General features: G+C 38.6%; 5 protein-coding genes across 10 annotated transcripts; all 5 read right to left on the bottom strand.

Moving 5' to 3' along the window:
• Positions 1-6,984: 6,984 nt before the first annotated feature.
• Positions 6,985-11,956, bottom strand: LOC117453625 (uncharacterized). The gene is made up of 4 exons (XM_034092512.2): positions 11,765-11,956; positions 11,247-11,597; positions 9,984-10,123; positions 6,985-8,120 (listed from the first exon to the last, which is right to left on the bottom strand). Exons 1-4 carry the CDS (start codon positions 11,814-11,816, stop codon positions 7,974-7,976), a joined length of 690 nt encoding a protein of 229 aa, XP_033948403.1. The 5' UTR covers positions 11,817-11,956; the 3' UTR covers positions 6,985-7,973.
• Positions 11,957-16,396: 4,440 nt separating this feature from the next.
• On the bottom strand, positions 16,397-26,458 carry LOC117446662 (endothelial cell-selective adhesion molecule). 2 transcript variants are annotated; one of them, XM_034082986.2, is made up of 9 exons: positions 26,349-26,458; positions 21,747-21,817; positions 21,313-21,651; positions 20,585-20,878; positions 19,497-19,619; positions 17,691-17,726; positions 16,973-17,017; positions 16,816-16,851; positions 16,397-16,709 (listed from the first exon to the last, which is right to left on the bottom strand). In XM_034082986.2, exons 2-8 carry the CDS (start codon positions 21,805-21,807, stop codon positions 16,817-16,819), a joined length of 933 nt encoding a protein of 310 aa, XP_033938877.1. In that variant the 5' UTR covers positions 21,808-21,817; positions 26,349-26,458; the 3' UTR covers positions 16,397-16,709; position 16,816. The 2 variants fall into 2 exon arrangements, with proteins under 2 accessions (XP_033938877.1, XP_033938882.1); XM_034082991.2 differs by lacking the exon at positions 17,691-17,726.
• A 322-nt stretch (positions 26,459-26,780) lies between these two features.
• On the bottom strand, positions 26,781-34,885 carry jpt1a (Jupiter microtubule associated homolog 1a). The gene is made up of 5 exons (XM_034083004.2): positions 34,679-34,885; positions 32,932-33,074; positions 28,847-28,938; positions 28,644-28,671; positions 26,781-28,299 (listed from the first exon to the last, which is right to left on the bottom strand). The coding sequence occupies exons 1-5, from the start codon at positions 34,732-34,734 to the stop codon at positions 28,166-28,168; spliced, it is 453 nt and encodes a 150-aa protein (XP_033938895.1). The 5' UTR covers positions 34,735-34,885; the 3' UTR covers positions 26,781-28,165.
• An 886-nt stretch (positions 34,886-35,771) lies between these two features.
• On the bottom strand, positions 35,772-38,549 carry sumo2a (small ubiquitin like modifier 2a). The gene is made up of 4 exons (XM_034092522.2): positions 38,447-38,549; positions 37,416-37,547; positions 36,834-36,905; positions 35,772-36,258 (listed from the first exon to the last, which is right to left on the bottom strand). Exons 1-4 carry the CDS (start codon positions 38,465-38,467, stop codon positions 36,193-36,195), a joined length of 291 nt encoding a protein of 96 aa, XP_033948413.1. The 5' UTR covers positions 38,468-38,549; the 3' UTR covers positions 35,772-36,192.
• A 1,239-nt stretch (positions 38,550-39,788) lies between these two features.
• Positions 39,789-51,844, bottom strand: gga3a (golgi associated, gamma adaptin ear containing, ARF binding protein 3a). Of its 5 annotated transcripts, none has more exons than XM_034083053.1 (18): positions 51,777-51,844; positions 51,139-51,223; positions 50,927-51,002; positions 50,738-50,836; positions 50,523-50,646; positions 50,262-50,365; positions 49,502-49,582; positions 49,218-49,355; positions 48,496-48,577; positions 47,076-47,201; positions 45,681-45,887; positions 45,517-45,590; positions 44,755-45,167; positions 43,229-43,476; positions 42,170-42,339; positions 41,872-41,982; positions 41,438-41,506; positions 39,789-40,989 (listed from the first exon to the last, which is right to left on the bottom strand). In XM_034083053.1, the coding sequence occupies exons 1-18, from the start codon at positions 51,811-51,813 to the stop codon at positions 40,984-40,986; spliced, it is 2,250 nt and encodes a 749-aa protein (XP_033938944.1). In that variant the 5' UTR covers positions 51,814-51,844; the 3' UTR covers positions 39,789-40,983. The 5 variants fall into 5 exon arrangements, with proteins under 5 accessions (XP_033938944.1, XP_033938935.1, XP_033938927.1 ...); XM_034083044.1 differs by having other exon boundaries at positions 39,789-40,993; XM_034083036.1 differs by having other exon boundaries at positions 41,375-41,506.
• Positions 51,845-71,763: the final 19,919 nt, after the last annotated feature.

Below are 71,763 nucleotides of genomic sequence, written 5' to 3' on the forward strand. Positions count from 1 at the left end.
ATAAAGACTCTGTTTAGATATATGACATACTAAAAAAACTAAAGAGATAAGGCACGATAATGCTCTCACGTTTGACATACAGCCGATTACCAATCACATTGCAACAACGGAGTTAATCAAAGCTAACCCCAACACTGGTGCTCATTGAATACAAGCACTTCTGTGTTTTGTCATCAGACATAGAAGCACGTGTTTGTGTGTTGCTGTAAAATATGTCCAATACTGCTCTCTTCTGGTTCAAAGTGAGACTGGCAATACCTAAATGATGATTCCAAAGCAATACAAAATAAAAACATGGAAGTTTTAGTACATGAATAAGTTAATATTCAAACCAATTCACATGTTAAACAGCAAACCACATGTGGTACATGATGGTTACATTTAAGTGCCCAGTCAGGCCTTGTTATGGTGCATTTCCACTACAGCGAGGAGCGCGGTTAAGCGTGCCGTGCCGGGCCCGGCCCGTTTTTGGTTGTGTTTCCACTAGGCACCGGCTAGCGGGTAGTATTTCAGAGTTTTTCTGGCCCAATAAATCGAGGTTCTTAGCGGGCCAACAACCAGGCTGAGTCGGGCTGAGTATGCTAAACTAGAGAGAGAATCGCTGGCCAGGGGGCTACAACTACAACAAAATGAACATATTTGACCGTGATTTAATTGTAATACACGTTTCAAAATGATGCCGAAGTAACAACATACTGATACCGGTTACTAAAAACTATAAATTAATGCTTTGACAAGTCTGCAGACAAGACGGCAGGCGAAAGACCTTTTAAAATGTGTGTTTTCTAAATGGAGCTTGGCTAAGCTAACGCAGTATATGCTCCGACCGTCCACACTCACAACAACGGCCTATACAGACATAAATATACCAGCGACTGTATTCGCCATGACACAGACAGTCTGTGGTTTGTACTTATTTAACTTTTGTCTAGTTTCTGAACAGATGAACTGTGAGCTCTGAGGGCTAAGAGCTAACGGCTGATGTTGGTTTTCTGTGGTTCGCATTGAAGATGACGTCACGGCTCCGCCTACACTGCGTTACTATAATTACTGCCCCAGTTACTAAACTATAACATATCCGTATTTATTTCTCCAAGTTATGTTTTTGTGTGCACTGAGGAGTCTCAAACAGGCATTTGTTTAATCATTTTAAGATTGGCTTTAATCAATGTTTGAAAATGAATTCTTCATATATGATAAATGAGACGTAACGTATTATTTCCACATATTTCTCTCCATTCTTCCTTCTGCCAACGGTGTCGCAGTTTCTCGTATCTCCCGTTTTTGTGCTTAGTGTGTACGCATGGCTTAGAGTTTGCGTGGAGGACCGCATGTTTTCCCGTCAAGTTAGCATTTTATAAATCGCAAACATTGCGTAGAAACTGGCGTACGCCATTTTTTGAGCGTATATCACTTTATAAATGAGGCCCCAGGCCAGAAGCTGTTATCCACTGCTGTAAACACCATGTCAAACCTCAACAAACACCTGCAAATAACACATGCTAAGGTGAAGCTACCGCACACGTTATTTGTTGTTTTTTTATATCACGTAGTCTGTTCTTCTTCTCTGTCTTCCGGTTGTTGCCTGTTTTGAATGACAAATACACACTACCGCCGCCTGCTGGTAAGGAAAGTTATTGCCACGCACAGTTCGTACGTGCTCGGCGAGTAAAGTAACGAGTAAAGTAACGAGTTACTTTATGTAGATAGTAACGAAGTAGTATTACTTTTTTTTTTTTTTAAAGTAATATGTAATATATTACATTTTTTTAGTAACGACCCCATCTCTGGAGTTGGCGTTCTCTACTCTGATTTACATGAAGAACAACAGGAGGTCACGGCTCTCTGTTGAACAGGACTTGCGAGTGGCCCTCTCCTCAGTGCCACCAAGGATTAAAAAATTCTGTGCGCACCGACAGGCACATGTATCTCACTCATTTGTAAGTTGGCAAAAATATTTACAATAGCACATGTTTCAATGCTAATTGCTGAAATGTTACATTTATAATTTGTAGTTCAGGACCATGGACAATGCAGCTTCCTTGCATTGACAGTTCTCTGTGCTGAATTTCTGCTGAGTTTCCTTTGCCTAATTTTTAATGTTGTGAAGTGTCTGGTTTAAATGAGTGTGTTGCTGCTTTGATGAAGCCTAATTTGATAAAGTTTCAAAATAATTTCTGAAATATTTCGTTAATAAATATTTCATGAGTAATATAGTTGTCTTTGTCACATTTTATTTGGCATTAGTAAATAATTATGCACATTTACAGATATTTTACATGATATGAGTGATAACACGTGTTATAAGGGCTATTTTGCACAATAGGTGTGCCTTGAGATTTTTACTTGTCCTTTGGTGTGCCTTGGGCACAAAAAGTTTGGGAACCACTGAGATAGAGCACACTATTGAGATGTAAAATCTTCCTGTTTTACACACTTTGACCAACAGGGGGGTTTGTGTTCAACTGAAGCCCATGATGAACCCTTTTGCGAACCAATTGGCTGGAAAGCTTCATAAGGCTTCGGCTGCAGTCGGATAGTTTAAAAATCAGCTCCTAAATTCTAACCCTATCGTCTATTCCTTGACCTCTGAGTGAAACGTCACGGGGTTAAGGGATAGTGGATAGGAGAATTTAAAAGGATTTAGGAGAAGAGACTGCGGTACTTTAGAGAATCCGAATGCACTTTCACTATCCGACGTCTTTATGATGCGCCAGCGGACGTCATTGTGTGCGTCTGCTGCTGTGGGGAAACTATGGAAACCACAATTTTCTATACAGCGGACGACAACATGGATGTTTAATAAGAACGAGGGACTACTGTAAACTCATCTAGAGACTCTGCACCGTGCTCTGATGCTGCTGCTTTGCTTTATGAACGTGGACAACAGAGAAACATATTCTTCAGGACCAAAGTTGGAATTGAAATAAAAAAGGAAAGTGAAACTGCTCGTCACCCTCTCCCTCCGGTCCACATTAATACAAATGATCCCAATACGTATGATTGTATGAACTAAAGATCTTAAAATCAATACAGATGTATTTATTATAAACGTTAGTCCTTAACATCTATCACTGTGTATATCACCATTCAAACATCTTTTAAAAGTTGAACAAACCCCACACAGCTCAGTGAAGACTGAAATGTTGACTTTATTTGATCATTTCAGTAAAAACTAAGGTTCATATTTCTCTCTTTGATTATAATACTGATGAACGTTCAAAACAAAGCACTTTGGCAACTTACCACCTATGTTTTAAAAAGCTTAATAAGCACCGTAACTTTCATGATATAATTTCTCCGTCATAATCGTTTTTTTCCGTGAACGGCCGACTGTTGAGTGACGGCAAATGCTGCGGCTGCAAGGCATTGTGGGGCAGCATTTTCGCTTCTCCTGCCGGTTAGGGAAGTCCAGTGGTTCCTAAGCTAAAGGAGGTTATACAGGAAGTTTGAAACCTCCTTTCCTATCATTCTCATCATTCTAGAGTATTCGAACGGCACTTATCATGGCTGCCACTGAGGGACTTCCGGGTCATTTCACTCCTTTAGGAAGGTTCCTAAGCTAAATGGACTATTCGACTTCAGCCTTCATCTCGCCATCATGTGATTAGGCCCCAATGCAAACAATTGAAGGCAGCAGCATGGATTTACTAGTTGATGGTAAATAGCTTACAGGCAGAGAGTCCAAATAACAGTAGGTCTTGCAGGCAGGTAACAGGTAGTCCGAAAACAGTAGAGCAGCTATGCTGCCAAACAGAGGCGCTCAGGATGTGAGCGGGTACGTTTTGGAGCTGGCGCTAAGTGGAGTCAGGTGATTAGGGAAGGAGGGAAGGCAGACATAGGCCATCTAGTGGACGGATGGAAACTGGCCACAGAAGGGGCCGTGGTCATTTTTTGAATGTAGTAAGAATGTGGCTGAAGAGTGGAACAGAGAGCAGAATACATTTCGTTTTTTAAGAATGTCTCGTCTGGTGGAAAGACTTTAAAAAAGTGTTTGGAACAGTAAATCCAGAAGGGGGCAGTAATGATATACGTTTATTGATATGTTTATATGATTATATGCAAACCTTCCAGTGTAGACTGATTAATGTATAACCTTGTTATTGTTTAAGGTGAAATGGCTCAAAGGCACACTCAGTAAAGGATTTGGATAAAACAATCTGTACTTGATCAAACAAGTCGTGATAAAAGAGCATTTACCTCAATCACACAGCATCAATAAACTGAGTACATATTTTTAAAAGTTATTTCTAAGACAACCAAATAATAACCTTTTTAGCAATGAATTATAGATAATTAAACTCTTTATATCCCTGCACAACCTTTGCACAAATATAAAAAGTTGGCCACTCTGATTGACTATTGCTGCCATGTAATAAGGACTCTGTCAGCTATTCAAGTTACAAAAGGCAAAACATATCTATCTGTGTTTACATGTTGCACATGACCATTTCAGGACGGTTTGCTTTTTGGACAAAAGATCAGTGATATTAAGATGGCTTACATATAAAGCTATTTTGAACAAAAGATCAGTGATATTATTCATTTCATTTCAAACCTTTATTTATCCAGATTGGTCCCATTGAGATCATAGATCTCTTTTTCAAGGGAGACCTGCAGCATATAGGTTCCACATGAAACATAAAACAATAAAGGACATTATACATTATATTTACAGGATACATAGTTATAGACATTTACAAGTGCCCATTGTATCAGCAAGCATTTCATTTAGCCTAGCTTTAAAAACATGCAAAGGAATGAGATTGCTCAGTTTCAATTCTTGCTGAAGATTGTTCCAAGCAATTGGAGCTGCGCACATAAAAGCTGTCTTACCGAAGACAGTCCTTGCTCTTGGCACATCTAACAAGACTACATCCTGTGATCTCAGACAATAGCTGCTTGCAACTCTCTGTGTGATCAGAGAGCAGATATAATACGGGAGTTTACCCAACAAAGCTTTATAAATAAACGTGTACCAATGACTGAGCCTCCGTACAGAGAGTGATGGTAAACCTGCCTTGGTATACAGTGTACAGTGATGTGTAAGCGCTTTACAATTTGTGACAAATCTCAGAGCACTGTGATACGCAGCATCCAATTTGCTCAGGTAATTGGCAGGTGCATTCATATAGACCAGATCACCATAGTCCAGCACAGGTAAAAAGGTCACAGTGACTAGCCTTTTCCTGGCCTCAAGCGAGAAGCAGGACTTGTTTCTGAAAAAGAAACCTAGCCTAACCCTCAGTTTTTTAAGCAGGTTATTGACATGAAGTTTAAAAGAGAGACAATCATCAAGCCAGATACCAAGGTATTTGTAACAGGCAACAACTTCAAGTTTTGTTCCTTGTGTAGTTACAATATCTAAAACAGGCTCTGGTGTCTTTTTAGCTTTTGAAAAGAGCATTACCTTGGTTTTATCCACATTTAAAAGAAGCTTTAATTCAGAGAGCTGAGTCTGAATAGTGTTAAAAACAGAGTTTTTAACACTATTCAAAGCTTGCCAGTGTATACAAGTATTTTCACACATTTTTAGCAAACCGTGTGTTATGTACAGTATTATCTATAAGAAAACAACAGTGTCCATAAAAAGATGTAGCCTGTTTTTTATTATTAAAAGGGCTTGTCAGTTTTAGTTCATCTGGTGTTAATGTGGTGTGGGTGTTAGCCTCAATGCAAATACTGGGAGTCATTTTGTTTGTGTTTGTTGTTATTCTACAGTGCTAACAAATCATATTTTAATCATGATGTGAAATAAAATGGTGAAAAAGCAAAGGTCGGCTGGCAGTGATAGAAACAAAAAAACATTCCAAAAAACAGGTAGTGGTGTGCAAAACAAGCACAAGGCTAAACAATAAGGGCAACTCAAGTCAACTGGTTTTGTACTGGCGTAAACAAAATACAGAAAGTTGTATTCATCTGTGTCCATCTTTAACTAGTATTCAGAATCAGAACCTGAATTCCTTTATTCGTCCCCAAAAGAGGACATTTAAGTTGTTACAGCATAGTATAGCTAGATACGAAGAAAATAGAACACTTTTAAATAGCATGCACATTTGATTTATTCCTCTAAACACTCACACCTCCCATTCTTGTTAGGGGAAGTGGTTAAATGTGTGAATACCACAGGATAGGTCTAACGTTCACGTGAACTCAGTGGCGTGACTATCGACGGTGCAGCCGGTCTGGGTGCCAACGCCCAGAGCCAGCCAGGGGCTCATGCTCTTTCATTTTTTTGTTGGGCCCTAATGGCATTTATTGGTTCACGCAGTCTTCAAAGTAACCAAGCAACCTAAATTAATTTGTCTGTCCAATGACCTTGCTCCCTTTCATGTCATGTGAACCGTGTAATCAACCTGTACTTTACTGTAGCTAGCAGCAGCAAGTTCGGTAGCATTATAAAAAAAGTAATAGCTTGCATCATTGCCATGTAGCTCCACAAGTGAAGCTGTATCCGTGGCTGTGCAACCTTCTTCTCCAGCCAGCCAGGAGGAGAGGCTGGTCCAACAGTTCCCCCAAGGGTCCCAACCAATAGGGGACTCTATGGCGCTATTGAGACCCCCAACGCCAAGATCAAAAGCTATATTATAGCAACCGGTCTATGTATGCCTACCGGCCCATTCCCCAGAGACAAACATCAAGGAAACAGGTTTAATCCTCTTCTTAGTTCGCTGTGCCGTTGTCAGGCTGTGGTGGTCTGAGGCCAGGGCAGGCTGTTGTTGATAGCCTATATATGTGGCGCTTCTGAGTGGTTGTGTATGTCTGTGCGTGTGTGAGCGCATCAGCGTGCGCTTATGTTTGGGGGCCCAAAACAATATTTGCACCGGGGCCAATCACAACCTTGTTACGCCACTGCGTGAACTACATCATGTTCTCACCATTTCAATACTAAAAGGATCAACAATTTATTCTATTAAATTATTCAAGAGTAAACATACGGCCACATAACTTTTAACAACAGGAGGAACAAACGTTGAGTGTTAGTTATTTTGTGTTGCTTTTATTGAATATTTTACATTTGTTTTCAAATCCACAGGTGCAGATACAACTTGTTGTCAAAGCAAATCAGCTCACATTGTTTATAAACATCTTCACAAAAATCAGTGTGAAGTTTTATTCTAAAGCACAAATGTTGAATTATGAAGTATGGTTTCATTTGGTGTACGGATGATTTGTACAAGAAAATGATTTCAGTCATCATAACCAGCGCACATATGGTACGCTGAAAAAAAATATAGAAGGATTTTTATCAGTAAGTGAGAACTCTATAAACCACATATATCCCCCCATCACCCCCCTCTTGTTAAGTAGGTCGTTTGTGCCTACATGTATTTTTGCAAGCTGTACCACACAAAAATCTCTGGCCTAGATATTTTTCTTTTCCATAAGCAGCCTTGCTGGGTAGCCACAGAAGTGAAACCAAACACATGTTTTAAGATCATTCATTCTTTCAGGGTCTTGCCTCCTTGTCTTAATCAAACTTCCTCTGCATCTATCCCCTGTTATCTTCATATAGTTTCAGTGCGCTGTGTTGTTTGTTGCCTACATGTATTTGTAATTATTTAGATTTAGAACAAAACTCTTGAAAGGCCAGGCAAAGCAATTCCAGTAAGACAGTATGTATTCTACTGTATATTTCATATCAATGTTAATGTAGGTTAATTTAAGTAATGACACATTAGTTAAATGAAGGCCATTAAAATATTATTTGTTATATAACTTGTGTTCATGTATTCAAGTGTTGTCAAAAAATGCCCCTACAAACAGATTTTAAAGTTTAAAAAGTATACTAAGCAATACTAATTAAGAATGCTTTTAGTAATACTTTCACAGCAATTCATTTAGAGATTTTATAACCCAGTGTTTATAATTTTTTTTACATTTCGTTTCATAATTGTAATGGTAGTCATGAAAGTAAACCAATGCTAAGTGGAAGTTGGCCACCAATGCAACAATATTTGATGAAAGCTAGGCTAAGCTATTCCTGTATACGTGCTCGAAGAGGACTGCTCCAGTGCAGGGCGGAGGCCTCTGGCTGTCATCACTTCATACACATATTCATTATTCGGGACCCGCTCGACCCTTCTTGCTCTTCTTCTGCTGCACACCCATCTTCTGACCTGTTGGTAGGGAAATATCACTATCACTGATCGCCTGATATTATGAAAAATCTATAGACATTGCAGAACTTTTTAAGTACCAAATTTAGACACATTTAAGACAAATTAAATGCACAAATGTTCACAATCTTGGGACTTGTTAATGGAGAATCCAAGATAGCAGACTATTATAAGTTTGGAGGGGCCAGCTTATCACAGTTTTTATTCTTTATTTTATTTTATTCAGGAGTAATGGCAAAGCAATTAAATGTAATGTAAACAAGAGTTCTTCACACATTCAGTATGAATTCTCTCTGCAGGCAAGTAAAGCAGACAGGCAGAGCAGTGTAAGTCGCTTTGGATAAAAGCGTCAGCTAAATGCAATGTAATGTAATAAACATAGGACAAATTAACCAAGGACTCCTTCATTTTTACATTTGTGATTTTATAACATGACATTAGTTTGATTGAAATGAAGTTATTTTAAGAATGAACTGTAAGGATCTTAAGAGTATACTCACATGTGAACATCTTGTATTGTGTTTTACGTGCATTTTACGTCAGTGCACTTACAGTAATTGTTTCCCCTATGGTTGAGGGTTTCAAGTATTACCAAATTAAAAGTCAGTAAGGTGTTTTTTTTGTAAGGAAACTACTCTAACACAAAGTGTAATATTTATCTTTAGACAACATGCGAAGAAATCTAAACAGAATAAAACACAAACAGTACGTTTAAAGAAGCTGTCCCCTCTTCCTGTGAAAGAGTGGTTATCTTTGTAATCGGCACATGAGCTGCAGATATCACAGAGGAACATCTTGTTTACAGCAGGTGGTTTTGGCTGTTTGATGATTTGTTATTCACTTTCCAGTACTCAGTACGCCGTTATGTTGAAGAGATTAAGAGCAACGTTTTTTTTATGCATATAGAAAAATGGTGGGACGATATATGGTGTGAATAAAAAATACAAGCTACATTTCAGAACTTTAAGTCGAGTATAATTTAAAGTAAAAGACAAACATCTCTACACAGATAGTTACACTCAGACATGACTAATAACCCTGTGAATGTTGTGGGAGTTAGGAGAAATTGAGAATAAGATTCACTTTCTATTTTACTTTTGTGTCTATGAGAAATAACAGATGTACCTTAAGTAATGACCTCCATTAATGTTGATATCTCTTTGCTAAATGACTATGAAAAAATGTGGGTTTGCTTTAGAGTATATTTTCTGTGAAGGAATATGTCTACAAAGCTTGGGAGAGAAGGCAGAATACATGTTTGAAGACCAAGCATCAAAAAGCCTGTGATTAAGTCAAATGTCAATAAACATATGAACATTGACATTTTATTTTGGTGACTTGTAAAATGATTAGGTCCGGGCATTTTGTGTCCATGTAATGGAAATAAAGAAATCAGTCAAGCAATCATATAGAGCAGGGTGTCAAACTCAAGGCCCGGGGGGCAAATCTTGCCTGCGACCTCATTTTATGTGGCCCTCAAGAAATTGCAAAGAATATTATATACAATACAATTGGTGTAATTGTTGAATATTTGCTTGCAATTATTTGCCCTAGACTTCTGCTTTCAGTCATAGTTATTTATGAAGTTATTACTAGAACTGATAATAATCCAATGCAGAGCCAATCATATAATACATTATTTAATATATATCTATATTTATATAGTCTTAAAATTACAACCGGCCCTTTGAGTGCAACCATAATGCTAATGTGGCTCGCAATGAAATTGAGTTTGACACCCCTGATGTAGAGTGAATAATGTCTCAACACACAGGAGGTACAGTAACCACGGCTGAAGATGGCAGAGCATTTCGAGGATTTTAGTCCATGCCCATAGCGATGGGAATAGGTATCTGAACTCACCCTGGGGACGATCAGCAGGATGAAGATTATGGTGGCGATCGTGCAGACGGTGCAGGCTGCGCCGATGATTAACACCAGAGGAAGATGATTCTTGCAGGTAAGGGCAGGAGGAACCTCTGCTGGGAGACATGGAGCCACTCCTGGATTAAAGGATGACAGCAAGCTGGGTTACACCAAATAAAATGTCTTCATGCAAATGTTCCTTTAGCATAACATCTTGTGATAGCATGGGATCCCTCCTCTGTTGCTCTCCCTGAGGTTTTTCCCATTTTTTCCCCTTAAACTGTGGGTTTTTCTGGAAGTTTTTCCTTGTACGATGTGAGGGTCTAAGGACAGAGGGTGTCGTTTTTCTCATACTGATATTCTGAACAATCTGTGCTGTTGTATTTGCTGTAAAGTGTCTCTACTGTAGGCTATTTTTTATTATATGTACTTTGTACAGCACTTTGGCTCGACCAAAAATCGTTTATAAATGTGCTATATAAATAAAACTTGATTTGATTTAGCACAACTTTAAATCATCATTAGCCAATTTGTTGATTTGGTATGTAGCCCTGTAAAAATATTAAATAGCACTTAAACCACTGCAATTCAATATTTTAGGGAAGTAAAAGTATACTTTATACTATAAGTGTTATCTGGTAAATGTAGTTACATGAATGTTACAAATGTTCTTGTGCCACCCATTTGCATCTACTCTTAATGACGCCAAACATGAGTATTGTCATTTAGGATATGTTCAATTTCTTTGTCTTGGTGATTTCTGTATTTTACCCCCCTCATTAAATAAGCCAAGTTTGTTTCAAAGAGAAGGGTTACCTCTTCAATACTTTTCTATGGATTAACTTTTTATAAACTCGGAAGAAAAGTACAAATGAATATTAATATAAGAATATTGAATATTGAATTTACAAATACAATTCTTTCAGCAGTGGGGACACAAGCAATGTTAACCTATTTTATATACTGTTGAGAATCTTTATACATTTTATGAACTCACCATACCTTTTAGTAGTTTGGGCTATGAAAACCTTAAGACCTAAACTCCTCCAACAATGCAACATAATTATACATAAGATATAAAACAATAAAATATATGCAAAAACACATAATAAAATACTGCAGGACAATGTGCAAGTGACCCATGGGCTAGTAAACGCAGACATTATATAACTATACATATATATACACACATGTTTGAAAGAACAAGATACAATAAAAACTGAATTTAAATTTGATGTAAAAAATAAAATAAAAGCCCACCTTTTATAAAAAGTGTATGTTCACTGCATGTGACTCTTCCATGAGGAAAATGTATGAAGACACATCGGTAGAAGCCAGAGTCGTGCACGGTCAGCCGGCTGATGGTGATGGTGTGGTCCTTCAGAGATCCATTTGTCTGAATCCTGTCCTTGTATCTCTCTCTCGGGGTGATGTTGTCAGGTGTTCCTCGACTAGAGTGATAGTATTGCACCTCTTTCTGCTCCTCATGATATTGATTCAGATACAGATACATCCCTTCATACTCGTTATTGCTGTTACTGTGGGGACACCCTGCAACGGAACACCTCAAGGTGACATTCTCGCCAGACGCTCGCCACACTGCGTTGTTGTCTGTCGAAAAGAAGAAGAAATGTCCCAAAAACAATATAGATCTGAAAGCAGAATGTAAAACTATTGCTGCACAAAAGTCTTACAACCAGCTGGTCTAGTGAACAATGTTGCACACAGACTTTAATAACATGTTTTTCAAAAGTGTTTTGAAAAGTAAATCATCTTACCTGCATTGGCAGAAAGAAAGAGCAACAGTGTGAAACAACTGAGGATCCTCATCGCGCAGCACTGACTGCATCCTGTCTTTGTCTCTCACATAAAGCCACAGCCATTGACAGCAAGGCCAACACACTTCCTTTACTGTGTGATATTGGCAATGATGCGACAACTGTGTCATTTCCTGTGACACAGTGATATGACCTTAGCCTGCGTGTAAATGGAAGACAAGGTAGGGGCTAAACAACTTCTAACCATAAGGAACCTCCATGACACAGGTGTCACATGACCTTCAAATGTTCTGGAAAGTTCCTTATACAGTTTTAGCCTTTATTTTATCTTATGAAGTCCCTAGTGACACACACTGAACAGTCTGGTGGGTCATGGGCCAGGTCATGTGACTTTGTGTTCCCATAACAACATGTCCAAGATGTCCATGTGCTAGGCTAACACATGTGACTGAACTAGTGTTACGAACTCAGACACTTAGGATGTAGGACCCAATTGCACGACCCGGGAGACAGAGGTAAAGTATTTGTAAGATACTTTATTTTCCAATACAGCAGTGAACAACAAAAAGGGTAACTATCAATCTCTAGCCGAGATGACAAAAATAGCGAACAAAAAATGAAAGCGCTCACGTAGTGAGGAATGAAACTTTTCACGAGCACAATAAACATCGACCTGACCATAGCATAAGACAATACGAACTGACATAGAACACTGGGAGACAGGGGAATTTAAGCACAGGGTGACAAGACACAGGTGGGACCAATCAGGGGCAGGGCTGACACTGATGAGCACAGGAGACACAGGATGGATGACAGGGGCAAACAATCAAGAAGCCTGGAATGAGAGAAAGCAAACATAAACAACATGAACCTCTATAGCATTTCTGGCAGTGCACAACAAATAGCTACATTTCAAAAGCTTGTTTTTTGTTGCTAAAGGTAAGATTCAAGCCATTTCAGAATTATAATGCTTACATAACATTTCCTTTATTACATTTAACCTGTTTTGAAAATAATATTTGATCATATTGATATGAAACAAATAAGATAAATATCGCTGTGACAAAACCTTACAGTTTCTCCGAAAATCTGAAGTGACATATATGCACAATTAGAAATATGATTATGATCTGCTCAGTTCATTTAGCTGATTCAATTATGTAATTAATATATTCTTTATTCTTCAATTCAAAGAATGTTAAAACAAATGTAAACCAAAAAAGCATCCTCATTAATTAAGTTATAAACAAGAGTTACTTTACCATTAAATCCCAATGTGACATATATGTCACATTTCAGATCATTGACACTAGGGGGGGGTTACTTGTCAGAAATGGGTTCTGCATGGTCTATTTTGTCTAAATTAGGTTCCCCATCATTTCCCCAAAAGTAGAAATGGGTCCAGTTTCTTATGGGTATCAAAATGTTTCAAAATTTAAAAAATGATAAAAGTCAACTCACCATAAAGTGTGGAGGAAACTTCTGTGTAGTAATGCAGTGGGAGTCACCGACTCATGAAGGAGACACGGGACGAGCAGGAGTTCTGATGTCAAACACTGAGATTTAATACAAGCATTGGCCGGAGAAATTCACATCACAAGTCACACAGTCAAAGGATCTGACTGCACGGGTGGGTTGCCATGTCAAATCTGATCAGCCTCGCATCTTGGTAGTCCTTTTAACTAGTTTACAGAGAGTCAACCCACATATTGGGGGAAGGTATCCGTGAACACCTGGAGACACTGAATCACTTATCTGACTCTATGGCTCTGTGACCGAGAGTTGACTGGTCATAAAACTGGTAATGTCAACAATAGCTGAGACTTCCCATTCCTTAAGACAGATAACAGACTTAGGGTTCGTCGTAAATGTCAACAGGCCGAAAGGTTAAATATCTTAGGAGTAAGGAAGAATTATTCTTTGACACTTAGGAGTAAGACAGAAATATTCTCTAACGTAAACGACGTTTATTATTCACAATTAATGTGAAATTAAAGACTTACACAAAATGATATCAACATTTCAATTTCTTTAGCATTCTGAGTTCATTGATAGGTGTCGAAAAATATACGTCATCAGCAGGCCATCACGTGGTTTCCGAAAATCACCGAGTGACACGAGTAGATTTTAGCCGAGACTGGCGGAAAATATGTCTCAAAATTCCGTGTGTGTAAAAAGACGATCCACAAGCAGAAATGTGAGATCCACGAGCAGAGATTTGAGATCCGCAAGCGCATTTTTAGTCGGCAAATACAAAATGGATTCACAAATGCCTGATCGAAAGTTGTCAATGTTAAAGAGATATTCAGATCTTTTTTTTATTTGTGAAAATATTTAGCGTATTTGCAGATCCGTTTTACACTTGCACATTTATTTGTGAGTTTGCAAATCTTTTAAATGCATTTGTGGATGGTGTTTTACATTTCCAAATCACATATTTACACACAAATTATTTTTATGTTCACACAAATAATTACGAGACATATATGCCCATAAAAGGGGAACATAAGAACACTAGTCATCATACTTTGCAAAAATGTACCCTATGCTTTTTAAAATGTTATCTAACACAAGGCGTTGAACAACATGCGAGTTTGTTACAATACTATAATTGTGTTTATTGTAGTCCACCTGTGCATCTCTAACATGTTGTAAGGATGTCTGTCCAATAGATGGCAGGATCGAGATGAATTCAGATTCTCATTAGCTGACTTTCACTTTCATTTTAAATCTTAAACAGATGTTTATATCATAAAGTTTGATATATATTGTATTCATTCAAATTGTATCATATTATACATTATTTAAAACCACATACTGTAAGTACAATAGTTGATTCAGTCAGTTTTGATTAAAAAAAAGTCAGAAAGTGCAGGTTTGAAAGTTTCAGAGTAACTCATTGCATGCCGATGATCAATTATCTGTTACAAGAACATGATGATAATGGTTTCGATTCCTTCATTTATTTTAAATGTTCAATAGAAAGTGAAATGAATGAAAGAGGAACAAGGAAAGAACGCTGGGAACGGCTCTTGTATACCTCTCTGTAGCCAAATGAGCTCATCAAGAAACCATCTGTTATATCCGGAGATTTAAATGTGTTGCATACACAGCCAACGTAACTTGAAATCCCCCTAGGAATAACCAGAAAGTGATTTTGGTTTCTATGTATGTACACATTTGATAGAGAAATCCTTCAAAAATAAATGCCATGTCTGAAATATAATCTACAAGCCCATGGCAAAAGTTAACACAATAAAATAATTCACATTCAATATCTTTTTCAATTTGACTTGTTTTGCATGTAAAAAAAATCACAACAGCAGTTAAAGGTTAGTCCTATCATTGTTTTGACTGAATTAAGTAATATTGACAGTGCTTTCCTTTGGCATGATGTATGAAGTTGTGGAAAAACAAATTAACACACAGACACACAGAATTACAATATTCACAGATGGATCAAAACAGTATTCACACAGTGTTCAAAAAAGTGTTACATTTTTAAGTTGAATTGTTCATGTTAGACTTTCAAATTAAAAACTTTTATAACGACGTTTTTTTTCCTATCAAATACAAAATGATTAACGCTGATATCTACAATTAGAACAAAGCTTTTACGTACAATAGTGAGCTGCTCCATTACAGAGCAGGGCTCAGAACAAAAACCACGTTCCCTGAAAATATTGAAAGCCATTATCAGATTGAAGAATGAAACCAAAAACAGGCCTGAGAGGATTATGATAAGTGTCCATTGTGAAAAAAGTCCGCACATTGCTGCCAAAAGTTACACAACATCCTCATGACCGACAATAAAGAGGAATACATTTTTGGTTTATAAACACAACACACTTTTGTATAGAGTAAATAAGTGATACGTGGAAATCATGTGACATGGGGAAGCGCCACCAAAATTGTTCTAGAGATCTTTGTTCCTGGTTAGAATAAGGATATGAAATTAGCTGGGCCTGAATGTTCTGCAGCAGCAAGGACTAACATCGGATTTAAAGATAAGTCAAGGTCGCGATAACTGAGATCGTCTGGCACATTTCTGCTTTTGAATGGTTCATATTTACCGTAAGAAACATTCAGTATATTTTCTAACACACTCTTGTACTTAACCCTTCACACATGTTATGCTACTTATCAAGTCATGTTCGTATAAAAATAAAAATCTTTACCATCAGACAAATAAACTTCAGACATTGCCTGCTTTTCGTTGGGTACACGCACGCACACACACACACGCACACACAGACACACACACACACACACACACACACACACACACACACACACACACACACACACACACACACACACACACACACACACACACACACACACACACACACACACACACACACACACACACACACACACACACACACACACACACACACACACACACACACACACACACACACACACACACACACACACACACACACACACACACACACCATTCCTAGAAATATGATTCAACGTTTTTCTTTGTAACGTTGACAGAGAGAGAACAAGGGCCAAAGCTGCCAAAAGCTACATTCACTGCGTGGGCACAATTTAGAAAAATGTCCCTCCAATAACCAAACTCCATCAGAGACTTAGTCTTCATTAGTTATTATTTCCTGGTGATTCTACACATCCTCAGATCCTCATGGGGTTTTACAGGTCACAGGGCCTTACGTGACCCCATGCCTTTTAGTTGTCCGTCACTGATTCAAAAATATATCCTGATCTTTCTTTAGATTTAGACTTGATTTTGGAGTGGTCACCTATTTAGCTAAGGTAAATAAAGCTCAAACAAATCCTCTGAGAACATCACAGTAGTACAAGTTAATCCTGGTTATAGTTGTTTGCAGTAAGGAAAACAGTGAGATTAGCAAACAAGGAAGTGTTGATTTCAAAGGTTGCCAGTGCATTTCCACATGCCATGTGACACTGTCTTCTGCAGAGAGAGGGGGAGGGAGAGAGTGGAAGAGCTATTAGATTATGTAATATCGTTTTGTAGGAACTAATCTTCTTTATTAGGATGTTTGGAGCATTATAATTACCTCAGGCCGGACTGTCTGGGCATGATTGATCCTCTCCTGAAGATAAACAGCAAAAAGATTTAATATCGAAGCCGGGATGAAATCTCATAGAGTGCATTCAAAACAAAAGTTGTATAATACACTGTTTTAGAGTCAAAATACTGTAATTTAGACATACCTTGCTCAACAGGTGAGTCACATGTGTCAACCGGCTGACGGTCACCTGGAAAAAATAAAAACATTTAACTGTGAGTTACATTGGGGTGGGTGTAAAACCATCAACATAATAAGAGTGTTGTTGACGTAAGCATAGGCAGATCCCCAGCAGTGAGTTTCCAAACATGAGTCAGGTTTTATCACTGATTGGTACCCAAGCTGAGTTTAGCACAAACCATGGAAAACCTACTAAATACATATATACATGTATTTACGTAAATCCATTATATAAATACATTACACATCTGAAAGACAGAGGAAAGCAAGAGAGCGAATTAGACGTGAAAATACAAAGTTCACGCAGAGACAGGAAACGTTCTTGGTCACTGATAAACATGTCCTCAAGCAGAACAATGAGCAAGGTTAAAAGCTCAGCGGGAGACAACTTTCCCTAGCTTGGAATGTGACCTGTCTGTGGTGAGTGACTTTGGTTTGATGTTTGGCTCAAAATATGCAGTCCAGGAGGCTACTGAACACTTAGTAATCAGATAAATATAATATATACAAACCAAGGTCATTTAAAAACAATGTTTAATATATTTTAGCTCACTAAACCACTCACTTATCTGTCTGAATTTCTGTTGCAGATATTTAGTGATTCAGGCAGCTCAAATATGTTGATAGATAGAAAAGTCAACAGAGATGATTAGAACCTCTAAAGTAAGTCAAGATGAGCATACCCATAATAAGGGGTCGTATAGAGAACCTCCGGACCACTGTCAAGGAAATGATGAATGAATTAAAATCAGATCTATTTGAATCACAACACTTACGCAAGACCCTTTAGTACAATGGGAACAATGGAAAATACTGACCCAGTTTAGACTAATGACAGGTTTGCAGTTGCTACACAGTTGGATTCAAGCCAACAATAAAAGAGTGTACTTTCCCATCCTGATTAACTTGTCTACTTTTACAGGTTTTTCCACCTCCAACCATTGTGGCGTTAACTTTAATCTATTTTAAGACTATTTCCTGTCAGCTCTCTATTGTTTACAGAAAGCCACTGAGGAAATCTGACCCAACATTACAGAATGGTAGCATTATATGGTCACATTGAAAATATAAATACACTGAACAAAAATATAAACGCAACACTTTTGTTTTTGCTCCCATTTTTCATGTGATGAACTCAAAGATCTAAAACATTTTCTATATACACAAAATAACCATTTCTCTCAAATATTGTTCACAAATCTGAAAAAATCTGTGATAGTGAGCACTTCTCCTTTGCCGAAATAATCCATCCCACCTCACAGGTGTGGCATATCAAGATGCTGATTAGACAGCATGATTATTGCACAGGTGTGCCTTAGGCTGGCCACAATAAAAGGCCACTCTGAAACGTGCATTTTTGCTTTATTGGGGGGGTCTGGGGGGGTCCGAAAACCAGTCAATATATGGTGTGAGGGGTAGGGTTAGGGGTAGGGTTAGGGTTAGGGGTAGGGTAATGTTGTGAATTGAGTGGCCCATGGTGGTGGTGGGGTTATGGTATGGGCAGGCGTATGTTATGGACTACGAACACAGGCCACTTGATTCACAACATTACCCTACCCCTAACCCTAACCCTACCCCTCACACCAGATACTGACTGGTTTTCGGACCCCCCCCAGACCCCCCCCAATAAAGCAAAAATGCACGTTTCAGAGTGGCCTTTTATTGTGGCCAGCCTAAGGCACACCTGTGCAATAATCATGCTATCTAATCAGCATCTTGATATGCCACACCTGTGAGGTGGGATGGATTATCTCGGCAAAGGAGAAGTGCTCACTATCACAGATTTTTTCAGATTTGTGAACAACATTTGAGATAAATGGTTATTTTGTGTATATAAAAAATGTTTTAGATCTTTGAGTTCATCTCATGAAAAATGGGAGCAAACACAAAAGTGTTGCGTTTATATTTTTGTTCAGTGTATATACCGCGATCAAATATCACAGTAAAAGGGCTGGAGTGTTTGTATAGTCTCTATTAGTAATACTGCAACTACTCACACCTGCTTATCACAAATTAAAGGACATTATGAATGATAAAGCAAGCAAAACGATCAATGTTCAATCGTTATCCAAATTGATCACCAGTTAATCGTTTTCTTTCCATAGTGTTAGATAACGTTATATACTTTTAGGGATGCACGGTATGTTCTTTCAGCTGACAATGATTTCTTAATGATACATACTTATACGAATGTACCACTTTTGGTCAACACTTATCATACATCTGTAATACATTTAGCAGACACTTTGTTCAAAGTGGCTTACACTACGTAGTACATACTTCTGTATTATTTGTGGCTGTCTCGTGTAGACTAACATAGGATGTGGTACATTTGTTTGCTTCTTGTTTTATTAAAGGAAGCAGGAAATCCTACATTTAACTGGCAAGGTCTGTTTGTCTACCCTGTACTTTTTCACATGCGTCATGTTAATCCTCAATCATGGTTAATATTAACCGAAAGACAAGCAAGTGACTGTGACTGTACTCACGTTGAGATCGCCTTTTGTAAAGCAGCAGCATCAGCAGCAGCAACCCTACGATCAGGGATCCGATGACCACCAAAGGAGCGACTACTTTGGTGGTGCCATCCACCTTATTCCCCTGGGCACGTCCTGAATAAAACCAAGAAAGATTAAATGTGTTAATACTTTAACTCATGAACAAAAACAGTGAGCTACTATTGGTAAAATCAGACTGGTTGGATGTTCACCCTATATTACTCTTGCAAACTACTTTCACTTGCACTTTAATTTCCAATGCGGTCTGCACAATTTGGCCATAGGAAAATGACGTCAGCTCTTTTGAAAGGGTTTTCAGTTAATGATAATAAATAAAACTGAAGAAAAGCTGCAGTTCAACAACACAAAAAGCATTAACCGGTAGCCTGGACTGTCAAGCATAGCTTTCTTTGTTTGTGAGGAGCAATGTTTTGGAGTTTTCCGTAACATGACAGTTCAAAACAACTGAAGCAGAGATGTGTTGTCATAAATAAATACAACTTATGACCTGCCAATAACAAGCCTATTAAGACTACATTTGACACGTTTTGTTGCTGTGGGATAATTCAGTCCTCTGTCACGCTCTGCAGCAAAACAAATAAGATAAGATAATATAAGATAAGATAAGATGGACCTTTATTAACTCCATGGGGAAATTCAGTAGTTTAAGAGCAACAGGGTAGGATTGAAAACAGGACAGCACAGATTCACACAATTAAGGATAGAATCAAATATACAAATGATAAAATAACTATAAAATAAGAAATGAATTAAAATGAACATATATACATATTGGTCATGTGTACATAATATTTACGTGTGTGTGAAAACAGTATGTATTTTATGTTATTAAATAATGCACCAAGTTGGCTTGGGGTTCAAAGTCTTTTTTAGTTGTGCAATCAATAATGAAGGTCTGTTTATGCAACTCCAGTTATAGTCATTGCTTTCAGACTTCAAGTAAATGGAGACCTCAGATGTAACAGTGGCTGAAATGTTTGTATGGCATTTCCTTGTGTGAAGAACAAGTGAACCAAAAGGCCTAAAAGTTATCAAGCGAGGTAATCAGCAATAAATACCTGTCTTTTCTGGCTCTTGTACTGTATATGTGGCCTCTTCCTCTTTTCCTCCACTGACATTAAACACTTTGCAAGTGTAGCTGGAGAAAGTAGATCCGTCCATCAAAGTCAGCTTACTGGAGAGGTTAAACAGACCACTTTCAGTCTTCTTCGCCTCCATTTGAGAGCTTTTGGTCCACTCTGTGCCGAACTCATCAAACCAGCGAAGTTGACCTTCTGGATAGCCACTGTCGGAATCGCACATCAGGGTACTTGTCTGAGGGTCGAATTTTATAGCTGGTTTGTTGTACTTGGCTGTAAAGGATAGAGGGAGGAAAAACATGATCATAAAGCCGAACCTTGCCCCATCATAAAATGACACAAATGAAATATCAAGAAAATGTTTGTTGATCCTTATATTCTAAAAGAAGTATAAAGTGCAATATTTGGTAAGCAGCAATGCATATATTAAAGGAACTGACTTATGTAACATTGAAACTGAAAGTAACTAAACACAGCAAGGGGAATACCAATCAGATAAGCAAGGAAAGTCCCCTGGATCTCTGAATTGTCTCAAGTATCAAGACAGCAATTACAAGCAGAATAAACAAATGTTTAGAGAAACTTGCAGTGAAGATATTACATTAGTTAGCAGAATAGGATTTGACTCAAAATGGTCACCTATTGTTGTGCCAAATAGTTTTCAAAATGTTCCAGTGCAGTGGTCAACCATGGCTGGAGGGTCTCACCTGTTACTTTAAGGCGGGTGTTTTTGATTCCTGCTCCACTTTCTGTCATCACGTTACATGTATATTCTCCCTGGTCCTTTACAGAAGTGCTGGTAATGAGCAGGGAGACGTTCCTGTTTGTGGTGTTCCAGGACGGCTCAGCAAATGAATAGCCTGACTCTGCTGTAGTGCTACCTTCGTGATAAGACAGTAATGCTTCTTCAACTCCCTCTTTTTTCCAATCGACCCAGACGAGTTTTCCACCCTCTGCTTCTTGTGAGTGTATGTAAACACATTCCAGCAATGACTGCTGGCCATATTTCCCCACATTTTCAGCACGGACTTCCAGTTGTACAAAAGCTGTAGCAGAAAATATGTTGTTATAGAGACACAAAGCTACATCAGTAGCAAACAGCATTTCATACTTGAAATTCTAAGATTACAGCAAAATGTACCTGCATGTCCAATGCTGAGATGGATGAAAGTGAACAAAAGAAGGACACCATTTGAGGCCATGTTGATTTATCTGAAATGACAAAACAAACACATACTCGTTTTAATATCTAAAGTACAAAAGGGCAGTCAAGTTCGCTATGCACCAAGTTAACAACTCCTACACTTCTCGCCCTTGTGACGTCACTATTGTTAAACTTATTTACACAATGATAACCAATGATGTTCTGCTGCATTGTTCTTCTGAAAGCACTCTTTTCATTATACCCTGAACAATGACACATGGAAGCACAAAGAGCAATATGCAGCTCATCAAAATGAATTGGTCAGTTCTTTTTTTTTTTACATTAACATTGTTTAGCAACACTTTGAAGATGGTTCTAGTTGTGTCACAAGGGACTATTTTTTCTCTCTTGAAGCATGCACTCATAGCAGTTAGTGTTTTAATGTGAACTTGCTAAAGACCAACATTCTCAGAGTTCAGGTACTGCACAGCGTGTATTGACTGCCAAACCATGGCGGTTCCTTTGGATATTTTCTTCTGCCCTCCAGCTATTTGGAAAATATATCTCACGGTCTGATTTCAATTTAGGTTTGCACGTTTGTTCCTTAGTTGCCATAGATACCTTGCATTCATGGGCTCTTTGGTTTAATACACCTGGCAGACTAAAAGAGCTTCAAATGGGGGGCGTTGGGGATGAGATGATAGAATGTGTTACTCCGTTATTAAGTTATAAATTGAGTTTATTGTTGCTTGCCTAAGTTCTCCCAATAGCATAGTATACATGCATGCCTAGACACAGGTGTTCCTAAACAGACCAAAGACAGGTCAGCATGTCTGCTTGTGTGTGTTTGTGTGTATTTGTGTGTGTCTCTCCCCTCTTCCCCTGATTGTCTCTCTGCTCCTACATAAAAGGCCTGAGGAACGCTACAGTTTCTCTCTTCCACTTCCCTTCCTCACATGGCCCTGTTTTTGTGTGCCCAAGTTTTCTTTGTTGAAGAAAAAAGAAACGCAGGGTTAGAGTGAATAAACTACAGATTTGATTATGGGATGGGGATCGCCAGAAGGGGAGGCTGCACCTGCAGGGAGACAATCAGGGAAAGAAGGGAGAGACACACCAAAACACACCCAAGCACACACAAGCAGACACACTGACATGTAACACAGGTAAAAGGAAGCAAGATAATTCATTTTCTCTACATATTCATTCATATTTATAGAAACAGATACATGAGCCTTAGATTGCCAAAGCCTGCTAATTTGCAATACTTGTCCTTTAAGGGCCTAACAACTGTAGAAAAAAACACGGAAAGAACTCAGTTTAAACTTGGGTTTGAAATGATTCTGGTTTCTGTTTGAACCGTCTACTTTTGATTTATAAAGAATGCGCCAACAGCGAGATCTTATTAGCGACACCATCTTCTGTAAAATGTTTGTTCACAGGCTACACATTTTTCAAGAAGGTTGGGTATTAGATTCAGACCTGCACAGTACCATAAATGCAACCAAAGCAGTTGCTCGATGGTAAATGGGTATCTTAATGTGTTTAGGTTTGTTTTTGCAATACTGCTCTTTGTTCCTAGTTTCTCATATTGTAACTGGATATTGAACATCAAAAATCTGCTTGACTAGCTTTCCACTTTCACTTTTTAAGTGTTTGTATTTACTTTCACTTGAACTGCCACTTAACTCTGCAAGAAATAAAACAGGGGAGAAAAAAGCAAACTGATAGTGAAAGAGATATCCACTTTAAAAATGAAAAACTTGAAAGCTCAATATTAAGCAATTTCTTCTTCACTTCGAAGAGGTGAGGAACACATTTCTGTGATAATCCCTGTGCTCTTTTTTTATTTGCTTTCATAAAGTTAAGTGTTAGACCCAAGGATTGTAGCTCACTCTGTCTCTCTGCACTTGCAACAAAATTGACAAAATGTACTTTATTTTTAACTCACTCAAGTTTGAAACTTCCCTCCTTGTGCCCAAACCATCCTTAAAAGGCATAGGAATACATTATGCTGTTTTGTTGGATTCAGGCACAGCTTGTTCATCCACATGATCAAAACGGAACAGGCTTTTGCAAAAAGAAATGTGTCTATTTCCCATAACACAAAGGGGCAGGGGCAGCCTCCCATCACCAAAGCAACTTTTTTGTGGATTTTAACTCAGTCAGTCAGAGAATTCTTACTCAATCACAGTGCAAAAGAAACACAAAATAAATATCCTAACCAAAAGCATAATTAACTGCAGCTGTTATGTGGCGGAAGCCTTTCTAAAAATCTTGGACAGGGTGAATAAACATCTGCACGCCCACACAACCACTTGAGGATTGAATCCAAGAATGTATCCTCTGATACACACTGGTCACATACAGCACATCCCATGTCAGTCCAACACTGAGTTATGGATATGCACTGCATGTGGGTTAACATCTAGCACATTGTGGTTTTCAACAGCAATACAGTTTATGACGGAGTGTTCTCCTGGGAGTACTGTCATAATTCTTTTCCTTATTTAAAAACATGGATAATATGACCCGAGTGGCCTGGCCTTTTTATTCACTTCCTATTTGGACACTAACTATGTCAACGTCCTGAAGGCCCCTCTTTCTCAAGAGAACTTGAAATGATACACACCTCTGAACCGTTTTCTATTCTAAACAATGGTATATGATCCTAAGTTTAAAAAAACAAGAGGTAACCATGAAGTTGTTCAAATCAGTAACAATATTAATAATAATACTTTTTATTATTATCAGGGGAAAGACAGGGCTGTGAAAACTATCTGGTTATATGTTCTATGCCTTAGCCATGTACCAGAACAGATTCAATATTCAGAATGTTGACCTCATAATAAAAAAGTATATTTTCCTATTCCATCAACAACCCCTCTTCTTACTGAAGAGCGTTTTAAAGTCAGGAAATATTTATAAACGGTGATCTAGAATTCAGTCCTCACTTTCATCATTTCCTGAATGTGTGCAACGTTACCTCTGTCAAAACAGCAAAAACCATGGTGATGATCACTTTTGATGACTTTTTGATAGCCCATGCAACACTCACTTCAACTTTAAAAAAAAATGGGAATTGAAAGTCCCACTAGTTAGTAACATTTATTCCAACATAAACTAACATACATAAAAAGAAAGTGGCCGTTAGTATTATAAACATGATATAAACACATGCAATACTGCACTATTCTACTAGTATCTAACAGCAAAGGTGTCTGATGTAGCCCAGTTTTGATTTTGCAAGGCTTCTCTACCTAAACGTTTACCACTGTGTTAGTTATGGCAAAAACGTTTTTTTAAATAACAAAAAAAATGGTGTGATTGTTATTATTATTATAATTTTAGTACAAACAGACTTCATATATCTCAAAGTGATAGAATACTTGTATTGTTTAATTTAATGTGACATAAACATATTGTGAAGGAGTTCAAGTATCTCGGGGTCTTGTTCTCGAGTGAGGGAACAATGGAGCGTGAGATGGGCCGGAGAATCGGAGCAGCGGGAGCGGTACTGCAGTCGCTTTACCGCACCGTTGTGACGAAAAGGGAGCTGAGCCAGAAGGCAAAGCTCTCTGTCTACCGGGCCATTTTCGTTCCTACCCTCACCTATGGTCATGAAGGATGGGTCATGACCGAAAGAACGAGATCGCGGATACAAGCGGCCGAGATGGGTTTTCTCCGCAGGGTGGCTGGTGTCTCCCTAAGGGATAAGGTGAGAAGTTCGGTCATCCGGGAGGGACTCAGAGTTGAGCCGCTCCTCCTTCGCGTCGAAAGGAGCCAGTTGAGGTGGTTCGGGCACCGAGTTAGGATGCCACCTGGGCGCCTCCCTAGGGAGGTGTTCCAGGCACGTCCAGCTGGGAAGAGACCAAGGGGTAGACCTAGGACCAGGTGGAGGGATTATATCTCTTCGCTGGCCTGGGAGCGCCTTGGGATCCCCCAGTCAGAGCTGGTTGATGTCGCCAGGGAAAAGAAAGTTTGGGGCTCTCTGCTGGAACTGCTACCCCCGCGACCCGACCACGGATAAGCGGGAGAAGATGGATGGATACACATATTGTGTGGAAATCAAAGGCTACAAGCAACTTCATTGTGCATTGCTTATTTAAGTCTAAGTTAACTACGTCTATGGCAGTTTAGGCACTGTTGTGACGCTTGTGCTGTGTATGCAAATATTGTAACTTGTCGGACGTACAGTTCCGTATTAGTTATCTAGAGAATAAAAGAGGAAGCACTGTAAAACATTCATAACTTTGGTATTTTATAAAGGTTTTAGGTGTAGAAGAGTTTGGGGTCATGTTAAGTATAGCCTACCAGTGGAGCTATCGGCTACTGTATTTGGAGCGAGGTTGAGCTCACGAGGGCATTGAGTAGATCGACTTTCCCCGTAAACATAGAAACAATTAACACATCATTCCAGAAACATTATCATACATACACTAACGTTTCCGTACGTTACAAATACAGTATTTAAAGGACACTGTGCCACTATCGAAAAACATCGAAGAAAATCCTAATGGAGGTTGACTTAGCTACATAACACGACATTATGATCCATTATGTCGCCAATATAACACACAATGAATGCCACGTCAAACTCACCGCACACGCTCCTCTAGAAGGCGACTTCTCCTGTCGGTGGATCCCTCGTTTATCTGAAATCTACTCGACTGCTTGCATGCTTCAAACAAGCGTACTTTCACTTTCATTCTCAATAGAGCGGCGGGCTACAGGGAATAGGCTGCATACATCAACACTGGCTTGACATTTAAGAAAATAAAGAAAAAGTTATTTGAACAACATTTTGGTCCATTAATTTCCTTTAATTCGAATTGCTTAAAAAAAGGCTTGCCAATATAGCCTTCATTTTACAATGGTTATCCTTTATGGATGATTGACAACTTTTCCCTGTCAACCTTATCTTTTTAGCTCATAAAATTTTAGCTGGAGGGTAACACTACAAAGATCTGCAGTAAAACAACCATCATTTCTACATTGTAATCATTTAAAAAAAGGTACAACAAACACAGAAAACATGGTCAACATTGTTATTTAATGTTCTTTAACACTTGTGCAATTTCTTAATTTCAATTTTCTGCAGTGACTTACATCCAGCAACAGGAACTGATATAAGATGCAAACAGAGATATCTTGCATCATAACAGACGTTAAAAATAGACACCACAGAAATTACATTTCATGTACCTGAAATGTAGGTCGTCTGCCATGACGGCAGGTTGATACGGCAGTCACACACGTGACTCAACAAGACAGAAGCAGGAGGGAGTTTGAATTTTGGTTAAATAATGCGACAATGAAATGTATAAAAAGATTTTTTCTATAATTCCATTGAGAAGAATAATAGACAAAAGTAAAAGCAGTGTTGAACATAGAAAAAAGGCAGAGCTTTCATAAGGTCACTTTTCAAATCTAGGATGGGTTTACAAGAAACACTTCATGACCAACAACATTCCATCGACCCACAATGGAAAAACTAGGCCTTGTTGATGCACGTCGGCTGCTAATCTTGAAACCCAACCTTGTTTGATGCTGTAGCCTAACACACAAAACAGGCACACTTTGTTGTTGAGTAAAATCACCTATAAAAACATGGGGCACTCAAAACCGGCACTGGGGTTACAGTTATCTAGGCCTAGTGACTACAATATAAAAAGGGCTTATTCCAATTCAGTTACCTGACATGGGACCTACAGTACTCATCTGAAGACTAATGTTTGCATCCTTCAGATCACAATCACAGTAATTTATGTGACTCCTATTTGGCTCCTTAGTGGATGATAACATAATCAGTAGAAAGATTCCAACTTCATGCAACAACAATACAACAATTATTCCACAGAAAAACAAACAGGTTAAATCAATAAAAAATCTTCACAGTTACGTTTCTTCTCACATTCATACTTTACAGACTAGACGTGCATGCAAGATGGATCAAAGCTGAACACAGTGCAAAAGTGACAGCTTTTGAATTTGCTTGTGTTCTGGAAACTGCTTGTATAATCACGTACAGCTCATGCTGTCTTAAATAATCAGGGGGAGATGAATTCATAATTTGTTGATAAGAGAAATATGATCCTTGTACCCTGTCTGCCATGTCTAATGCGTAACAGGGGCAAAGGCAGACTATTTGAAACATGTCCATAGAAATACATAAAGTGCTTCTGTCAAAACAAACAAACAATAAAAAACAGTACAAAACGACCTTAATAAAAGAAGTATCAAAACAATGCACTTGGGGGTGTGAAGGTAACTGGTGTCTGTTGGACAGCAGAAACAATTACTGCAGTACAGGCAAATGGGACGGTATTCCTTGTTAAAAAATAAATAATTAAAATGGAGACAAGTTCAGAGATGAGTAGATGAAGGGGGTACGGGGGGGTGGGGGGGTCATTAGGGATTTATCCTAGGATGAGGCTGGACTTTCCGCCAGGGGGATTTCTACGGCCAGAGGGATTTACCCCGGCAGTATCGTCTGCTGGAGGACTCTCTTCCTTCTGTTCTGCAACCGCTTCAGGCTCCGGGGCACTGTTGTCTAAACATATGCAGGGAAATAGGCGACAATTTATTCCAATTCAAAACATTAACAGTGGAAAATTCACCATGGACTTGTCACAAACATAGATGTGTATGCGTGTGGTTATATGTATGTGTTTATGCACAGGCAATGACTGTATCTATGTGTACAGGTACCATAGAAATAGAATTTGACTATCACTACTGTAACATCTATTTCCATGACAGGTATAAACAATGTATGCGTATGTTGTATTTGTGATATTTATCCAAATGTTGTATGTAATATCGGACCCCTGTTTTACAGTCTATAAAACCAGAGGTAAAACTGTGTGATGTGACCAGAAAATAATAGTTGCTTACCATAATCAAATTGATAATTTTCTCCATCCTAAAAAAAAAGAAAGTCAGAAATTAATACACAAGTGGCCTTTGTGGGACAATAAGGGAAGATGAAAACAGACAAATATACATTCTTCTTCTTTTGCTTCCGTATATGTTTGCTTGCCCTAAGGTTTCACTTCATTTTTAACTACCAAAGCTCATGATCTCATGCATGATCTTACGGGATTGTCTGCGGAGGGGCTGCTGCCCTGGTTCCCTCCTCTCCTCCGGGGGGCTGACGGTTCTCCACAAAGCACACCTGTGGGCTTCCCACCTGGAAGAACAAGGACACATGATTGCTCAGATTAAAATGCCATTACACAGTAGGTGCAAACATTAAATGTAATACATTCTCAATTATTTTACACAGACAAATGTACTGATCTGATCATTGTATGATACATTTCCCCCAAAACAATGCGTTGTTACTAGAGCATATAACATTTCCTTTAATTTGATATTACTCATAAAATAATTACAATGTTCCTGATCTAAGGGCAGTGTATCACCTGAAATGTTATGGCAAAGAACTTTGTTAAATGAGTTAGGGTAAACTTTATCAGGTTCCCTATGAACATTGAGTTTGAAATTCAATCTAGGAAAAATGGCACCAAATTCATGATGAGTGAAATTTGAGTGAGTCCTGTTACTCTGTGGCGCGAGTCTGCTGCTGCAGATAGCAGACACTTTCAGCTTTAGTTTGATTACAGACACTTTGTCCAAAATAATATAACAGTATTAATTACAGTATGAACCTAAACTCAAATTTGTTCTCAAATCATCTGTAAAGTTGTGTGACTGCATCTTGTATGGTTGGACACTATTGCAGTGACAACATATAAACACCTGGCAAAGAACTTGTTTTCTCTCCAATGTAGTTCCCACTACAGCAGTGGTTTCCAGATCCACATCTTGCCATGAGGACAAACACAAAGACTGACAAGCTCAAACTAAAAATCATACATTGCTCTAATGCAGGGGTGTCCAAACTTTTTTCACCGAGTGCCACATACAGAAAAATATACGAAGGGCTGGGCCAGTCACTAGATGTACATTGCCTCATAAGTTAAGTTATACGTCAGGAAAATTGATCAAATGTAGGTAAATTATGCTTGATACTTGAAAATGCCTTCAGAAAAAAACAGCCTATATCACAGCTCTCCATAGGGTTTCATTTATCTTGTTGGTAGCTCATCCCTCAGTTTGCTTATAATAAGGGGAAATATGAAGGGTATATTTCAAGCTTGTTAGGTAAATAAGTTATTGGGTGTTTTTTGTATCAACTAAGATTTGTTAGAAAATGTTTCCAACTTTAATTGACTGAATTTATTTGAAAAGTGGGCTTATTAACACATGAATACTACTGTGTCATATATTTGTACATATATATTTAAGAAGTACAATATAACACAAGCACAAGTTTCATTTGTTGGCCGTATTACATTATACTTTTAGAATTTGCTGAGGGCCGATTCCATGTACTTTAATGTACGGGTCGTAGTTTGGACACCCCTGCTCTAATGGCTGGTGAATATGCAACATTTACATTGAAGCTTAAGCTCCATTAGCAGGGCATTTGTTTTGGTTATCAAATGATCGCAGGAAATAAAGCTGTTTCTACAATCTTTTCAAAAGAGTAAACAAAAACCACTAAAATGTCCTTCAAATGTCAAAATGAAATGCAAGAGCAGTGCCTTTCATGGTATGAGGTATTTCCCAGAAACGATTAAAACACAACTGGGGATATTGTTTGAGGGACAAATGCAATCCACTGACCTAATGGGATGACCCACATTATGCTGGACATTTCCTCGTACGCAAGTTTCTCCTACATTTACTCCTACATGTACTCCATTGTCTTTTTGTCCTTTCAATTTTGGAGGTTCCACTTTCTTATGAAATGGGTTTCTGACAATAACTCACATGGTCTAAGAAAAAAAAAAGAAAGAATTCAATTTCCTTTCCTGCTGCTTTTTCTTCATGTCTGTTTTGGCTTCGTTTTTGATCCTAGGCTTATTTCCGGTCCTTATCTAAACAAGACCAGCCAATGTCAGTGTTTCCCTGATATAAACCACACATGGACCACCTAAGTAGGAAACTGAACAATCTGGTGCCACTAAATGTTTTTAAAGCTCGGTTGGATGCTACTCAATCGGAAGCTATTGGTACCTGTTTATGTGGATAACTATGTAAATGATGCTGTATGATGTCCTTTTGTTGTTCTGTTTATGTTTTATGTTTCATGTGGAACTACTTGAGCAGGTCTCCCTTGAAAAAGAGATCAATGATCTCAATGGGATTTTATCTGTATAAATAAAGGTTTGAAATTAAATGAAGTATATTAATTGCCTCCCAAGTATATTTGGAGATCCATTTTAACCTATTTTTCTTATCCGCACAGCATGTAGGATTATCCCGCAATAAACTACTGAGTACTGCGTCACCGCTTAATGGACTGAGGCGTATTGCCCACAAAAGGTCAAATAGTTTTTGCAGCACATTTTTCTCATGAGCTGAGAATTTGGAATTAATATAATGCATCTTTATTTCTTGATGGGATCCATTCCCTTGACACTGTATTTTTCTATTGTAAATGCATCTGGGTCACACTTGTATACTGAATTGGTAGATCAGATCATACCATTTAAATGTCTCCTTTTGACATTTTTTAAATGTCATTCCATCGACCCACAACATTTTTCAAGTAGGTCCTGCTGACAGACTTGTACTTTGGTTTCAAATCAAACGTTCTGGTCTGCAGGAACTTTGTTTTTATTGTCAACAGTGAAGTTAATGGAGGTTAAAAGTAAATAAGTACATTAACCCAAGTGCTGTTCTTAAAATCTGTTTTTAAATACTGATTTTAACATTAGCAATTCCTTTTTTATTTATTTTACAGGAAAATACGGTATATTTTTGTTCACTACTTTCCGCATACAGCGTTTGTTTGAACAGTAGATGAAGGCCTCATTTGTGTGAGAATGTGTTTATAAAGTGAAAATAAAAGCAATATTAGAAGGTTTCGTATTGTGTTTGAGGAAATTGGTTGGTTAAAAAAAGAAAAACTATGATCCTAGTCGTAAAATACTTAATTACAGTCAGGACAAAAGCTCATTGATGTAATGTATTGCGAGGGAAGTAAGGAGGAAGAAGGAAATGTCAGGGGGAATGTAAGGAAGCTTCAGTAGGCGTTCAGCCTGTTACCATGTAGAGTTTCACTAAATATCCTCTGTAGGAGTTTAAGACTTAGAAGAAAAACATACTTTTACTGTTAGAGAATATTTCTTCCTTATTCCTAAGATATTTAACCTTATTGCCTGTTGACGTTTACGACCAAACCCTGGCTCTGTTATCTCTCTTAAGGAATGGGAGGCTCCAGCTGTCTTGATAAACCAGTTCAACTCTCGGTCACGAAATGGTTTACGGCGGTGGGAACGCTGGCTTTCTAAGCTCCACAGATGTTTACGCCTGCCCCAATATGCTCATTAACTCTCTGTAAACTAGTTAAAAGGGCTATCGAGAGATAGGTTGATCAGAATTGACATGACAACCCACCCATGCAGTCAGAACCTTTTGCTGCTGTGACTTGTGATATGAATTCTCCAGCCGTATCCTTGCAATAAACTACCATTGTTTGACATCAAAGCTCCAACTCTCCTCGTGTCTCTCTGAGTCCTGACTCTCCATTGCTGAAGAAGTATCCCTTACATTTACAATTACATTTGCAAAAATATCTGCCCCCTCCATGTAATACTTTGATGTTGGATTTTACAGCAATAAATACATAGGCAGTACCCACTGTTCTGAGTGCATAGAAAAGTCAACCTTTATAACTCAGATTGTATGCATGTTGCGGCCTTATTTTTACTTTGACATTACTTTTGACTCTTTTTAAAACATTTACATTTGATTTAAAAAAATGAAATGAGTGCCTTGCTTGCAGTAATTTATTGAATCACAACAACTGATTCAAGATGTTTCTTTATTCTTGCCATCACACAGCCCTAGTAAATATGGCCGTAGACAGATGTTGGGATTAATGGAGAAACACCATTGACTGAATATCTACTGATTGAGAACACCTTGTATCTCCTTTGAAGGCAAAACAATATTCTCTACTTTGTTTGTCATCGCCATTGGGTGTGTGTGTTCTGCTTTAGTTTTTTAGTCACACCATCCGTAAATGTTTTGATAACTCGTCAAAATAAAAAGGGGAACTGAAAATTACTAAATAAGCTTTAATATTTAGAGAAGAGATACATTGTACCTGGTGGGTTGTTCCTCCGATTAGCATAGAGGTCCTCTGGCTCAGCGAAAACACTGGAGGCCATCTTGTTTTTCCGGACGGGAGGCTTATCCCCATCTGGACCAAGTGAAATGTTCGAGGCACCGCCAGGAGGGCGCAAGATCCTGCAAAGAGAGAGACGGTCAGAACTGTTCCGGAAATCTGGATCACACTGGCTGATTGTTCTGGAGAGTCTTTTCCCAGATCCTAAATGAATGTAAAATGTTTGAACCTGCTGCTGTGGTTTAGACTAATGATGTGCAGAACTAATCAGTGAGAAATACTTTTTTGTTTACACCTGTACACTTGTGTCAATAAACAAAGGTTAACATTTTTGTTAAGCATAACTTAACAACCTGCTACCCTAGGTAAAATGTAATGACTTAATCTGTCTATCAGATGTTTCAACTCATCAGAGTGGATGTCGAGTATCTTTGTCTCGACAGCCAGACTCAAGTGGCGAGGAAAGACCAGTTGGTCCCTGCCAAAATAAAAAGGTCACATCAAACACGTCATTAATGTTTCAAATTGAAGTTTAAGTGACTAAAGGAATACAAAAGCATTTCCTATAATGTGTCTATGTGTGTTTTGAATGTGGGCTACAGCTGTTCCCCTGAAAATATGAATTATGTGAACAATGAAATGTGATTATTAATGCAGCGGTTTTGGATACTTTGTAAGACCAATTTATATCAGCAAGGGTATAATTATATTTAAAAAAAATACTTATTAGTATAATGCAACAGTCAACACCACCCAAACCAGAGCCTTGAAAATATTTACTAGGTAAATGCAGCAATATTGCATTATACCCCTGAACTTGGTGTGCCTGATAAACTAAGACAAGACAACTAAGTATTGGCTATATACTTTAAGGTGGCAATTTTACTGTTCACATCGTTATATTTATATCAATATTGATAATTGAATAAATAATTGTAAAAAGTAAGACAAAATAGTAATTGCATACTGTAACATTGGCCTAGTGTATCCTTTAACAATGTGACTGTCTAGATATGATTGACAATGCACCTTCTTAACCTCATAAATCACTACAATCTCAATCGTTCATTTATTTATCCTGACAGTTTTTCGTCTTCGAGATATCACCGGATGTGGGATTAATTTCCCTACATCTCTATGATGAAAAATATACATGTGGCCGGGTTATTGTCAGGTGTAGCCAGCTGTAACATGGCCCTCGCCTTAATGCGGCCACATGCAGGGAAACCTGAAAGATGTCTTATTGTACTTCACTGGTCTCCTCGATCACTGATATGAAAACCACGGGGGCCCCACCCAACCGGAATGACACCCCATACATATTTAGTTTTCAGACAATAAAAACGTAAAATAGAAATATATCATTATTAAATTGAGCTGTCCATTAAACAAACGTGTTAGCGTTGCCTAGTCTGCACTAGCTAGCTAAGAAGCTTCTCTACAAAAGAGAGGGCACATGTGTGCTATGTTGCTAACGTTAAAAAATGGTCCATCCCGACAGACACAACGGGAAGGTGTGGTACTAAGATTTTTCCTAGCATCGCCGCCCCATGCTTAGTTTCGAGCATTTCGCGTTGGAAAAGCAATAATTACAGGAAGGGTTCGGGAAATTAAAAGTCTTCCTTTTGAGGTTAACCCATGTTAGCGTTGATGATAACGTCAGAGGATGCTGGACTTGTTGGCATCATGTTGGCTAACGGGTAACTGTCTGAACGTCGTCTTTTACCTGGAACTGCTTTTAGAACCAGGCTCCATCCCTTGATATATTTTCGTCGTCGTCATTATGTTGCACTAGGAGTCGTTAAATATGTATAAATCTGAAAAGATACACGCGAATTACACTTTCATTAGCTGCACTTCACCGCCTCATCATTGTCTATCCTAGCCAGTGGTTCCAAATAATCACCCTGCTTCCAGTCTGAGAGCACCAGTGTCCAAGTGACCAGAAGGAGGTGGTTCACTTCCGCTCCAATTTTCAGAATAAAACATATTGGCCTATTAAATAAAAGGTTAGGGGGATTTGTTTATCATCATATCAAATGTGTAATGCATTTAATTACGCAGTGCATCATTGGAGATTGATAGCTATTTCTCTACTATCCCGTACTTTTGTGAAGTGACGTATTTTGAATGCAAACACATCGCGTATCCGGTCTGTCGGTGCTCATTTCTGGTTGATTCTTCTTAGTATATCCAAAGATGCTTTGGTACCCTATGTTTGGTACTAGGGATGCAGTAAAATAATCCATGGGTTTGATATTTGGTTTGACACAGAAGTTAGTGTTTAAATGGCATTTCGACACAGAAGTTACTGTGTTTAAATGGCATTTCTAATCTTCAGCCTACGTACCACCAACATGTGATAAACTACTCTATGATTGGATCCGGGTAAATTAATTAAACAAAGGCATACTTTTGGATTATTCTCCTGTCTGGGGAACAAAAAAAGTATACTCATTTACCACACAAGGATTATTGATAACTACCATGGGATTACACTCTTCATTGGAAGCAGGTCCTCCTTTCTGGCTCAGTTTTATTTCGCAGGAGTGATAAATAACAGGCACTGACACTTTGACAGGCCTGTTTGCAGTTAACAAGTGCTGACTTGCAGGGCTTACTGTATTATAGTAAAAGTAGAAAACAATAATCAAACTTCACCCCCTATACTACATATGACAACATTAAAAACTACCTTAGTTTGACCCTGAACATTACACTTTTACACAATCTCTGGTAAAGCGGTTAATGGTTACTGATCATTTGCATTCCATATGTAAAAAGGTGCTTAAACATATCCATAAAAAAAACAGTGACACTTGTTTAAAAAAAAACTCAATTTATTCCAATAACACATTTTCATAACAACAGATGTGAATTTTAACTGCAGGCTTTAATTGACAACATAATTAAATGCCACCTGAATCAGAAACTCAATGACATAAGTATAAAAACAAAAAAGGACCAAGGAGTTTTCTTTAAAACCTCCAGAAATAAAAACAACATTGCAAGCTTTTATCTGCAGCACATTAATCTCACTGCAAAGTTCAGACATGTTAACATAAGAATGATTTTATGGATGAATCTATTAACTGTGCCGCTGCCTTGGAGCATTTTGTAAATGTATTCCACTGGATGGTATCAACACTGGTCATGAAGAGTTGAAGATTTGAAGATTGGGCATAACAAAGATGTTCAGGGATGAAAAGGGGAGGTAGGGATGTTTGTAGGAAACAGTCTTTAAAGAGAAAAGCCACCGGTTTGCTGTTGGAACACATCAATCGTATCTTCATCCTCCATTTCTAGCTGCAAGACAAGGTTCAAATGTCAGTTAATAGTCTGTAAGTATTCAAATCAAAAGACAAAAAAAACAAATAATTCAAGTGCTTCTACTTAACTGACTTAGCATGGAACAATATATTTCGTGAGTATTACATACTTGACACATTAATGCCTTATTAAAGCATTTGACAGAAGTAGCTCAAACATGACAGCTGCTGTGTTAGTGCTGCTGTCAACTCAGTTTGTTTTATTTTTTTCGACTCTGATCTTGTTTATCTGAACTGTAACACATTACATATGCTTGGAAAGGGATGCCGCAAAAGTAGGAAAACTCTCAGGACAGTCTCACTATAAAAAGTAGCTTTACAGCAGGTGTTCAGAGAGGACTTGGTTTACTTTTGTATTCTGCATTTAAGAATGATGTTATTTGGTTTTCAGAAGGACCTTTAGACCTTTTAAATCCTGTTGCCTCACCACATGCTTTTCTTGAAATACTTATTTATTTACTGGAAAGAATAGCTATAACAAAGAAAACAGTCAGAAAATGTCTAAAGTAGCAGTACTGTGAGTTAGTAGGGTGAAAAGCAGTGAAACCTTACCTGCGAGGGTGTGTCCGTTTCATTGATGGGCTGACCGTCGAATCGAAATCGTATCTGCCTCATTGACAGCCCCTATGTGGACAGAAAGATAAATGTTATGTTTAAAATATTGAAAGGAAACATTATGGGCACCCTAGTGACTTAAGTGCAGACCATGAGCTGCAAAATGAAAGTTAATGTTGCAAAGCTATCATGTCTTAGTTCTTTGAGAGCCCCACTTTCATTGTTGTTACACGTTTATGCAACAAATATAGAAAAATGTGCAAGCCAAACCCGCAAATTCCAATAAATGCAATAACAGAATTGACTTTGCAATGTTTTGTTTACATCATTTTTGTATTCAATTTAATTAATTAAGACAATAGAAATATGAGTTACAATAAACTGATATGCACATTTGAGAACAATGGAGTCTAGTGAATACTTGTTATGAGCATTACCATTAATGAAAGAAAAAAAACACAAGCAATTATGTTCTCTTGTCCTTGGTCTCCAGTTTAAAACCACCATTCACGCTACCAGCAATGCAAAGTTAAACATGACACATTTTGAGGAGTTGTAGTAATTGTGTTGTAGTCTCACCTGCCGTTCACAATAAGCTTTCATCAGTTTGCTGAGAGGAGTGTGCCTTTTGATCTTGAATTGCACCACTGAGCCATCCTGCCCTGCCACCTTCAGGTTGATGTGCTCATTGTTCTCAGTCTTCACTCCCTCCTAAAAAAAAAACAGAAACAGAAGTTTAACGTTAGGTTGATTGAAGTGATTTAAGGAAATTACAAGATGCTTTGTCAACTGTGGACTCCAACATGTGCAATGAGACCCCCTAACCAAAACATTTCCCCCCCTGGTCAGACACTATTTAAGATTGATGTACATTATGTACCTCAATTAATTGAGCCAAATGTATATATAAAGTTATCCTATTATGTGTGTGATTTACATTTGTACCACAGTTTAAATTACATTAGCTTTGACTTGACTGGGGATTAGCTAGCACTGAAAAAGGAGCAACATTACAACTTCAATGTTAGCATTTAGCATTAGCATTAAACAAGTAAATTGTATGGCCATTTTTAATGGCCTACAATGTATAACAATGCTTAATGGAATAGTCAGAGAAGTAAATAACATATTACACGTATTAACAACCCTCTAATCCGGACACACTCGGGGGCTTGCTGGTGATGATTATGATCATTTCATACGAGACCCGCTGATAGTTAACGGTTTGTATCAAACAATTGATTTAGGCCCGGTGCTGCTGTGCACTGCTCCCCAACGTTACTCACTTTTCTTCGGTTCTTGCAAAGGTTACCTGAGCATGTAGTGACTATATCACAAGTGGCATTTAAGATGTATTGGTTACATTGTATTAAAAAGCTCTGGCAACTATTTTACATTTCGAACAGCCTGAGTCTCAGGCACATTAGCCATGTTAGCCTATTATGCTAACTTCGCCCGCTTGCTAGCTAGCTGCTAGCTAACGCGGTTGCTCTGGTTTGTGCTTTAATTATGCGACAAATTCGCCTCATATGTGGCATTTCAGTGAACGGCCTACAACTATGGCATATGGATTGCTGTAAATAAAAGCCGGTAGAAAATCCGCTCCTCACCTTAGGTTTTTCGTCTGCCATGGCTTCTGCTGTTGCTGAGTCTGTCTGCCTGCGCCTTTTATTCTGCGGCTGCGCTGTTTGTCCGGCGCGCCACTTTGCTTGGGTTGGTACGCACAGCCAAAACAACTGAGCGCACTTTTAATGTAATGTATTAAAGATGTAATTCCTCTGCATGGACCCTGTGTTCAAATCTAGACAGAATTTAAATAGGAATAAAAGTATATCCCACTGCTTTGAATTAAATTGATTTGATGGACATAGTTATTTGTTGCTTCTCAGATTTACATTTAAAACTAGAAAATGCATTTCCTGCAGAAAATGCGTGCGAATGCTGTAAACTGTGAACATTTATTGCTGAATTTAGCTGAAAATGCAGAAAAAGCTGAATATGTTATTAGCTGAATGGTAGCTGCTTTTAGCTAAACAAATGCAGAAAAAGCTCATCCTTGATGTCCTGAAATAGCTGAATAATGTAATATTTGAATGATTTCTACAGCTGAAAATAGGCTGAAGGAGTTAAATATCAGATGTAAGTAGTAGTGAATGCATTTGTATTAAGATGAAAAAAGAAAGTAAAAAGGCTTGGGAAAGCAGCAGAATATTTTGACTGCAAACTTTTCGACTAAAACCATACGTCACCAATAATGTATAAAATATGAAAGTAATGTAATGTACAAAAAGTTGAAGGTTTCCCATCGATTCTTGAACAGGCTGAATAGTTTAATATTTGAATGGTTTCTGTAGCTGAAAATAAGCTGAAGTGATGGAGAGCCAAAGTATTGGCTGAAATAAGTTTAAGGGGAAGAATAAAGATTTGAAGCACGATAGTGGAATGCTGTAAACAGCATTCGCACTAATAAAGATTTGAAGTACTATAGTGGAATGCTGTAAACAGCATTCGCACTAATAACAAGACTAATATGACCAAATACCAACAAGTAATGAAATACTGACAATTAGCTAAAACTTGACCAGCAATAATGTCAACATTGCAGATGTTAATGCATCATCAATACCAATCCAGGATTTTGATAAAGAATATAATAATGACAGTGATCATTCTGCTACATGTAGATCTTTTTTTAATTTTTTACCTGTAATAGTTAAAGTATTATATAAGTAAAAATACACCTCAACAACATTATGGGAAATTAGCTACTGCATTAATATTCGTCCCTGCACACAATTAAAACAAGCAACACAATGAAAGCAAGTAATTGTTTTGTAATCAGGTCCTTTTAACTTCACACTTATTTTGGGTTTACAACCATTTTTAAATACATTTTCAAATAAACGAAAAAAATAAAATGTGGACACTGAAAAATTACACAAAAATACATGATAATTTAATACAAACATATCTATTTCATTCTTTATTTTCCCATGCACAGAACGTTTTTCAAAAAATATGCCATGACAAGTTCATTATGACAATAAAAAACAAATAAATCGTTGTATAAGAAATATGCAGACTCTCCTGTCTAGCACTAAAATCCCCAAACTCACAAAAATAAAGGAGTCACAGTTTTTGATGAACACATGGTAACCACAATGCTTTAATTAACCATCAAGGTTTAACTATTGATACACAGTATTTTTCTCATCGCTTACGTAAATATAGAAATATATTCCTAGTTTGATATAGGAAACCCCCACAAAAGCTAAACATTTACAGTTGACCAAGAGCAAATACCCCAGCTCTTTAGTTTGGTTTCCACTATGGTCTAACAGCAGAAGCAAGGGCGAAGCTTTGCAGAGCACTCAGTTAATGTCAAGCAATATTTGTTTGTCTCCAGCAATTGATTTGTTAATTGGTCAGCACTTCCTAAAGCTTGTCCACTTAAAGTATATAATTGATCCCTCTTCCTATTATCTCTTGTTGCACCCAATAGGTAAAAGGGGCTAATGTGTCTGGCACAAGCTTGCCAATTGAAAAAATACATTCTTATATTAAAATGCTATCCAGACTGGACAGCCTTGACATGTAACAAGTTACGTAATTCCTTCTGTAACATATTTTGTCTGAATATTTGGTAACATCAGAGCCTCTTTAGATAGCCCACTACTGATCTGTGCCTTTCATACTGCAATACTGAAAGTGTTCTTCATAAGATGTGTATGCAGAAGGAATACAGCTGTCAATTGCAATACCGTACAGGAGAGTAACAGATTTGACAATTTCCTCCCAAACTAAAATAAATAATACATTCATGTCAATAAATACTCAAAGACAAAAAAACAAAACAAGTCTAAGCTAGGAGTTAGTATAGACCTCAGAAGACAAGTAAAAGTATTCAGTAGTTACTGTGAGGCATATTGAAGAAAGTCAACCAAGATGAACAATTCCTAATGAGTCAATCAGGGAGGGCTTCTCATTTAGCAACAGAGGCGCTCTTGTCTGCTTCAGTCCAATGTCTCCAGCGTGAAACCATGTTATCATACACAGACAGAAGCAAATCATGTGTAATGCAGGTTGTGATCACATGTTCGTATTATCCTGGTTCACAATATCCTTCAACATGTGCTTTTGCTATATATCAAGACTGTCTGGCAGGGAAGTAGGAACATTTAATGAGAGAAAGAAAAGTATATTAATACATGTAAAATCCTAAAGGATAAAGTTTAGCAATATTTACCTTATCAATGTTTTTCACAATTAAACATCCTCCATGTTTAACTGCTCCAAAACATTTGTTACTGCACCACATCAACTACCTCTGGCCATGTTGTCGCGTTTTAGTTGGATATATGTGTATGCTACAGGCCTGGCTACTTCAGTGGGCCATCCCAAGCGAAATATCTCTTTCAAGGTCCATTGAACTTTGCAGTTATATGTTGTATTTCTCCAATTCTCCCTAAAAACAATTTTCCAATACCGCCCTTCTCTTGACCTTTGAGCTGCACTGACAAACTAAATTGCTAAAAAACCTGTAGTGTCGGTAGGCCGAGTTATAGAGCCCCCCATCTGTCAGCCGGTGGAAACTCATTCACCTCCCCCACTTCTGAGTGTGGCTGCTCTCCCAGCGTGAATGTCAGTTTGTATCTCATCCGAACCTTTTCCTGCAAAACACACACACACGTGGACACACTTAGCTTTGCAGGTTTTGTTTGCTTGCTGGAGCACACAAGAGCAAGTGCAGAGTTAATGTCAGTGGTCTTTATATCCCCAGTATACTGTTTGGCATGTAAGACTGTTATAAAATGGTAAAAGTATGATATCAAGCCTAACACCGGACCAGACCGGAATACCGAATTTCACCACTAGGTGTCGCACTCTACTCAGCAGCCACCTGTGACTTCTGTTCCTGCAGTGTTAACACGTTGCCTCGTCTATCTCAATGTGATAGATCGAGACCCTTCTGAAGTAAGACAGTGTTCTTTGAAATAAGTATAAAACATACAAATAGCTCCAGGCTAAGATTTACCTTGAGAGGATTTGCAAGCAGCATGACCTGAGTGATGGCAGCAGGTGGAAGGATCGGGTTAAAAGAAGCCAGCTCTGTCCCTGAGGGTGATTGCAGTCTCACTTTCATCGTCTGGTGGTAGCAGAAAAGATTTCCATATTCATGAGAAAGATGTAGCCACCCACAATAATTTCATTTTACGTCAAATATTGAGTTTATGAGTCTAACATCTGCCAATGTGAATTTTTTATATATAAATGCACACAGCGTAGCTTAATATGCAGAAACATTTTTATCACAGAGGCACAGAATGGTTTACCTTGGGTACAGCAGCCTGCAGAGCAATGTTCCTCACTGGCAGAGGGGCGGTGTTAAGCATGGAGGCCACCATCACCAGTACATCAGGTCTACCTGCTGGACTGTCAGTGGCGAAATGCAGCAGAACACGGACCCCGCTTTTGTCATATGCTGTAACGGGACACATTTGACCTAAAAAAACAGCACACAAAATGTGATTATTACAACAATTGTACCAAGCTTAGAGTCTTTATAAATAAACAAGCTCCAATATTTACCATCTCACTAAAGGTAGGTTCTGACGCAGGTCTTTCATTTTGCACCTGATATAATAAATGCTTTCAGACCCTAATGAACATGTTTTCTAGTTTCACAAAGTTGCCAATGTCATCACCAAGGGGCATTATTGGCTACAGCTCAATTTTCCATCCATCAAATGTTCTCAAAAAGCAGAGGGTTTTTACTTTCTATTGCCTTTTTTCTGATATTCAGAGTTTATCAAATTACCTCTACTATATTCATATGAACTTCTCCTTCAAGCCTTTTCAATGTCTTTACCCTCTCCACAGGGTATTCTATCAGGTCTGGGAGACCGGCCAAAGATGTTCCTTTAAGACTAACAACCAATTCCAATAAGTATTTTGGTACCCCAGTAATGCATTTTTATACAGCTTTAAAGATTGTAAAGCCTATTGCAAATGTACGACTGGGCGGTCCACCTGTTTGAACACTACAATCTGCGGACAGATTCACATTTGTTTTTTTCGCCAAGGAAATAAAATGTGCACTGAAGTATGTCTGCCCTGTCCAATGCAAACCTTATTCTCTCTCTACCTCTGAAACATTGTGAAAACTATTTGGCCATTTCAGTGAAAATGTAATTTTCAGATATAATAGACCCCAACACATCTGAGTTGTTTTTTTTCCACACACACACACAAACAAACAAACACACACGGCTGAAAAAGCAATTTCCTCTGAAACGTTTGTCCGTCAGCCTTATCCTAAGTATTGTGCTGAAGAACATCAAAATCCACTGGCACACACACAAAAACAAACACGCTTATTATATGGTACTCACTTGGCTTGATGGCCTCCAAAGGGACAAAGACATTGGCCAGGGACACCTCTTGGCTCAGAGGGAGGACGGGGGACAGCGAGCGTAACAGAGGGCTGTCATCTGCCTGACTCTTGGCCGGGGGGGGAATGGACCCTCCTTGCATCACTTCTATGAGGGACGTGCTGGAGAGACTGGAAGAGGGGAGAGCAGGAACGAGCAGATCCTCGCTCCTGACCAGAGAGCTGCCAACGTCCATCATCCCCGATGTGCTGTGTGGATAATTCAAGTCTTTGTCAAAGATATTACAGGTCCCATAATGCCTCAACATATACTGTCAGACAAACATTGGTTTTTTAGACATTGGTGGAATGCAAAAACATTTGATTTTACTCAAATGGAAAACACATTGTTTTGAACACAATGGCACTTAAACGCTCAACAGTATTCTTCAAAGCTTTCACAATTCTCCGCTCTGCAGAGAAGGTGATCGGCTGCAATCTGCCATCCCTCCACGACCTGCACGCCTCCAGGACCCTGAGGAGGGCAGGGAAGATAGTGGCCGACCCCTCCCACCCTGGACACAAACTGTTCGCCCCCCTCCCCTCTGCGCTCCATCGGGACCAGAACTTCTCGCCACCTGAACAGTTTCTTCCCCTCTGCTACCGGCCTCTTAAACAAGGCCCGGCCCCCCCACTGACACTTTACCTCTGCTCTGCCACATCATAGACTATATGCATTACATTAATGCACACAATGTCATACTCCTTTCTGCACATATTCTGACTTCACATTTCATAGTTTATATGCAAAAATTCATTCATAGCATTCTATTTCCATGTAAATTTCTGCTTTATTTTTATTTTATTGCTATTTATTCGGTGTAAAATATTTTGTGTTTAATATTAGATTTCTTGTTTTTTTACATTTTATGTATGCACCATGACATCAAGTCAAATTCCTAGTATGTGCGAACCTACCTGGCAATAAACCTGTTTCTGAATTTACTATCTGCTCTCAGCCATTTTTACAATACTGCTTATTTAGTGGAGGCAATGGAGTCCTGCCAATCACTCTGCCTTTTGGAAACTTATGATTGAAAGCAGTTGAAATGTCAAACTGTTGAGCATCTCAATAGACAAAAAAATGCCTTTAAAATGTAGACCCCCATGCAGGCATCAGACTAAATATAATCCAGCAGCATCCAATATATTATGAGTGACATATAGACAGATTGCTGCTGACCTATGTTTTCACAGGAAGACCATTCAGACTGCCACAACATAAAATATGTCAACAACAAAGGATATGTCCCAAGCGCAGTTAAACTGTTAAATCAATAGATAAGGATGGGGGGCCACACCCTTGCCCTGACCCTTGCAGAATTTAAACATGTATCTTCAGAATTTGCACTGAACTGTATTTAATTGCATGTGATCAAACTTCAAACTCTACAAATGTGTCTACTGTTTCTTACTTTTGCTTATTTGTAAATCATGTTTTTAACCATTTCCACCCTAGTTTTTCCTCATGACAAACGCATTACTCACATTTTAGGACTGCCCAGATCCAGAAAGCCAAAGTCTTGCAGATTGTTAATAAGAGAAGTTGAAGTGGTGTGGGACGCTCCAGTGGAGTCCCATTGTGGAGAGACAGTAGTGTCGCAGGAAGCAGGCGGGGCCATGATGAAGGACTGAGGAAGAGCAGCAGCCGGTGCTGTGGTGGTCAACCCTGAGCTGAGAGGCTGTGGGAATATGATTGATGTTGTTGAGACAGATGCCGTAGAAACAGGAGGAGTGGAGAAAACAGCACCAGGGAAGCTTAAGGCAGAGGCTTTTGTAGAAGACTTGGCTGAGATTCCTGCAACGGTCACAGAAAGAGCGTCTGGATAAAGTGAAGATGTAGAGAACGAAGGATTGGAAGGCAAAGTGGTGTCAAAGAAATCCACATCTTGACTGGAATCCTGGAAAACACAGCAATAAAAAAAACACTGCTATTACCATTAAGATAATAGTCGAAAGTACATTTCAAAAGGTTGCTAGTCAAATTGAACTGTGCCTGTGGGTATGTATGTATTATTATGTACAACTCTTTGTATTTTTCTTATGATAGCTACAATTGGATGACCATTTTAGTTTTCACTTCATATAGCACTGTAAATAGCATGACATTATGAGCAGTTTTGTTTTTGTTTTATGTATGTTTTGTGTGTGTGTGAGGACACAATAGCCAATGCTCATGCTAGTGCTAATGGGGATCCTAATAAAGAATAAGTCAACATTAGTCCAAATTATTGCAATTAGTTTAAATACCTGTAAAAAGGACAAATCATTCCCCAGGTTTACTTGCGTTGATTTACTTGGAACAGGAGCGGGATCATTCAGGCCTGTAAATGAACACAAAAAAGGTTATTTGTGAATCTAAACAGTTAATGTCTAATGCTGCCATGTAGAAAAAACATGATATTGCACGTTACCCAAAGATAGTAGCTCTTCATCCAGCAGAGAGAGGGCTGCAGAGGGGGCACTGGGCCTGGGGGACTGAGGGTCTGTAGCAGCAGACCCACACAGCAGGTAGGCCGGAAGAGAGAGAGAGGACGTGGGGGGGTGCTGCTCTGGTAGAGAGACGCTGTGTGTGTCCAGACCCAACAGGTCAATCAGAATCTCCGACTGGTTCGTGCCACCTGAGGATGTCAGGTAGACAAAACATGGGGAGTGAGAAGAAAACAAAGATGTAGTCAATTTAAGGTAGATCATCGCCAATTTGAGATGCTGAGCCTCGCGTTGCCATGCATCCTTTTAAATAATAATTCAAAAATAAAAAGCAATATTGTGTGTGTCCACCCATCTGGTACACACACACACACACTTTTGTTTTACCATGGTGAACTTATCCGTTTACTTATTGTGTTTTTATTATTAATAACGTGTGCCTACTTTTTTTAACGTAATATGTAACTCTACTCTTTTTAACTAATATGCTATGGAATACATTACATTTCCCCGTTGCAGGACAAACTAAGGATTCAGATTCTGACATACAGTATGTAAACTAACAACATGTATCCCTCATCCCTCAAGTTATTTAGACATGCAGATTTATTTCGGGCATTTTTCTTTAGCGAGGGTTGAGATCCTTTTTTTCCGATCCAACTGACTTCAAAAAGTGTGTATGCTACATTTTTACTTTAAAAAGTAAAAAATACATGTTTGTTTCCTGAACAATGCTCTCATTGTCAGCATAATAACAGACTCAGCTATGAAAAACTCTCATAGAGAACAATGGATTTTATTTGCACAGTTTCTTACAAGTAACTATTTCAACCTTACTTACTGAGAAAACGGTTACCACAATATGCGATTTCTATTTAACATTCATTTCTATTCAACTAGCTTAATATAAACTAATTTGAAATTCTGAAAGACTTAAAATCAATCTGCTAAATATCAAACATTCTAAAGGGAACATAAATATCACCAATTTCATTTGTAGCTTTCTTCCATCTTAGAGCTGAGTGATTTCATATTGTGCTCATTCAGTAGGACATCTATAACGATTCCTAGATACATAATTATCGAACCATGAATTGTTCACTTCAACAGACGCATTAAAAAAATAAAGTTTTTACATGAACTGTACTTAGTTGACACTCTGGTTTGACAAACGATAATAGGCAATATATTTTCAAACATGGTCTATGCCATGTTTGTCTCACCATTTGCTTTAATCATTTACATGAACACCTATTGATCATTAATCAGTTGTAAAACACATATACTAGAAGCTTCTCTTAAGAAATGCCAGAAAGGGAATGGCCAAAGGCTTGTTATAATGCTGTAAACATACAAAGAGTAAGACTAATTAAATGTACCTTGTCTGACTGATAATTGTGTTTGTTGTGCTTCTGCGGTCTCTCCATTGATGATCTGTCCATCCACAATCCTCTTATAGGAATTCATGACATGTGAGAGGTCATCACTGGCCTGCAGGATGTCTCCTGAGAAGAGCATAAACCGATAAACAATTATTTAAACAAATCCACAGTGTTTCCTAAATGAAGAATCAGTGTGAGCAAAATGACGAGTGGCCGTTCTGGTCTGACAGGATTTTGGCCTTACATCCGCATGATCATTCCTTAATCAAACCTTTCAAACTTAAATTAGGATCGCGAGAGCAGTTCATCAGACTCTCTACGGCAGGGGTGGGGAACCTCCGGCCCCCGGGCCATATACGGCCCGCGAGACCATTTGGTATGCCAAATATGGTATAGTATTAATTTATAAACACACGCAAAAAATAAAAAAATTAAAGAAATCTAGACCGCAAAAAAATGAAACAAGCGAGTACCTGTTTTTCCTGGCCAAGGTCAGCGTCCTTGAACACAACACGAGCCTAACTGTCATCACTTGGTATATGTCTCGTCTGACAGGGGTGCAGTTCTGACGGAGAGCACCAGAACGTCGGGCACTTCCAAAAATTGCAGTACCCATAAGGAGCTGTACACATGCTGCAGTTTTTGCGTGTCTGTATCTTTAGTTGTAAGCCCAGTGGCGATCTGTACATCAAGTCAATAACTTGTTATTATTAGCATCTGGTTAGCTAACGAATATAAGAAGCTTTTTCTCCATCCAGTGAGGTAGAGGCACATCTTTATATGATCATTATAGTTATAAAACAATAAGAGAATAAAGTAAACGGGTATAAAATACTATATGACAGTAAAAAAAAGTTGTTATTAATAAACAAGAATACAGTTTGAAAGGAGAGTGATTTGTAAAATATCCATAAAGAAAAAGAAAATCTGCTTAATGTCTGTTTCATATGGGTGTTGAGAGATGTATCCATAGATCTCTTCATTTTGCTCTCAAAGTGCACCAGATTGATGCTTTTAACTTCAATATAAAAAATCTTCCCTGGGGAGCATGCCCCTGGACTCCCCTAGAGGAGGTTGGGTCCCCCCCCCACACTTAAATCATGTTCACATGGATAGGAAACTAAATACATTTGTGCACATCTTGTGTCCATATCTTTCTATTTTGGTGGTCATGCTACAACCGTGCACGTGCGTGCATGCATGCACGAGTCATGGTAAGATATCTGGATTAAGAGGTTGCTTTTTCTTTGCACAGCATGAAAGAAAGGTGAAATTAATGGGCTGTGATTTTAGTATTTTTAAGCAGAGGTCAATCATTTGTACAGCCCTCGGAGGATGTTGAAAAAATTGAAATGGCCCTTGAGAGTAAAAAGGTTCCCCACCCCTGCTCTACGGGCAAAATGACAGGATTTCTTACCCAAGCTGCTGTCATTATCTTCCGTCTCAGTAGCGAGCTGAAACACGGTTTGCCTGAGCTTGTCGCAATCAGCATACAGCTCCTAGGAGAGAATTAGAAATCACAGTATATTCATACCTTGAATCTCATTTCAGAAACTGCTGTGTCTTAGGATATGAAAAGAAAAGTGTTTCTCTTAAATAAAATATGTCAACTAAGACTTTATTTAGTGTGTTATTATTTACTATGAAAATGTATTATATATGTTTAATTACTTAGGGCAGTTTACTTTATATTTTACATGTATTCACTTGAATCATTCTTAAACAACTCTGGCAATTCAAGCTAGATTGGTTAATATTAATTTATTTAATGTTTTTATCTGTTAAATCACTCTTAACATACCGACAGCAATCAATATAAAAAAGAAGTGAACAATATGGTAGCTCTGGCACCACACTGTCCACTATTACACTAGATTAAGCAACTTTTGCACCAATGCTGCCAGCTACTTTTAATGAAAGACAACACTAGGCTGGGCTTTGGTTAGATAATTAAAAAAAAGCTTATTCTTGCTGACTTCTTCAATGTTACCTACCCACTTTTAACGAAGAGTCTCAGAATGATGCCGTTTTTATTTACTGCTACAAGTTTAAATGTAGTAGCACTAAATACCTTTGGACTGCTTTGGGGCTGCACAGCCAAGTTTTTACATGTTTCTAAAGGGTCATTTTTTAACAAACCCTAATGAGCTCCTTGTCTCCGTCCGTGGAGTCGTTTGGGCTGAAGTGAGCGAGCATCTCGTTAAGGAGTTTGACGCTGGTATTTACGGCTTCCAGTGTGCCTTTCTGCTTCGTCACTTTCTGTGTTCTGACTTCGTCCTGGGGAAAGGAGCAAAATTGAGGTGCACTTGTTAATAGCACTCATTAAATGTGTCTGACATTAGATTCCAACTTTTCCATAAGAAAACCTCAGAAAATGAATTAAAAACAGCAATTTTTAACCATTTCATTTGACACTGACACACCTCCTTAACCATGTTCTTGATGAGCCGATTGGCCTCTTGCAGATCCTCAGGTTTTTTGCTCTTCAGCAGCTCAGCTAATCTCTGCAGAGAAAAAAACCCTCAAAACTCATTTCCCACAGTTTGTCCAGACACGAACAGCAAAGCCATACAACCTCTCAGATCTGAAAAAACAAAATTAACTCATAAATCAACTGCAGTCAACATTAAGTCGTGACCTGTTTCGCTGTGACGTAACCAGTGAGGTATTAGAGCAATAAGAAAAACATGAGCTCGTGTCTAGTGTTGTGTATACACATTAAATATGATGTATCTTTTTTTCTGTGGAAAGCCACAATCTTCAATAAGTAATAAAACAAGCTATAGAAGTCAATAAAGAAACAACTTTTGATCCTTTAAAGCCTCTCAGTGGACAGTATTTTGTGAGAAATTCCTGGCATAACAACTCTCATAAAAAAATGAACAAAACATGAAAGTATATCGCTATGAAAGTTTGCTGGTAGATTACGCACATTTTTTAAGGATTACATTTCTCATAAAATGGTCTTTCCAAAAATGTCAAACTATTTTGCATTACTGATGATTTTAGAGATACGGCAAAAATATGCAGGCGCCTTGAACCTTCAACTACAGAGGAACATTATCTACACTGGGCCAATAAACACTGCATTAAAACTATGCATCTATAAAATAGATAAAACAAGAGAGAGTCATGAACAGTGAGCGAGTTGTAGTGTTCACATCCCAAAATAATAACTCTTACCTTGCTCTTCGTCTCGTCATCAAACACAGGATTCTTGGGTCGTGGAGAAGGAGACGGTATTAATGTAGCATCGAGAGGGATTTCTGGGTCAGTTAAGACAATACCTAAAAGTAAATATGACAACAAACACATACTTTACACTACAAATGACAGTTTCGAAATATCAAAGCAGGGTGTATTATTTTTGGATGTCACTGTTATGCAAACATATTGTGTCCAAATCCTCACCAGCATATTTTAACAATTTAAAAAGAGTCTCACCCTGTGACTTCAGCATTTCATACGCTTCAAAGACCTTTGTTTCATCTGGTAGAGACAGGGTCCAACTGTACAGCATCTCGATCACTTTTGTCTTCACTCTCTCTGATACTTTATCTCCTAGATACTGAAATATGATAAATTCACAGCTTTAGAATGACACCAAACTTCAGTTCAAGAAAACATATCACCATTACATTGACATCTATGATACTTACTTTGGGTGAAACCACCTTAATTAATTCATTTAAAAATCTAAATTTCCCAACTTCATTGTGAAAACGTCTCCCGCAGTTTTTCATACAAGCCTCGAGAACCTAGAAAAGAAAAACGACCAGAGATAAATATATTTTCTCCACTATGAAGAGTTTGTTTTTGAATTCAAGTGAAGTTATTTTACTACAGACCGTTAATGCTTGTATCGCCTCCCATTCCTGAGGCGACTGAATCTTGTGAGCCAGCAGTCTAACGGATATTTGAGGGCTATAAAATGAAGAACAAAAACTCATTAATACAAACCACTTCAAGTCTGCACTAACTGTTGCTAACGCATATTAGCAACATTAGATGGACGTGACTCCACATTAGGGGGGAGATTGTGATTGGTTAATGACCATACCCTTCCAGTTCCTTATTGATTTGGTCACAGAATCCCATTATAAACTCCCAGTCTTCCTGTCTGTTGGAAGGGCCGGTGGCTTTATCTGGGGAAAAAATAAAATAATATGATCTCTCATGCTCTTACAGTACATTAGCAATATGTGTATCTATCTATAGGTTCACAACACAGGCAGGAGCTTTGTGATACAAAATTAAACTCGCTCAATAAGCAACCCAGACTGTTTTTTATCCACCGTGTTCTGGTATTATTACATACATTGTTGAAAGACCTGTTTGCACTTAGATAAGCTAAAGCCTGGAGGTGTTTACAACAGCCCTACGTAAGCAAATGCAAAGCCGTGTGTGGGTCACCAGCATAATAACTTAATTTGTGCCAGCATTACAACATACCGACTACAAATCCAGCAGTATAAAGCAAACATCCAAGCTGAGTTTGGCTAGCTACATCCATCAGGTACTACCAGCAGTGTGTTAGCCACTTTCTGACAACACAGACGAATTAGCACGATACTCTTGAGTTTCAGCGATGTCATGTGAGTCAAACTACTGTGTCGGACACCAGCGGAAGCACAGTACACGAGTGCACATCTCTATGTGAATAAACGAGATTAAATAAGAGTTTAACAGTGTACTTACTAAGCCAGGACTCCAGCGATTCTCCATCCTCCGCCATGTTTGCTCTCTGTGAGGCAAACAACGCGTGACTCGCGCTGCCTTCATGTCGCGTCGGACAAATGGGTAAGTAATTGCAAGAATTTCGTTCAGGTTAATAATAATGTTTTTTTTACGACAATATCATATTGTTCTTTTCACGAACACACAATAACATGCACATTGGTAATACATTTTACCAAACTGCTTCACAAATTATCGTTTATTTTGTGTTTGATTTCAACGTCTAAATACTTTTTTCTCATTAGTCTGGATAGAGTAGAGATTTAATACGTAGCCTAATAATATAATAGCAGAGGTAGGAGAAGTACTCAGATATTGTAAAAGTAGAAGTACCACAGTGTATGAATACTTTGTTACAAGTAAAATACCTGCATTAAAAATGTTAACTAAGTAAAAGTATAAAAGTATTAGCATCGAAATATACTAATTAAGTACCAAAAGTAAAAGTACTCATTATGCAAATTCAGCCATTTTAGAATGGTAGGTTATATTATACGTTTTGATTATAATTATTGATGCATACATGTGTTTATCAAAGCTGGTAAACTTGCAATCGGCAAAGTAACTAAGTAGTGGAGTAAAAGTAGACGATTTACCTCTGAATTGTAGTCGGTAGAAGTACAAAACTGGAAATAGTCAAGTAAACAAGTCTCTCAAAATTGTGCTTAAGTACTGTACTTGAGTAAAAGTACTTAGTGACTTTACACCACAGATGATGGAGGTACAGACAGTGAATACAACATAATAATATATAACATTTATAAATGGTGAATATTGGATATTTACATCAACGCAACATGTTCAGTACAAGTGTTGTCATTACACTCAGCTTTTAAATCTGTATTTTACCATTGCTAGCCTCTTGAACACTCCTCAGATTATCTTTCTCTTTGTTCTATCAACACTCTCCTCACTTATGTTTGCAATACATGTTTGCAAGGTCAATAATATACCAAGGCTATATCTGCCTTTCTGTTTGAAGGATATTCTCCTGCAGAGGCCAAAAGCAATGACTCCTAGGTAAAGATAATTGTAGGCTTAGTCAATTACATATTGTTTTGTCAGGTTGAATGTTGAACTCTAAGATTGGTCTACCAGCTTGAGTTAAGAAATAAAATACATGAAACAACATTGTTTAACGACAAGTTAGTATAAGAAAATCCAAGCATCATTTGGAGAATGTCCAAGGTTTCTGCTATAAATTGTGGCATGTTTATTTGTTCTGTCTGTCGATTTACCATAGAGACAACATCTGAGCCTGGGAAGCTAAAGGCACGTTATGAACTGACATTGAATCCATATGTTCAGCAATCACTCCTCCCCTACCATAGTGCAAATTACCACACTCCTCCACGAATAGACTAGAGTAGTCTGCACCCTTCTCCACTAGATGTGACTGCATGAGCAACAGTCTTGACCTCATGATGCCATTGTGGCGCCAGCTCAAATATGACGTGTGTAACAATGCTACAGCCTAACAGGTGGCTTCACATGCCTCTGTTGATCTACTGAGGAAGCACATATAGTTGCAAAATAGTTCCGAGAACAAGTGCCAGGGTTGGGCTGGCAAGATAACCACTATCTCTCGCCAGATCTCTTATATTACTACGAGTGGAACAGCATCTCTTTGCCTTTGTTAAGTATTTGTGGAGAGTCCTCACCCCCTGCTCTCCTTCCTGGCTTTGAAGCACACAAGCACGTTAAGAGTTCAGACATCTCATTTCTGATTCTCACACTGCTTTACTCAAGCCAGCACCTGTGGGTTTCACCCTTGAAAGGGAACGTTTGGAGAGGTTGGAGTAACCTCGTCTTGGTATAGTTTCATCCTCTGTTTGGCTTTATATGCTGCTGTGAGGATAAGTGCTTTCTTATGTATGACTATGAAAAAAGGTAGTGGACAAAGATCAATCTTTTATCTTTTCATTGTTATTTTTTTTGTTTTTCTAAATGCTCCCTATACGAGTCAGGACTGTCATACACATGAATGATTTTGAGGATGCATGTTTCTGCCTTTAACCCCATTTGAATAACTGTTCATTGAAGCCTTTCTGTATGGCTGTAGGCTAAAGTCATGTCGTCAGTCAGCATCTTTCACTTTTTTTATTTTTGCGTTGTCCCGCACAGCTGGCACTTACTGGCCCTGTAATGGAGAGTTATTTTACATCACACAGGTGCATAATGTACATGCTACTGGGCCCTGGTTTGAGTCTTTGTGGCATGGTTTCCACATGTTCTTTGATGTGGGTTTGGTGTGTCAGGGCCTTTAAGCGTTCACCAACTTTTTTTACAGGTTGTTGCACACTCTTGGCTTTGAACCACCTTTTGGTCTTTTTGAATTGTCACATAGTCATAGTGTTTATAGCAATACATGCTTTTCCTATTACAAGTCCAATGCCTGTTGTGAAAAAAGTTCTGGAGCTCCATTCCTCTTTCTTCTATGTAAGTCATTGAGGGTAGGTGTCCTTCAAACGTAGTTCTATTGAAAATATAATTTGAGTAGTTTGGTCTTTAACTCTCTTTAGTGATGAACTCAGAGAGCAGCACATGCCTGAGGGGGAATCAAAATGTTTGATGTCACTGTTTAAAATGGCCATGTACATTTTTTTAAAGCATTTCATACATCACATTGTGGCATGAGACTGAATCTGCCCACCGCCGATGATCCTCCCTTTCCAGCTGCAGTCCGCTTCTCAAGTCTTCACTCACAGGACCACCGGCCTGCATGCAATTGATCTAATTACTTTGAGAAATTTGGATTCACACTGAGCTTTTAACTGCTGCTGCACTTATTTTGAGTAGAAATTAAGAAGTGGAAATAGGGCCTCAGGAAATGCCCATTAAGTCGGACAAATAAGCAACATGAAGATAAAAGGTTTATCTACCAACATGTATTTAAAAAAGTGGTTTCTGCCTCAGCGTCTCTGTTTCTGTGTGAGAAATTCCTCCTTTTCTCATTTTTTGTTCGTGAATACAGCTTCGAGCTGCATGTCAGAAGCCAGTCCATGAAGCTGTGAAGGGCTCACGATTCACTACGGCAACCTTGAAATAAAGCGCAACAGTTTATTTATGGTCATGTGGGTGGAAGAATAGTGCATTTGCTTACCCATGTACACATAGTTGTGTGTTCTTTGCCAGTAAACCACAAACCCTAGCTCTATGAATCCTATGCAATATGTGAGTCAATGGCAGGACCATGTTATGAACTATAACACAATGAATTGCTATGTATAAATCAAAGATATTAATACGGAAGACTGACAGGAAATAAAATGAGATCGTCGGCAATGATTGAGGCTAGTTATTAGGGTTTGTAATTAGTTTAGTGACTGGCTGTAGATAAATTCATACAGTAACTAATTGACTTAACACTGCATGTGACTGAGAAAATGAATGGCTTCAAATATAGATAGCTCACAACCTCCGCTTAATCATCTTTCCCCCAGACCAGACACAGCTTTATAAAACAACATCTCTGCATTACATTTTCTTTTTCAATTCAAAATTAGCTTCATTAGCAGGACCATGGCATGACATCTCTGCATTATACAACAGAACCATCCTGTTATAGTATCATATAGTGAGACACTCTTTGCTTTGTGAGAAATGATTGGGGTGATGAAACACGAGGTTGGTAAATGATCAATCATTAAAATGAGGAAGTCTTTTGGATCACACTCCACAGGGCCCACACACACAATTCAAATGCATATGCACTTATTAATCAAGTATTACCGTGGAGACAAATACTTTGCCTTGAAGCAAATCATCAGTTAAAAAAACAACAATAATTCTTACAGGTTACTGATGTAATTAAAAAGTGTCACCTTCAGGACGACAAATATACCGTCCATGATTAAGCTATAATTCATTAGATCCAGTCTAATTATCTCTGAATATTGCATCATTTCATATCTTGAAAAGTGATTCAGAAACATGGGCAGTGACTTGCCTTTTTATTAGTTTGTTATTTCAGGCAACAATGAAATCTATATACAAGGAGTAGCATACTACATCCAGTCAGATTACTGCATACACATCTTTGCTGACTTTTCACTTGTTTTTCAGTTGCTCATCAAATGACATTTGACACTTGCACATTTAAGTACAAGAGAAAACATTTTCTTTACACTGTGTGCCATCTAAAATGAGATGTATAATCAAACGGCATAGTCTTTCCTGTCAAAAAAATGTGCTTAACACTACCAGATGGATTCAAATTCAAAATACAAAACAAACAACACCATTATTGAAAACATTCAGCATACAACACATTATACGTGTACACATGGTTTAAAAATAACTCTTATCCAGCATCCTATAGCAGGATTAATGAGAACAAATTACTCTAATCTTTGTAAATAATATCTTCTTATTGATTTGTTTTCAGCAAAGTGGAAAACACAGCAGCACCAAATTCAATCAGCAGTATTATTATCTTTCTTTCATGAATTTGAGAAGATTTCAGCAATAGCAGGCTGCCTGATCAAAATTCAATGCATCCTTCTTTTGCTTTCCATTTCATCGAGCTTGGTTACTTTCCACAGTTGACTGGTGCAGCATAATTGTTGGGTAACATGCCGATCTGTCCGTTGCACAATCCTTTCCACCGGTTGGCATCAAACTGTTCCAGGACCTGAATGATATATCCCGCTTAAAGCTCAGCTCGCCATCTTCCTAAGCCTCAAGTCACCTTGATGCACATACAAATATGAGTAGATTTTCTTTCTGTTGGCACATATTCCTTTTTAAATGTCCAAAGATCTTTATCTTTCTCTGATTAAGTTTTTGAGAGAAAAATCTATGATGAATGAATAATTCTCAAAATCCCCTCTGGATGATCCATTTCTTTATTAACTTAAAATGTTGTTGGAAAAAAATTAAAACCTGTTAAGCCCTGGAGCCCCCCAACGTTTTTTTTTAGACTGTGTCTCAGGGCTTCTTAACATTTATGAAACTATTAATGTGTAGCACCAGATTAACGGGAAGAATCTCAGCTAACTGAAGATATGAAAATTCTTTACCAAAACAAAACACAAGTCTCATAAGAAGCGTCTAAATGACCCCTGAGCGAAAAAATGCAAACTGACTTTGGCACAGAACTCAAGATAAAGATACCCTTATTACTTATCGTAACTGCACATTATACAATATATCCGATTAAAGCTGAGACTCCACAGATTATATAGGTATAGTATCATCACTGAGCGATCCGATCTCCCGACAGGGGAAGCAAACACAGACATCACCACACATACCTTTACGGAGCTTTTACAGGAGATCGTCTCACCGTAGCTGTCAATCTGATCAAAAGACGTGTACTGTTCAATGGCATTAAAACGAGAAAAAACGCGGCTGAATCGGTTAATCCATAGGTTAATAATGTGTCTGTCGCTTTGAAAAAATTGTTTATAATCCATAATTCCATTTTTATGTAAAAATCGGAGAAAAAAAGTTAGCTGCTAATGGTAGCCACCAGAGTGTATGCAGCTTCCGGTTTTGGCTATGCGTCACTCTCACTCCTTATTTGGTAATGTGTTTGTGTGTGTAGAACTTTCCCTCGATTCCATTGGCTCTAGCGGTTATAAAGAGATTTCATTCGTCAAAATCGACCAAGGGGGGCCAGAGATATGGAAAATCCACCCAAATAACCCCAGAAGTGTTTTTTGTTGGCTAAATCTCTCTAAAAAGGTCAAATTTAACTTGTTTTGCATCAATCTTGATATAGGGTACTTATTATATGTTGTACTTTGGATTCCTAAAGCTTTTAGTCTACTAACCCATCATCCAAGGGTAGTTTTCACTATAAGTAAAAATAACTTTTTGGACGGACACTATAATTTACAGTTATTTACTATGTTCAATCTGAATTTTCTTTAAAATAAAAAACATCTATATTGATTCTGACTTTTCTACATCCAAATCAAAGGTCTATAATTACTTTGAGAACAAAGATTATTAATGTAACCCTTTTAGAAGGGAAGATATGGTCATTTGTTCTGGGAATGTCATTTTCGAGCCTGAGACCTGAAAAACTCAGGGTGGAACAGGTTAAAAATGAATAAAATCTATGTTGTTTTGCTTCCCATACTATAAGTAAGGGATAATGTGCAGCGACGCGGTCATAATGGGGAAAATAACACAGACAGGCTGATCAGGAGGGATCTAGATCAACACATCCTCACTCCCAGGTCGGCCTATGTTGACGTTATGTCAAGTCCCCTGCCGGCTTTTTCTAACGCAGGGGGGGGGGGGGCCTTAGAGTCCATTTCCAACGCAAGGGGGGGGCCCTTAGCGTCCATTTTCAGCTTTCCGGGATGTCCATATGCTTCTATGGACGCTCATGGAAGCACGGCATTCATTTGTGTCGTCTGCCCTTAAAGGCAATGTGAGCGTCCATTCTCATTGGATAACGGAGAATTGTACACCCGGAAGTAAGTATTCCTCTTACTGTCGATTGATTTTACAGTGATATCTGCACTACTTATCGACTAAAAAACACCAGATTATCCTTGTTAATTACACAACATTGATTGGTTTAAATTGTGTGCAATGCTTTTGTATTTTTCCCCTTCGATTCGGAGAAACAAATCTTTTTTCGGAGTAAAGGATGGCAGAAGACACTACACTACCCAGAATCCCCAGCTATCGTTTGGACTACACCATGTGCTCTGTTTGACAAACCCCGTGATAGTCCTCAAGCTCTGTGATTGAAGAGTGTGCTCCGAGGGTTACCGAGCCTCGAACAGCACTTGAAATGGGATGGAACCACGGCAGACTGTCCAAAACTGGATTTCAACGGGTCCACAGCGTACCCCCCTCCCCCTCCCCCTCCCCCACCCCGTCCCCAGAACTACACATGCTGGCTATTCTGTTTTGCAACATGTTCTCTATCTATAGACCTGGCACGTCTCTACTGGGAGTTGTAGTTTTAAAAGACGTTTTCGTATTTCCCATAATAAGAAGTTGCCAGTATTAAACTGTGTACATCCCTGGAGGGTTAGGGGATAGGAAACACTCACATTTAACATATAATTAATAAATGGGTGAAAATTGCTCGTGCCCATAATGGGCAGTATTAATATATATACACACATGCCAGCTAAGGTCAGAAGAGCTTTATTTAACAGCTGGTCTTATGTTTGTGACCCCTCCTATTGTTCATTGATAACATTACATTAATTGATAAGCCTGAAACATGCACTTGTCAAGGTTCAGAGGCAAATTTTGCAAATATGGCAGTAGCCATCGATCAGCTTAAGATAAGATATACTTTATTGATCCCAAGTTGGAACATCTGCGTTACATCAGCATGTGTAACAGTTAAATATGCAGTGGTGTTTATTTGTAAATCATTTAGTATAATCACACAAATTCTGTGTTTTATATTTAACAATTCTGTGTTCTTTATTTATTGGTTGTTCAATACCTGACAAGGCCGGAGATGAAATATCTGCATACATCTTATAAGAGTATAATACATTATGTATAATATCAGTTAAAATAAGTGCTTCAACATAGTTAACATTGCTGGAGGTATGCACACATATTGATAGATGTCTTGTAATGCACTGTTGAGGAACCTGCGACCCAAGTTTTTCATTCAGTGCAGAACTACACCATAGTTGTGTAGGCCTATATGATATGTCAATAAACCTTAGAAAATCTTGAAATCTTGAACGGGATGTGCAAAATAGTCATTATATACAGTCTTTAATTAACTATTAGTAGAGAATAACGAGTAATGAATATACTTTATAAGGATCCTATTAATATCTAATAATAAAAATAATGAAATTCAATAACATGCTTTAACCAGTAGGTGTCCCTTTATATCAGCTGTGCACCTTTATGGTGTAAATACAGCCTATCTACCAATTGGATCAAATATAAAAGTCAGCCGAATTAGTGTTGATACTGCAAGGAGACGTATTGTGTGAAAAGAAATGTAAGATGTTGTTTAATGGCTGATATATTTATGATCCACGTCACGTTTTCAGTTCCTCATGTTTGTCTAGAGGTCTTCTCATCAGGGCTCTATAAATACCGAACTACGGCAGATATGTAATATTTAATGCAGCCGAACCGTGTATTACAATGCAGTTATGTGATGACCTCCAAAGAGAAAAGCAAGCACACTCGGAATAAGGTATTATTTTATTTTTTAAAAATGTTTTCGGTCTGTTTCCGGTATTTGTTAATGACGATGTGCTGTGAGATGTGAGACTGGAATTGCACAGGGGGAAAATAACGTATCTTTAGATGCGGATTTTGTTAAACTAATATGTTTGCGCTGTGGACCAACACTATACATTGACGGGGAAGGGGGTAGCAATAAAGATAACACCATTAAACAGTTACACAACATAACAGAAATAATATCGATAGCAGCGTCCCTAGCAACCACCTTGGTAACAATGAAAACGTTGGACGCAATTTCCCGAAGTAATCTTCGTAATAACTAGCAAACTAAAGATCATGTGCATCCACTGCACACATAATCTGAAATAACAACTCATATTTCTCGCATCAAATGACATCAAAACGCATTTTAATGGCCAAACTAACTTTAAAATAGGCATTTTCCACCGAGAATAAAACGAAGTTCGGCCATGTTTTTTTTCTGCAGGGAGAAATTTGAAGATCACGTGATGTCAAACAGAGCACATGGTGTAGTCCAAACGATAGCTGGGGATTCTGGGTAGTAGTGTCTTCTGCCATCCTTTACTCCGAAAAAAGATTTGTTTCTCCGAATCGAAGGGGAAAAATACAAAAGCATTGCACACAATTTAAACCAATCAATGTTGTGTAATTAACAAGGATAATCTGGTGTTTTTTAGTCGATGAGTAGTGCAGATATCACTGTAAAATCAATCGTCAGTAAGGGGAATACTTACTTCCGGGTGTACAATTCTCCGTTATCCAATGAGAATGGACGCTCTCATTGCCTTTAAGGGCAGTCGACACAAACGAATGCCGTGCTTCCATGAGCGTCCATAGAAGCATATGGACATCCTGGAAAGCTGAAAATGGACGCGAAGGGCCCCCCCCCCCTTGCGTTGGAAATGGACTCTAAGGCCCCCCCCTTGCGTTGGAAAAAGCCGGCAGGGGACTTGACATAACGTCAACATAGGCCGACCTGGGAGTGAGGATGTGTTGTCAAGATCGGCATGAATAATGTAACATGTAATAATGTAGTTTATTTTGTTGTGTGACATCAATTAAAAACATTGTTTTAATTTGTGACGCAGTTTTCTCTTTGAGATCCAAAACAAGTGTGCATGCAGCTCTTGTTGTCTCACAGAAATGAGACAACAATGGCTTTATCGACTTTTCCCTGGCTAGCAGTCCCTTGGTTAAAATCCAGCCGCTGTTGCTTAGGTGGAGGTGGAGTGGCGTTGGATGAGTCTGGGTCTGTGCCGGTCTTAGTTACTAGCTTCGTCCCAGCATGTTGTTTTTGCAGATGTTTTAAGAGATTTGAATTACTGGTTTGGGCAGGCTCTTTGACCCGCCAGGACACAACTTACATTTAACAGGAACTTTCTTTTCTTTGTGCTCGACAAAAGTGAAATAGTGAGAATATCTCCAGGTGGAGAAACTAGACTTGAGCTCCGCCGCCTGAGTTCGCCTGGCTGTTGACTATATAACAAACGCAGTAACGGAGTAACGCACCATGTAGTAACGGTAACTGAGTTACTGAATTTAAAAAGTAATGCGTTAGAGTACTAGTTACTGCCAAAAATAACGGCGTTACAGTAACGCGTTACAGTAATGCGTTACAAAGTAACGCGTTAGTCCCAACACTGATCGCCAGTGCATACTGGCAGTTATGTGGAGGATGGATCAGGCCACTTGGCAGATTTCCTGGACACGCAGAACAGCAGCTGCAGTCCTCCTGACGTTCTGAGAGTGGAGCAGCTAGTAGACCTGACAACACCACCTGACATCACTAAAACCGAGTCCTGTGTGCTATACCACCTTGCAGGATACATCGTGAAAAGGGTCATCAGCTTCTCACTTTGTGACAAATGCCAGTGTGCCCTAGTGAAAAATGTCAGTGATGGTGAAAATGAGAGAGCTGGACTGCTGGTATTAAAATAATTTAAAAGGGGTGCACTTTACCGTCCATCTGATGAGGTTTTCACCCTTGTTCAGAACGTGGAGCAGCTGTTCCGTGTGACGATGAGTGATTCCCTCATGGAGTCCTCAAATGTAGTGTCACAGCTGGAACAAGAAGCCATGTTGCTGGACAGCAACCTTCCCTCATGCCATGACCTGAAGAAAAAAATCCTCTCAACATACATCAGGCTGAGGTTAAGGATTGCATCAAAGTGCATCAGGGCTGAGAGGAAGGATAAACATAAAGGGTATCTTGGCAGCAAGAGTCAGAGTAAGAAGGCAAAGAAGACCCAACAGACCTCTGCATCGAAGGTCATAACATCTAGGCCACTGCCAAACACCTTACTCGTTGCCATCGATGTACTTGGCATCTCTATTCCACCGTCAGCAGCCTACAGCCTCCTCTTCTTTCAGCAGTCATCACCTGCAGCCGTTGCCAGCACCAGCCTCCTTCAGCAGCAGCACCCTCCAGCAGCAGCACCCTCCTTCACCAGCAGCAGCAGCAGCCTCCGCCAGCAGCAGCAGCAACAGCCATATGAGGCTGACATATGAGGCTGAATAAAAAAAAGTGCTAATTATTTTGTTAAAAATAAACATTTTGGATGCATGACCATGTTTTAGGCTCATCCTTCATTCACTGCTGTAGAGTAGCCTATTCAGTAGGCTATTATTTTTTTAAGACTGAATAATACCTTTGAAGAACAATCATTAAACTAGTGTGTATATTACAATACAAAGGAATCTATCCTAGCATGCCATCAAGCATTAAAAAGTAGCGCTAGGCTAGTTGTACAGTACAGATGAGTTAACACGGAACAGTAAAAAAAAAAAACTAAGTACAGTCAACATGTCACATAATGAAATGTTAGTATATTCCAAAATTCAATTAAATATTAAATGAAATATTTATCACAAACGCCACCTCATTTCTACTAGTGCTAGCAGTTAAGTCATATCATACAGAAAAAGCCGACTAAGGATGGCTGATACGGTCAGGTTCAGCAGATAAAAACCAAAATAACAATAAAAACACATAATCAATCTAAATCCTGCTTGTTAGTTACCCAGCATCATTGATATATAAGCTGCTAGCGATTCATTACTGAAATCTTACCTTCAAAGCTGACGAAGTCGCGCTAGCTAACTAGCAGGCAATGCTAGCAAAATTGGTTGTAACAACCAAGATAAAATATAGATAATTACGCTGTGCATACACAAATAAAGACCAGTATAAGCATCATAAAGGGCCTCTGATAAAATATAGACAGTTGACAATTCAAAAGAGTTCGATATTTCAGCAACTTACCTCTGGAACTAATCGACGCGCCGTAAAGTGAATGAGGTCCAATGCCCAAATGACAATATTTTGAACTATTTCGATGTCCATACCCCGGAAGTAGGCGCCGCCATTTTTTACAACGGAGGTCTATGGGAGTGTCGTAACTCTTATCTCTCTAGGACTCTGGTCAAGGGCCTGCCTCACAATCCAATAAAAAATCGCATCAACTTAGTGTTGCAGTGACGCGTCCTAAAACCCCGAAGTCACCTGCACTCGGGTTCCCTCGAAAAAAAAGCAATGGAATTTCTCCATAGAATTTTGGAAAATATCTCGAAATAAGGTCTGTAGAAAACGAACCTGTTTGACAAATGCACGTTTTTTTCAACCGAATAATATCCACATGTCTACTCTACTTTTATAATTTTCGAATCATAAATCGAATCGATAGAAGATAGATAGCGTCACTGCATGCTAGGGCGATTAGAAAGTGATTAGAAAGTAGCAAGCAACTGAAGCAAGTGCAATTATGGAGGGTGGAGATTTGGAGTATTTAATCAAAAATAATTGTAGGCTACTAAACTTCCGCTACAGCAGCAACTAAAAATTAAATCTGATGACAGGCCAATGCCCAAACTGTGTGTCGTAAGTAACCATAGACTGTATATATAAATGGACGTAGGGTCCGTGACGTCACCCATAGGATTCTGCAGAGTTGCCGAGAAGCCCTTAGTAGGCGGAGTCGGCCACTAGGCTCGACAGTGACGTCAGAGTTCTACTCCCGCATGCTCCAGCCTGCTCCAAATAAGTGCAAAGAGGCGGAGCCGAGGCGGGACCTGCTGCCACCGAGCTGGAAGTTCCAGAGCTAGCTGAAGCTACCAAGCTAAGCTAACATGCTCCCCATCTGCACACTGCCGTCGCATTTTACGTTTCTAAGGTAAGCGGACATGAAACTAGTGATGGCGAGATGAAGCCTTATGAAGCTTTGAAGCTTTCCAGCCAATTGGTTAGCAAAAGGGTTCATCTCATGAAGCTTCATCATGGGCTTCATTTGAACACAAACCCCCTGTTGGTCAAAGTGTGTAAAACAGGCAGATTGGACATCTCAACAGTGTGCTCTATCTCATACCGAGTTCCCAATGAGTAAAGCCTTAGAATAACTCTAAACAACCAACATTAAATCATATTTTTATGTTAACAATATTATTTTTATTCCAGTTGAATGATTGTGATTGAAAAGCCTAAGGAGGCTGGTAAACATTGCAAAGAGGGATTTGTATTCCTTACTAATATTCATAAACGTAACCATGTTGTAGCATGAGAAAGGCTAAACCATATCAAAGAATACATTTATTAACTACATTATCTCATTTAGCTGTAGCTTTTATAAACAACAAAAAAGACGTATTGACGAGTCGTTGAACCAGGGACCCTGCAGTCTTGAGTCAACTGCTTTCCAGCTGAGCCACAGCACACACGCTAAATCTCCCTGAAAACACTGTAACATATTTATTCCTGTATTTATTCATTCATGTTTTTTTTCCTACATTTATTTATGCTTGTATCTATTTATACTTATGACATGTTCCGACCTCTATATAAGTGAGGTTCTGAGCTCTTTTAATTCCATCATGTCACCAGCGGGCCCGGGTACAGGAGGGGTAATTTATTATACATCTATAGGTATTATGAGCGTTGTGGTTCAACGGTTCAACCGATCTGAATCGCTTCCTGAAGCAGTCACGTGGTATCGACAGGCAGCGAGGCTTCGTTTGTCATCGATGACGTCACTGGCCCAAAACGATACAAGCCTCGATACAAGGTTCACAAAAAGCTTCGGGGATTACTTGACACACGCTCCGAAGCCTCGGCGCAATACGTAACATCACTATATGAAACTATTCAGCAAAACTATAAATAATAATCTAAGTTATTGAGTTTTTAGCATAATACTTCAGAATCTTAAAATCCCTTAACATTTGTATGCAATTGTGCTAAATTCAACACTGGAATCAAGCAAATATTAATATGTTTGCATGACATTAGTTATTTATATTTTGATATCACTTAATTACACGTTTAATACATTTAAGTCAAGCTAAGGTACATGTGATGGTAGCTAGTTAGTGCTCTTACCTGTGAGGCCTCCTCCAAACAGCATAATAACCAGACTGTATCATTAAAACTAAGTACCAGTTCTAGATCCTTGACTTTAGACAAACAATTCAAAAGACAACATGTATTTAAAGACCAATCTTTATTTGAAGGTGCCTCTTAACCTGAGATATTAGTTATACAGTAATAGTATTGACAATCTAAAAAAACTGAGCAACTCAACAGTCAACTTTATATTTCTTATTGTCTAAGCATTTATTATTTTCATTTTTCCCCTCTCATATTCAGTGCGGACGGATTGAGACAGCCTGGTGTCCAGAGAGCTGCAGAGACTTCAGGGAGAAACCTCCATGTGATGGACGTCCTGTCTGTTGGTTTGGAGAGGACTGAGGGTCTTTCCTCAGCGAGGAGGACCAGGCCTGATGGAGGAGGACCAGGCCTGATGGAGGAGCCCATGCTGGGAAAAGCTGATACCAACTGCACAGGCCTAGTCTGTCACTTTATTTGACTAAATGTGTTCAAATAATACATTTAATAGGTTTACACCTTCTGTCCATATGTGCTTTTTATTTAAAACATTTGATTAACTTTTGGTTCACATTTCAATAAATTGTATTTGTATTTGCACTCCTTTCGTCCATTATTCTTACTGTAAATGTTAGATTACACATTCACATCTGACTGAAGATTGGCCCCATTTATTTGTGACGTTGCAAACTCTGCGGTACAAGGCACAAGTGATGTGAAGCTCATAAAGTGAGGCAAATAGAAATAATCAGCTGATGGAGTGTAGATGTAATAGCATTCGATCAGCTGACTGTGTTTTCACAATAAAAGTAGTTTCTTAGTGAATGTCCTGTACTGGTCTTACAATCTCATAACATCAGCTTTTAATGTTCCTCTTGGATGTTCTTCTTGACCCTCAGAGAAGGAGAAGATGTCGTGTCTTATGTCCTTTCCTAACAAAAATGACAGGAAACATAAAACATATTATTGCAGAACAAGTGTGTTATTTATGAAAGCTGTGTGTTTGTGTGTTTAGGGGCTGTAGATATAATTATTTTGTAATTGTAATGTTTTTTTTTTATTTCAACAGAGATACAAAGACAATCAGATTATGATCGAACAGTATGAAGTTCATCAACATTGAAATATATGTTATTATCAAAATAATATTTAACTGTTATCAAAACGTAGTGCAATTGTAGAAGCTTGCTCTGTTGTCTCACTGAAAGAATAACTTTTACCACGTTTTTTTCAGACAATATTGAGAGATAAATAGTAGAAGTTCTCACTATGTGTTAAATATCTTTGCCTTCAATACATTAAATTAGAAAGCTGACACAGTCATATTGCTAAATATCTAAAATGTAACTTTTTGCATGGAAAAAACCCTCAACTTAACTGATGTGTAGGTGATCTAGTATTTAGTATTGTTTAATGGAATGTATATCAGTGTATTAAAGTCAATACTTCATTCATTTAAACCAATATCTTTCTTGATTCTTTGTACAGTATGAAAAAAGAGTCTTTGTACCTGAGCTGAAGTTCACTGCTGTGAGGAGTCCAGTTCTGTCTCTCACTCTCTGGTCCAGCCTGTCTGCATCACCTGGACACCTTAAACAAACATATATATATATATGTAAAGTACCATGTGTACAAACAATATAACTGATTATCTTCTGTTGAACATGTTGGATTGTGTATTGTCCGAGTCAGGGTCCTTTTTATTTTACTGTAACTTTGGAAGTTGTGTTACCAATGCTTACTGTTTATTTAATACCCATTTGGTAATGCAATTAATAAAAACAACAATGTTTGGGTTCGTTCTTCAGATGACTGTGACGTTAACGTGTAAGCTCGATAATGAACTCCAGCTCAACCAACCATATTGTAATATCTAAGTAATCATCTTGAAATATGACATTAATAATTGTAATATACACATCTTATTGTGAAGTTGATTTCACATACACTACTTCGACATTAGCTTGTCTACATACTTTAGCATAGCCAATTTAAATTAACCTTAGCGATGCATACAGTTCCTACCTACATGATAAAATATCTCTAAGTTACAAGGATGACCTTATTTTATCAACCTCAAACAGAAGCCGTTTGTTCAACCGTATTATCCCACTTAACGCTTAACACTTGTCTATTTCGTTTTTAACCTTTATATATACAGTCTATGATTTTAACTTGGAGGCTTTGATTAGCATCTTTAGCACCGATGTAGCTACCACTAGCTTACATGCTAACCCAAGCCTTACCATTCATTACGTAGCTGATTAAAATCATTAACAGATAAATAAAGCACTCAAATTTCACTTACCACATTCATGCACCGTCTGTTTTAACCGCAGAGCGAGTCATAATAGTCCGATATATAAGCATGAAGAACAAACAGCCACGGCCGGCTTCAAGTTGTGTTCCCTGGATGAACTGACCAGGCAGAGTCCCTCTAGCTAGCTTCATGGAGCAGGTAGCAGAGAGACAAGAAGCTAGCAGCAGCAGTCACTTCACAGAGCCGTCACTCAATGTGACCACGCCCTAATTTATGCACAAACGTTAAGACCTAATATAAATAAAAGGGTCGCGTTAGAAAACAATTCACTCACAGATTCATAATCATGAAGGTGGAATGTAACTATATCGATAATAAAATGTATGGAGCCAGGGGTATAAACATGTTTTTTTCTGCTGTAAAATTGGGCATTTTAACATGGGGGTCTATGGAAATTGCTCCTTTCTGCAGCTATCGCCTATCGGCCAATATATGAACTGCAGTGTGGGGCACTTCCGTATTGGCGTCCCGGCTCTACCCCACAGTTTGCCGCTTGCTTGAAACTGAAGACATGTTGACGTGTTGTAGTGGAAAAAACACTGGTGTTACTAATATTATGAATGTGGGCTCTTTTTATATATTGTTCCAGTTATTCATGACAGTGTGACAGTGAGCCAGCATAGCAGAACCTTAAAACTGAAGCATCATTCATTTTATAATGTGTACCCGTGTCACATATTCTGTCAAAATGTCTTCCTGTACTGGGTCAAAGGGGAAATAAAGGAAATGTTTATCAACAATGCAGAAATAATGCACTAGATACAGGTTAAAACAACAAATGCAGCATCATGTGTATATTAAGTGCACATATTGCAGTCTAGAGAAAGGTTTGTTTTGTGACCCAACTGCCTTTTCCAAGGAAACTTGTCTTTTTCAAGCTGACAGCTTGATCACTGATCTTTTAACATTTTGTCAAAGCTAGCTGACAGTTTCTCCTGCATGTGTTCTATGACAAAATATAAAAAGAAATGTATTTGAGCTCTGGCCTTGCTTGGTCTCACTGTCACTGATGCAATTTGATGAAAGACACATACACATGGGCTTCGTTTTCACTGTCTCCCTAATCGTTAAGCCATCTTTCCTCATCTGTTTATAAATGTTTATATGTTACCCCAAATATGTTTCATTTTAATTAGGATTTTAAATAAGGATTAATCTTTTTATTATAATGTCTCTCTCAAAGTGTGTCTAAAAGTGTCTTGGCAAGAGAAAAAAGCCAAAATCTGCCTAGGCCATTAAAATAAAACGAATTCCTTACAAAGTACTTCATATTCTACCAGTTGTTAAGTGCGGCATACATCAAAGTGTATCTAAAAGTATCTTAGTAACACAAGAAAAGTGAAAAAGCCAAAATCTGCCTAGTGTCAATAAATAAGTGTTAAAATCACAAACTTTCCATTTAGAGTTTGATTCTTTAAGAAAATGTGTTCAGAAAAAAGTACTTAACTTTCTACCAGTTGTAAAGTTGACCAACGTAAAACTGTATCCACAAGGAAGAGAAAAAACAACGAGAGAAAAAACAAAATCTGCCTAGTACCAGTACAAAAGTGTTAAAATCACAAACGTGCCTTATCGAGTCACAGTCTTTAAGAAAATACATTTCGTCACCTTCTTAAACTAATGGCCTAAGTCATATTTGAAAGTTTTTCAAAAAACAAAAAAAACTGAACCAAATATAGAATATATGATATATATTAATTATTTCACACAAAAAGGTTATGACAATATATGACTATTGACGTACAAATAACACTGTCTGTCAATTGTGTAAAATAAGAGGATTAGATGACTTAGGCCAATTTACGAACATGTTGTTGTGACTTAGGCAATTTGAAACCTGACTTAGGCCTTATTACTTCTTGAGTAAGTGACTTAGGCAAAACAGTGCACTTCTCTTTTCCGCATTACTGTGACAGACCATGGCTGGGTCGGCCACTAACAGTTTCAAATGCTAGAAGAGCATACAGAGACTCAGAAAAGAGAGGGCAGTTTGGACGTTGTTGGCCCTTTAATTCAATATAGCAAACTCAAAAGGTACAACTTAAATCTTAGCTAAATAAAACAAAAGGCAAGTAAATCAAACACTGAGGAGGCATGTGCCTCTCCTCATACTCCCTCCAGCTCTTCTTTGCTGTGTTTTTAATTGCAGCTAACCCTTTTCCATTTAAAGGTCCCATGTCTTGGCCATTTCGACTGATCATAATTCCATTGTTGAGGTCGACTAGAATAGATTTACATTGTTCAATTTTCCAAACAGCATCTCTATAGTCTGTGTATTCACTCTCTGTCCTACACACCTTGTTGGCGCTCCTGCCCCCCCCCCCACCCTGTGAGCCCACTGTGCTCTGATTAGTCCACCACCGTTACAGCTGAACATCAGTGATTATGTGTTACAATGGCATTAGTTAGCAACCAGAAAATGACACCAGTAATGACAAACAGATGAGAATGCTGCATGCGGTCTGGGTGCTGTGTTGGCGAGACGTTGCGGGGCTCGCTGCTCCGCCCTTTGAGGCTCGAGGAGCGGACAGTGTGAGCTGTATTACTGGTGTCGTTTCCTGGTTGCTGCTTGGGGTCTGCGAGATACCACGGAACTCAGCCTGAGCACACACACGTGAGTGTGTGGCGAACTGTGAGTGGAGATCCACGTAGCTGCGGCTGAGTGTGCCGGCAAAACTCAGCGGAACATCTCGGCTGAGAAAAGATAAGGGGGTGTGTGTGTGTGTGTGTGTAGCTCCACGGATTGGTCCATTTGGAACTGGGTAAGATTACGTCACTATACTCAGGAAGAAACAAATGGAAAAAGAGAAATGTCCAACGAGGCGTTCTGGGGCAGCACAGACAGGTCTTTTCTGTGTTAGTTTTACTCGCTACAGGGTGCACTTTGAGGGTTTGTGACTCTGCACACTGTTTACATGCAGAAAAACCTACATAACACACTAGGGGACAGGTAATAACCGGAAAAGCATGACATGGGACCTTTAAATCAGTTTATCCCCTGAATCTTTCTCAGTCATCTTGATGTGTGTGTGTGTGTGTGTGTGTGTGTGTAATTATGTGGCAAATTGTCAAAAAGCTGATGACACTAGAAGGGTATGACATGTTTCATGGACTGAAGGTCCTGAAATGTCCTCTCCTTGATTGGCAGAGCGTCAACTTCAGCAATTGCAGCTGCCTGTTGATATTCCTGATGTAGTTGGGAGATGGTTGTGCCTGGGTGAAGGAAATTCTTGTCTTTGTAGGGCGCTGTCCTTCTGCAGTAGTGTGAATCAACAGTGGGCAGATCCTTCAACCAGTCCTTAAGGAACTCTGTGACAGCAGTTTCCAGCTTTGCATTTTTGCCACTCTTAGGTGGAGATGTAGTTGGCGGGTCTGCCACTTGTTCGTCATGGTCGATGGTGTCTTTGTTCAGCCAGTGTAATGGTTCTTTCAGGGATACCAAGTGTAGAAGAAAAAAAGCTTTGCACACTTTAAGATTCGTTCCATCCTGAAGTTTCAGTTGGTAGGAAAATGATGAACTGCGCCTGGATCCCTCACCAACTTTCTTTCTTTCGCTTCATGGTAACCTTTGTGATCAAAGTGGTGACGTATAACCGATGTTCTTCCCAGTTGTCCATTGACCAAACTTTCTAAAATATCCACTGCCTCTGCTCTTCTGTAATGGATTGACAGTCTCGAGTCGTGACTCGTTGACAGAACTTCGAATTGCAGGGAAGGCCCATAGCCTTTGCAGCTATTTCTTTGCCACCTTTGACCTTGTATGCCATTCCTTTGAGATGTTTCTTCCTGGATTCATTTTGCTTCCATGTTTCTGGGCTGAGGTATTTATGTTGTTTCCTTTTGACCATATTGTTTTCATACATCCTCTAGATGAGGACCATAATGTTCTGAAGTTGCTGCCAGACTGTCTTCATTTTCAGGGAGAGAGGACTCATCAGAGGATGGATTGTAGTTTGGGTCAATGATAACATCATCATCATCTAAGTCTTCTTCATGGTGTGGACGGGTCTGCTTGGCATCTTCAGCAACACTCTCTTCTTCAATGAGAGTGTTTAAGTTATTGTCTGCTCCATCTGATACAGGGTCTTGGCCTG

This window comes from Pseudochaenichthys georgianus, chromosome 1, assembly GCF_902827115.2.
Source record: "Pseudochaenichthys georgianus chromosome 1, fPseGeo1.2, whole genome shotgun sequence".
NCBI lineage: Eukaryota > Metazoa > Chordata > Actinopteri > Perciformes > Channichthyidae > Pseudochaenichthys > Pseudochaenichthys georgianus.

Bases quoted from the DNA above. Each gene is read 5' to 3' on its own strand.
- gga3a (XM_034083036.1), bottom strand. From the start codon at position 51,813: ATGGCGGAGGATGGAGAATCGCTGGAGTCCTGGCTTA. The intron at 51,224-51,776 runs GTAAGTACACTG...TTTTTTCCCCAG, and splicing joins ATCGCTGGAGTCCTGGCTTA to ATAAAGCCACCGGCCCTTCC. The intron at 45,168-45,516 runs GTATTTAAACTA...TGTGTTTTCCAG, and splicing joins ATGATTTGTCCTTTTTACAG to GATTCCAGTCAAGATGTGGA.
- LOC117446662 (XM_034082986.2), bottom strand. From the start codon at position 21,807: ATGGCCTCAAATGGTGTCCTTCTTTTGTTCACTTTCATCCATCTCAGC. The intron at 17,727-19,496 runs GTGAGTACAGTC...TTTCCTTGACAG, and splicing joins TTACAAAAGGCGATCTCAAC to TGGTCCGGAGGTTCTCTATA. The intron at 17,018-17,690 runs GTATGCTCATCT...TATTTTTTCCAG, and splicing joins TATACGACCCCTTATTATGG to GTGACCGTCAGCCGGTTGAC.
- sumo2a (XM_034092522.2), bottom strand. From the start codon at position 38,467: ATGGCAGACGAAAAACCTAAG. The intron at 37,548-38,446 runs GTGAGGAGCGGA...TTTTTTTTTTAG, and splicing joins TGGCAGACGAAAAACCTAAG to GAGGGAGTGAAGACTGAGAA. The intron at 36,906-37,415 runs GTGAGACTACAA...CTGTCCACATAG, and splicing joins AAGCTTATTGTGAACGGCAG to GGGCTGTCAATGAGGCAGAT.
- LOC117453625 (XM_034092512.2), bottom strand. From the start codon at position 11,816: ATGAGGATCCTCAGTTGTTTCACACTGTTGCTCTTTCTTTCTGCCAAT. The intron at 10,124-11,246 runs GTGGGCTTTTAT...CCTTTAATCCAG, and splicing joins ACATACACTTTTTATAAAAG to GAGTGGCTCCATGTCTCCCA. The intron at 8,121-9,983 runs GTGAGTTCAGAT...CCCTACCAACAG, and splicing joins TCCTGCTGATCGTCCCCAGG to GTCAGAAGATGGGTGTGCAG.
- jpt1a (XM_034083004.2), bottom strand. From the start codon at position 34,734: ATGACGACGACGAAAATATATCAAGGGATGGAGCCTGGTTCTAAAAGC. The intron at 28,672-28,846 runs GTAAGATCATGC...CTTTTTTTTTAG, and splicing joins GCCCCTCCGCAGACAATCCC to GATGGAGAAAATTATCAATT. The intron at 28,300-28,643 runs GTAAGCAACTAT...GCATATGTTTAG, and splicing joins AAATTATCAATTTGATTATG to ACAACAGTGCCCCGGAGCCT.